The following is a 60948-nucleotide window of genomic DNA, read 5'->3' as shown; positions in this document are numbered from 1 at the left end:
ATTGGCTGTGGCGGCCGTGTCATGCTCGCCCTTCACTCATTGGCTGGAGGAAATGGTCCATGCCCTTCCTTGGAACGGAGCTTCGATCTGAGGTGCTGTAGGCTCCGCCCACGCCTTCAGCCGAAAACACGTGGGCAATGGCGACCGGTCGAGTGCGGGACGGTGGCGTTGTTGTCGTGGATGTGGTAGTAGTTGTTGTTGTTGATGAGGAAAAAACTTGCTAAAAATAACTCGTCGCGCACACATGTAATTCCCATTAGACAGAAGGAAGGATTTTAACTATTAACACAAACTTATCAAAATAACTGAACGACGGGGACTCTGGCTGCTTGTGTGCACAAGGTTTCCAAATCTGTAACAATAGGTCTTACAAGAAATGAATGTAAGGAATTGTGTATATAAAAGGCAGTGAGTACATGGGTCTGATAAGCATTCGGCAAAAGAACTCAAACTGCAATACATGTCCACTGGGTGAAAGAGAATGACATAATCATGGCAAAAGTTGCAGTGCCATTGACCAGGCCACCCTGCAGCACAGAAAGACATTCCCCCCATCAACACCCAGACAAAAGGGATACACAATTGACAGCCAATTCGACTTTAGCAAAAAAAAAATTAAATTTATCAAGCACCAGCAACAATTATCCGAAACAATTGAGAGTACATGAATATAATTATTGTTTTCTTCCACAATGCAATTTTTTTCACGAAATAAATTATCTCTGAATAGCTTAGTTTTAGTGACACTTTTTATCACCACCTGACATTGTCTTCACTTCACTGTATTTCTCCTGATATAATCCCTATATGTCACTGCAGTGAATCTCAGAGTGCTAACCAAGATGGCGCCATGGTGGCTACACTTTTCACAGGATACGATCATTCTATCTATTTTCAGTTCAGTGGGCCCAAGACATATTCAGAAGTGTTATACAGTATTCATAATCGCCATGCCTTCCCTATAAATTTTCTCTTCAGTGTGAAAAAGACCAAAAGTGACTGATAAAAGCATCATCAAATGTCGATGGGTTGCAGCCCATCGGTGTCACAAGCGTTCTGAGGCACACAGTTTGTGTCGGCCCCAGGCTTCAATATTCTGGCCAATAGGATAATTCCTTCATGGCCCAGTGTAATTGGAATCTATCCAAACTATATAAACATGATGTACTATATACTGTGTGCACATAAGCAATAGCCATATTTGGGCTTTATTACATAACCTGAGTTGTTTTTTTTCTGAGGCATCAAGCAATCAAGCCAGCATTCTGTGCCTATACACTGCCCGCATTATTTTTGTTTTAATTTTATTTCGGGAGCAATTGAGGCTGTGCTTAAACACCATCTGTTTGTGCATTTTGCATTAATGCCTGATGCACATCAAATAGATCCCACCTAACGTTTTGATCCGGTCCCTGTAAAATTCTTCAGGAGGAGGCACACCTATTTTGAAAATTTTGCATCCATCAGACTAACAGTTGCTGAGAAAAAAAATTCATAATGATCGGATAAGTGTTGTACTTGTCGAATTATGATGTCATAACAAAGACACTGATGATATCATGATTAACAAATCTTGTTCCCCATAGGAAGTAGTTTACAATGAGCTCGGTCTCAATTTTTTCCATGTGAGTGGTTTCGGAGATATAGAGGTGTGAAGTTTTTCCAATATGGCACCTGTACCACGTGACCTATGATGTCATAATTATCATTAGCATATTGTATAGGAGGAGGCACTCCGATGGTGAAAATTTTGTGCCAATCAATCCAAGAATTGCAGGGAAATAAAATTCATACTGATCAAATCAAGCATTGTACTTCTCGAATAATGATGTCATAATTAAGGTACCGATGACATCATCAATAACAGATCTTATTCCCCATTGGGAGTACTTGACAATGAGCCATGTTTCAATTTTTCCCATTCAGCGGTTTGGGAGATATAGAGGTGTAACGTTTTTCCAAGATGGCATCCGTAACACGTAACCTATGACATCATACTGAAGAATAAAAAATTCTACAGGAGGAGGAACTCCTGTGGTAAAATTTCGTGTCAATCACATCATTGCCGAGAAATCAGATCGTGTCGTTGCCGAGAAAATGAATTTAAAAAATACAGACACGCATGCACGCACGTACGCCACGTGCAAGCACGTATGCCACATGTATGCACATTTGTAACCGAATGCCTAACCCTGCTTTTAGCGTCGGGAGCGCAAAGTAAAAAGCCTTTGATAGTGTCCCACATTCATGGATTATGATAAAATGCATGCAAGTATACAAAATTGACCCCCAAATAGTCACACTGATTGAGAAAGCAATGACACACTGGAACACAACGCTGATACTACCTCACGTGAATGGAAAGACTCAAATCCCAGGAGTAAAGATACGACATGGTATCTTACAATGTGACAGCTTTTACCCCCCTACTGTTTTGTCTGGCTCTGGACCCACTGAGTCACCTCATCAATAAACAAGGACACGGATACAATCTGATATGCTTCAGAAAAATGACTAGAAACAAGAAAGGTGACACACCCACTGTACATAGATGACCTAAAACTCTTCGCACCAAATGATAAGAAATTGGAAGATCAACTGAAACCAGTAAAGCAGCACTCAGAGGACATCCGAATGGAGTTTGGTCTTGACAAATGTGTGAAATGCACATTTGCAGAAGGAAAAACAAAAAGAACAGACATCTCATTCAATCAAAGTACAACAATACAGGAACTAGAAAATGAAGCATCCTCCAAATACTTCGGAACAGAAGAAGGCCCACAGGTAAAACACAAAAAAAAGATGAGTAAAATAATTAGCAAAGAGAACCTACACAAAATATGACATTCTGAAGTCATCCCTCTCCCCAAGAAACAAAATCAAAGCTATTAACCAACTTGCAGTGCTGTGTATTCCAATATAGCTGTGCGGTATTCCAATATAGCTGTGAAATTCCAAACTGGCCACAATTGGAAATCAACAATCTCGACACCAAAACAAGGAAACTTCTTTCATTTCACAAGATATTCTACAAAAACCAATGCGTACCGAGGTTGTACTCACCGAGAGGAGGGAGGCGGCGGTTTGATGGAGCTGTGCACAGAACATCATGTGTCGGCCTCGCGGAATTTGTGAAAAGCTCAACAGACTATCGGATGAGATTTGTATCCGAGCAAGAAAACAACAAACCACAAAAGGGATCCTTAATCAATTTTGCAACAAACTTCCAAAAACAAGTGCAAAGATAGACACTACACAGTGTAGAAGTGGACTTCCTTTTCTCGTAGTTTTATAATCAATCTGCTTGAATGTGGCCATTAATAAGAATTGAAATCTCAGTTAATTACACCTGTTTCCAATTACTACACTTGTTTTTCTTATTCCTAAATGTTTATTCATCTTGATGTAACTCAATTTATTTAATTAACATTAATCTGTCCAGAATTGCTTTATTCGTAGTTGGGCCCTTGCTTGCCTTTTGGTGCCTTTGTTGTCTCTAACCAAGGCGATCAGAACTTTCTGATTTGTCTCTCCTGTGTGCATATTACTTGAAACCGGCCCAGACAAGGTTCGATGTGGGTCATTATGACCGGACTCCCCTCCTAGTCTCGTTTTCTGCTCTTCTCCTCCACCCCCTAAAACTCTCCCCACATTCCCTTGCGTATTATATATTGACGATTCCTATGAGCCCCGATTAGTGGAGCCCATTGTATGTATTACATCTATGCTCCTTCGTTCCGTAATTACGTGAATAAAAATTCTCTGTTTGAATTGTACTTTGCCTTGAGTGAATATTGGGTTTCAAGAGTTCCACAACAATTTGGTGCCGTGACTCAGATGTGCTGATCCCTGGGGGCACAACCAATAGTCCGGAATGACGGCGAACACCTGGTGGCCACAAACTAAAGGTAAGCAGAGAGTATTCGCCCTCATCCCTGGTCAGAGGTTTGCCTTTCAAAACAGGTAGCATAATTGAACAATAAGGAAAGTACACAAAGAAGAATCTTCATTGATAAGCCTAAGAAAACTTAGCAGTTGGAGACCGTTTAACACTACAGGGTTCGCCCTGGCATTCGTGTGTTGTAAATAGAGATCAAGGATCTCTAACGGAGAGTTGAAGTCACTGCCGTGCAAAGAGAAGGTTGAAGTCCCTGCTCACTAAAAGGGGGGGTGGGTTCAGCCCCAACCCCTCCCCCCCCCCACTTCCAGGAGAGGATTGAAGCCCCTGCTCCACAAGAGAGAGTTGAGGTCCCTGCTCATTTCGGAAGAGGAACGTTACTCAAGTTGGTGATTGTGTACTTGGGATGTGGTTTGAGTTGGTGATTGTATATTGTTGTTTCGTTATTGTGCTGGCCAGCAGTTTTTTTGTCATGACATTGTTGGAGTGAAAAACAACAGGAAAACGTAACAGAAACAAACAGCCCCAATGATTGCAAATAAAAAAGGAAAACTACAAAAAGAAATAGCACATACAATCTGACAAATGGAAGAATGGCAAAAGAGCAGGAAGATTTAAAAAAAATAAATTGAGAGGATAGAGAAGGACAAAGAAGGCTCATTGGAATGGCAAAGAAGAGGTCAAATCAATTGAGATGGAGAACGAGTCATCATGAATACCCAAGACTGAGGACATTTCACTGATGCCTTTAAAAAAAATGGTGGGATCGAGCCAATCGGACAAATGCAGGTTTTGTGGTGTAGAAACAGAATGTACCAGTCACATCCTTTTGGGATGTAAAAAAAAAAATTAAAAAATGTCAGAACAGCTGTACACAGAAAGACATGACAGCATCTGTGGAGTAATCCACGAGCACATCTGTAAACATTTCAACATCCTGTTGTAAAATGACCAAATACCGAGAACGATCATGGAAACACAAACCAAATCCGATCCTTGAAAATGAACATATGGTGCTCACGCATGACAAGATGATGCTATCACTTGTGGACATTGCAAACAAAGCTTTGTGTCCAAACATGGTGCTCAAACACAAAAAGGAAAAGTCAGCATTGTTGATCGAGGTTTCAATTCCCAATGACTTTGGACAAAATACCACAGAAATCTATAAAATGACGAAATACCAGGATCTGAAAAATGCGTTCAATAGGACTTGGAAATTGAAGAAAGTTGAAATTGTACCAGTGATAGTTGGAGCTTCAGGAATGATAAAGAAAACTCTGACTGAGTGTTCAAAAATCATTATGGGGAATATCACTACAAACGAGTTACAAGTGGAGACTGTTAAAGGTTCAGTGAAGATTTGGAAAAGAACCCTTGGAATGAGGAGATGAGAACAAAACTTCACATTTTGGTTTGTGAATCATGATCCTTCACCAAAAAGTAGGAGGTGGAGATTTTGAGTTCTGGGAAAACTTTCTCCCACCTCATGAAACCCAAATGGAGATAACAACCAACAGGAGAAGTAAATTTAACATAAATTTATTTTTTCTGGGAACAAAGCAAAACATGGCTACTGTATAAAGTTGACAAATAAAAACTTGAGGTAAAGAGCTTTTCAGAACATACATTGCAATAAATGAAGCCCTGTGTCTTAATTCCTTGATAGCTTGTACTCCAACTGTATTTATAAGTTGGGAGACGGGACTAATTGGAACATGGGGCAAGTCTAAACATTGCGATTATCCAATCAGATTTTTGTTTGATGATGTCATAGGTCCAGTGGAAAATTACCATGCCTGGACCTTGTAGCCATTTTGTTTCAAAGTCAAAACCAAGGGCTCTGTCTCTGCCAACTGCCCTTCCACACTGGATGATCTGAAGCAGGAGGTGTCAGACTACCTCCAGGCAGTGCCAAGACCTGGAGGAAAGATCACTCTTTTGAAACACCTTGTGTACAAATTCTCACAATTTCAGCTAAATTGGATGAAAACTGACAATTATTTGGAACCTTGACCTTTGCAAAATACCATCCCCTGCTGCACGGGGATAGGCTAATAATAGGCACGGGAAACACTCAACAATTTCACACCAAAAGAGTAAATGGGCGAAAGCATAATTCTCATCAGTTTCATATCAAACAAATATCACCTTTGGGTAGATGTTTTAACAATTACTTCCTGAACATTCCTTTAAAATAAATGTGTTCTGGTAAAAAAAAATCATATGTGGAGAGATGGAAACACATTGATGAAACGCATCCTTTAGATGTTTCTACAAACGTTTTTCATGATAACATTTAACAAGAAAAACAAACATGATGAATGGGAATAGAGCGAGAACATTGAGAGTGATTGCTGCAATGAGAGCCGGTCGGCATCCATGGAGTGATGAAGGGTTGTTGATCTCTTCACTTGATGTGGGTTCATTTGGGGTTCTTATCTTCACTGTGTCTGTTCAAAAACATCCTTTATATGAGAAAACCCATCAGGATAACAATCATGTAAGATGTGGTAACTCAACCAAGGTTACACTGCACAAATTGGTTAATAAATGGGAAGAATAAAACACAAGACCTGTTCAACTTGTTTCTCAAACAAACAATCTATACCTGAGCTTACATGTTTAAAAAAAATCTCTTTCAATTAAAATACTTCAAATCAGTACTTCTCAATTCAAACCAGCACAAGAAAACCAGATATCTGAGATGACAAAGTGATCGCAAAGGATAAACCTAACCCGGCCAAGGGAGCCTTACACATGGCCATCTCCCATGCCTTACCCCTTGACCTGTGATCCAATGATGATTTTTTTTTTCAGACCACCATATGACCCTGACCTTCAACATTTAGGGTTGAGTGGAAATAAAGAAAATGTGTCCCCATCGAGAATTTATCTGTAACACACCGTCATGAAAATCAGAGAAAAATTATTCAAGTTATAATGAAAAAGGTGTTTTTGTGTTAATTAGATCAAAATCCGAAAAAGTAGGTCAAGGACACTAATGAAATAACAGGTGCACAACTTCAATGCAGGTCCACTATTACAATTGAAGAACATCTTGGAAGGCCAAGTGGTCTTTGAAATTCCGCATTGACAATATTGAGCGATGAAAAAAAGGCGTTTTTTCTCTTCAGATCACTATTTGACCTTGACCTTTTACTGGAGAGATACGATGTAAATTAAGTGTAAATATGACTTGCTCTAAACTATCTCGAAAGGGCAATTTCGTTCCGATTGGAGAAACCTGATTCAAGTCATGATGAAAAATGTTAAAATGTCTGTAATTCGGTAATGACCTTAAAATTAGGTTAAGGTCAAAAATACTATGTTAATTACGCATACTTTATATTCCCCTTATTGATGCAAAATTTCATTCTGAAAGGCCCAACGGCTCAAAGATACAGTTCGGAAATTAGGAATGCAGGAAGAAAAAGAAAAAAGCCTAAGTGGTGGTTTTGTACTGCTGGGAGGGTTGAAGAAACTCGGGGGGTCCCATTGAAAATTAGGAGCACCAAGTGCAGAAATAAATCTTGCAGCAATAGTTAATCCCTCGTTTCACCAAATAGAGGCAGCATGCAGTGGGAACTTTCAGGGCAGGAATCCTGTCCAGGTTCCAGCATTCAATGGTTTCTCTATTTACTCTTCCCCAGACAGGAGGCAAGGATGTCTGCTCACATTCTGGCCACTGCAATCACCCGGTTGTGGCCTTCAGTACTTCGAAACATCCACAGCAACGAGAATTTTTTTTACCGGGGGGGGGGGGGATTTTGCATCTCACATGAGAGGAGAGGAATTCCCATGAGCGGGTTGGGAACTACAATGAGAAACAAGGACATTACAATCTTTATTTCCACCAATAATATCTCTCCACATAACCTCAAGTTTATTCCACGTTTCTCTTCCTAAAATGCTTTGAAAAACAGCATCAAATCCCCGAATGAGAATCGACAAAACCCACCGTTCGGTCTCTTCGGTTCTCTCTCATCCAAAGAGTGACATGACCCGGGAATCTGAAATGAAATAATAAAGAGGGAGTAACAATATCCAGATGTGGTGACATGATGGAGGAATTATTAAATAATAAAAAGGGAGTAACAATGCCCAGATGTGGTAACATGATGGGAGATTTATTAAATAATAAAGAGGGAGTAACAATACCCAGGTGTCGTCACATGATGGTAGATTTATTAAATAAAGGAGTAACAATAATCAGATGTGGTCACATGAAGGTGGATTTATTAGATAATTAAAAGGGAGTGAGAATATACCCAGATGTGGTCACGTGATGGTAGATTCATTCAATAATTAAGGAGTAAGAATATACCCAGATGTGGTAACATTATGGTAAATACATTCAACGAGCGAGGTACCTGTGCTATGCACAGGATCCAAGGGCTGGACAGCCGATTCGTGAAGGACTTTGGCAAAAAATGGCGAAATTCCGAATCCGCGAATGTCACGGGTGGAACCACTCACATAATTTCCTCCTTTTGCTTTACACTTACCTCTTTATATTTTCATTAAAACAGCATCATTCCAATCACAAATTAATACTATATCATTAATATAAAAAATACAATATTACAAACACGTGAAGTAAACAAAATATTTCAATGATGTCATGGCGAATCTGCAAATGCTACATTTAAGAATGTCACTGGTGGAACCTCTCACATTATTTCCGAATTCTCCTTTAAACTCAACCTCTCCATATTTTCATTCCAAACAGCATCATTCAAATAGCAAATTAATACTATACCATTAATATAACAAATTTCAATTCAATTTTTTTTTTTCAATTTCAAAAAATATTTATTTCCATAGTTGCCAATATAAGTACAGTAAAATAAAAATACATGACAGAAATATTTCCGAAACTTGGTGAACTCAGATGGATACAATTAAAATTAACACATACAGAGGCAAATATGGAGTCATATTCAGAAGCCGAGGCTTGTATCGATATGCCTATGGACTAACAATATAAATGACAAACGATAAATTCAACCAAAACTAAGGAATGACAAAGAATTAAGGAAAAATGGTGAAGAATACTGTGAATAAGAAGAATAAACAGATTTGTTAAAAATAATGAAATAACAATAAGGTGAAGAGTTGCCAAAGTGAATAACAAGTAAATGTGTAAGAAAGGAAACTTTTTAATAATAGGAGATCAAATTTCGTTTATTAACTGACCCACAGACTTAAACTGACCGACAGACTACTGTGCCTTTATTTCTCCATCAATACTATTCCAAAGACATGGCCCATAATAATGAGTGTACTAATAGAGTACGATGTGCGAATAAAAGGTAGAAATAAGTTATCTTGTGATCTCGTGAAATGAGTGTGCATATCATGGACTGCAGTAAAGTAAGATGTAAAGATTTTTGCAAGAAGATTATTGAAATGTTTGTGCATAAATATCCCTTTATGTAATTTATTAATGTCAAAAAAGTGTCAATGTGTTAAGTCTTGTGAAAAGAGGTGCAGTGTGGTCCCGTGGATGAGAAATGGTACAGATCCTCATACCATGCTTTTGAATAACTGAAAGTGAATGTAGCTGATTGTTACTGGAGCGTGCCCAGACAATGTTACAATAGTTCAGGTAAGGGAGAATTAAGGTATTAAGCAGGGAGAATAAAATACAAGGAGGAAGGAAGGTACGAAGTTTAGACAGTATGCCCATGTTTCGAGAAACAATCTTAGCAGTCGATGAAATGTGATTAGTCCAGATAAGTTTGTCATCCAAGGTAACACCTCAAAATTTCATCGAATTAACAAAAGTAATGGGTTTCATTGTCTATATAGATTGAAGAAATGGTGTCAGACAGAGGTTTGGTAGATTTTCTAAAGAACATACACTTGGTTTTATTGGGATTTATGGAGAGAGTTTGTTTGATTTAAACCAGGATAAAATGTTAATGAGTTCACAATTAAGAGTACTGATTAAAGTCGTAACTAGGATTGGAATAGATGATAGTTGTGTCATCAGCAAAGAGAAAAAAGATAATAAAGAAGAACAAGTTTATCGATCGTTAACATATAATAGGAAAAGAAGAGGTCCAAGTATATAGTAGATCCTTGGGGAACTCCACGGCTAATAGCTCTCCATGAAGAATTAGAGCTTTTAACAACTGTAAATTGTTGCCAATTAGTAAGATAGTCTTTAAACGTTTAAAGCATTCAAAAGCACAACCTCCAACACAATAAAAATCAAGTTTGGAGAGAAGAATATAATGATCAATCGTAGCAAAGGCTTTGGACAAGTCAATAAAAACACCAACAGTATACAATCTGCCAGAGAGGGAATTTGAAATTAAATCTGTCATATAACTAAGAGCCATATCTGTGGAGTGTTTACTGTGAAAACCAAACTGCTGTTCAAAAATAATGTTAAATTTCGAGAAAAATTTGGTTAGATGGTTATAAACAAAACTCTCCAAAATTTTAGAAAAACACAGAAAAACAGATATGGGTCTGTAATTGTGAATGACCTGTCGATAGATACTTTTGAAAATGAGAGTAACTTTAGCAACCTTCAGATTCAGAGGAACAGAACCAGTAAGGAAAGATAGATTGAATATATGGGCTAAGGGGTTAGAAATAAAAGATATGATGGACTTTATCTCAGAAGAATGAATTTCATCAAAGCCACAACTAGTGGCACTATTGAGCTTCCTGCCAATCTCAGTTATTTCAAAAATAATTTGTTGCTACAAGGAAAAAAGATGATGTTTTGGAGTTGTGCAAATAGCCCCTGAAGTTCACGTTAGTTGGTGAGATTTTATTAGCTCGTGATGCACTGATGTTAGTAAAATAAGAATTGAAGGAATTATCAATATCCCCAGGATTGACGCAAACCTCCTGCCCATCGGAGCAATTTTCCGGAATGTCCGCTTTATAATAACTTTGCCAATAATTATATTAATTTCATGCCAAGTATTCTTCATGTTATTTTTATTCATATTAAACTTATTGATGTAATAATTTTTTTTGGCAAGTCGGATATCAGCGGTTAATAGATTATGGTAACTCTTATAATAGCGCCCATTATTCTCAGAGAGATTATGTAAGAAGTGCCGATACAGCCTATTTTTGTAATTACAGGAATTGATAATAAACTGAGTGAGCCATGAATGATTTCTTTCTCTTCCACTTCTTTCAGTAACAAGTGGGAAATGGCAATTGTAAGAATTAGTGAGAAGAGAAAGAAAAGTATCGTAAGCAGAGTTTGCTTGATGGGATTTATAAACTTCCCCCCAATCCATGGATTTGATATCTGCAGTAAAAGAACACAAGGTTTATAATTGATTTCCCTAGTGATATAACTCTTTTCAACAGAAGTAAGATTGAAAAAAAACATGAAGGGATAATCGGGAATAGAGGTAAGCGATCAGAAATGTTAATAGTAAGGATACCTGTGTAAGTATCATCATTGCTATTGGTTAGTACACTGTATTGTCGATAAGGGTTGTACTTTGAGGGGTAATGCGAGTTGGCTGGTCAATCAGGGAATGAAATCCATATGGATAAAAAAATGTTAACAAAGTCGTCAGTAGGTTTACGATTAGAACAATTGACTCAGTTGAAACTAAAATCTCCCATTAAATACCACTTTATTTTCTCGAGAAATAACATCATCAACAAAACCCCAAGCACAATTTTGATGAAACTTGACCACAACCTTCATCGCCCATGATATGGAAAATGCCAGAAGCATATAAAAGATCCCTTTATATGGAATGTGCCATGTGGCAAACTATAGAAAAGAAGGCACATTCCATTGCTTGTGGAAAATGCCAGACAATGGAAAAGAAGGCACATTCAAAAAAATCTCGTGTGCATGCTGTACTACCCTTGTGTTCCTCGGAGGAACCAAGTAATGCTCTGGAAAGGTTCATTTTAAGGGGTGCCAATTTTTTAAACAAATTAATCACACACAAGCACATTATCTTATGTGTTTTCGTTTTTAAGGTACACAAAAAACTTGACGCACTGACAGGCTTTAGCATATGTAGGGCATTTATGGGTTTTAACTTTCCGTACCCCCCCCCCTCCCCGCTGAACATCCCGCTCCCCGGCCATACCATTGTACACGTGCTCTGTGTCACTAGAAATGTTTCTCTCACACAATGACAAGTTTTGACAGCCCCCTCCATTTTTTTTTTGAAAAGGGGGGTGGGGGTGGGGAAGAATAAGGGAAAGAGGAGGAGAGGAGATTGGGACCATACTCTGTGCAGAGTGTTGGTGCTGCTTAAGCAGTCTCCTTGGCTATTGGGCACAATCCTGGATGGGTCGCCACTCCAACACAGTATACCAACATGTTGGCACTCGTTTTGCTGACCTCGGAAGGATGACAGGCCAAGTTAACCCCACCTAGTATTAATTCAACAGCTGAGCAGGATTTGAACTCAGGACCCTAGGATCCAAAGCCCACCACCCTAACCATTAAGCCAACACCAGGCATAAGAAGGGAAGGAATTGCATTAAAAATAAATAAATAAAAATCGAGCCAGAGCAATTGATATCGGACAAATCCGTCATACTCTTGGTGACTGCGTCAGCGATAGCCTGACAGGGCTGCACATTTTTTACGGATGTGATTTGACCAGCGCTTTCAAAGGAAAAGGAAAATGGCATCCATTCACGATGGTGTGTGAAAGTGCCGAATATCAGACCGCCTTCACTGCCCTGGGATTTTCGTCCTATGACTTGAGCCATGCGATTGAGACTACATTAGAGAAATTTGTCTTTTCTTTACACGGACAGAATTCAGACAGAATTCAGCCACAGACCTGGATGAAGCTAGGTATAACGTTTTCTGTCTTGGCTCACTGCCCAACAAGGCGACACTTCCACCTACCAAAGATGCAGTTCACCAGCATGCTCTTCAAAACGTGTACCAGGCTAATATTCATTGTCATTCACACACTCCTATGAATCATGCGCCTTCACCTGAGTGGACGTGGACTGGGATGAGTTCAACGTACTCTGGATGACCAAACAACCAGCACCAAAATCGATTTTGGAGGTAGTGAGTTGTTCCTACAAACTATCAAAAATGTGCATTAGGTCGATATTTTTTGTCAGATTTTGGGTCTGTCCTGTACCGACGTTTGTTCGTACCACAATTGTGAAAATTGCTGGAAAAAAAAACAAAAAAACAACCACTGAACTACCCTTGTTGAATGAGGATATCAAGCATTTGAGTGACAAAGAGCAAACTGAGTGATTGATGTAAATGTTTGAGCACCCTCACCATCAGCAGAGTTCAACTTGCACCTTGATCTTGGGTATGCATATTGTCAATCAGATATAATTTGTGTTCCACGTTCTTTTCGCAAGTTGTCTCCTATGACGATAGAAGCTGAAACCTTTTGAATTTGAAATACTAGACTCCTGTTGCTGCATAGGAGTCTAATATGAAAACATTATTGTTTTCAAAAATGAACAAAGTCCTATTAAAGTCATTTTCAATTGATATAACATCCCCGAATCCAAGTTCAACATACCTTGGTTATAATAAAATAATATACAATACTTCATATTGCGGTCAGCTTTCATTCTTGGAGAAAGACTGGTGTACAATTGTCAAATTCCCGCGAGATCAATCTTTATAACCAAACGAAAATTGGGCCGGTTGACGGCCAACGATCATGAGTTGGCGGACTGGTGGGCAATCCGCCCAGTCTCTCGACCCTCACCCGGCCCGGCACAAATCAACCCCGATGTGACTGCTCTCCAACCCAACTACACGTCACCACCATGTACCACCCCCTGCAGCCATTGCCCTCCTCATTTACGCTCCCAATAGTGACATTAAAGTAACAAGATCATCCCATCCGTGGCTTTTTGAACCTTCAACTATCGTGTTCCTTATCAACGATCAAAAGATTTGATGACATGTAAATACCATCTGAAAAGGTCAGTGTACATTTAATACAGGATGTAATGTAAAAATTATCGTCATATTAGTCTTCAGTGACCCAGAATTCTGACTATAATTCACAGACCGGTGTTTGTGTTTGTTTTTCTTCTTCTTTGTTTGTTTGTCGTCCGACTCCAACAGTTTCTGGGCCGATTCCATCCAGACTTGCAACAGAGGATCAGCATGACCCCATTTAACGTATAGGGGTGTTTTATGTTTGCTGGTGGCTTTGATGGGGAGGGGGGGAGGGGTAGTGGGGACGCAAATTCTCAATGTAAATGTGTAGCATGTAGTGCTGCCTTGGGGGGGGGGGAGTGGGTATGACAAGTCTCCACCATTTACAGTAGAGTATTCCTGTCCCTCCGTTTTCCAGTGCAATGAGGTGTTTTAACTTATTAGCAGTAGATATGGTTTTGCTTCAAGCAAGTAATCCAGGTTATTTTTTAATTTTTTGCCTTCACAGAGCTGTCAGTTGCCTCTACAGTGCCAAATAAAGGTAGGCGTAAGAAGATGTTGCATGCTTGGAACAAAATCGCCCATAGGGAGGATACTCTGCTCGTCTATATAAATCGCCAGTTTCCGCATGTTGTACCCGAATATTAAGCGGGTTCACCATTTTATTTGTATTTGGGGACAAGCTACCTTTAAGACTAGATTTACCCCCTTAAAGACGTGAGAGATTAAAACTAACGGTCATTCTGGTTTCTTGAAAGACATCAATCTAAGACCACTCAATTTCCAATGAAATCAGACCCTGAACCCAAAGTTACATGCCTGTATGCTACTGCACAGAACTTGAATTAAAGGTGTTGTTTGAGATGAAAATACAGGTTAATCGTTAAATGACTGTAGGCTATCACGTTAATGCATGAGAATCTTGTGGAAAACTTTTTACGTAATATTTAGTCAGGTCAGGTCAGGTATAGGAGCATGCGCCACCGGAGCAGCACGTCACTGCGTCCACATTCCAACAGTACTCCAAGGGCCTCTGTCTGGCCATCCCCCAGTCAAATGCCTGGCCCATCCCCATCTCCTTGAGATGCTGATCAACCTGCTGCAACCATGACGCATGTGGTCGAACCATTGGCCTCCTTCCCTCACGAGGCTACCTCGCTGAGAGAATCTGGTGAGCAGGATCAACATCAGGAAAACGAGCCATATGTCCATACAGCCGCAGCTGATGCTCACGGACTATATGGGTCACACATCTCATCTGAGTCTCTCTCATCAACCACTCGTTGGGCACAAAGTCTTACCAGCGATAGCCAAGGATTCTCTGAAGAGACCAGGTACCAAAGGAGTTAAGTCTCCATCCCAGTGCAAGACTGGAAGTACCAAGGACTGAAAGACTCTGACTTTCATCCTACTGCATAGGTACCAATAGCACCACCCCATTATCCAGTGAATCCATGCCGCCACAGGCCCAAATCAGACGTCTATTGACCACTGGCTCACAACTTGTGGAGACATGAATATCGCTGCCAAGGGAAGTGAATCTCTCCATAACCTCAACATCCTCACCACAAACAGGTTCACACAAGATGGCAGCATCCAAGATGTCATTGAAAGCCTAGATCTTCGTTTTGACCCAGGAAACCCATAATCCCAGTGGTTCCGATTCAGTGCCTCGAGGGCCCCCAAAAGGATATCCAGTCTCCGCAAAGATGACTGCATCATCTGTAAAATCAAAGTCAGAGATCTTGACATTCCCAAACGATGCATCACAGCTTGATCTCTCCGACATCCTCCCCAGAATCCAGTAACAACTGGAAATAAGTCAGAGATGGTACCACCACATCTCACAGCACTCTCAGTACCAGAGTATAGTTCAGACATCAGATCCATCAGTTTTGGTGGCATCCCACGAAGACAAAGAATTCTCCAGAGGGCATCCCGATTCATCGAATCAAACACTTTACAGAGATCAACATGGGGTGCAAGCAGCCCCTGCCAAAACTCTCGTCTGCGTTCGGTGAGGACACGAAGTGCAAGGATACGGTCAATCCTTGACATCTTTGGTGTAAAGCCTGACTGCTCTGGATGCTGGTGCTCAAGCAGATGTTCAGTCGGCTACATGTATGTCATAAAGCAAAAGTTCGCTTCCTAGTTAGTCCCCTCTCAGTGGAACGAAATTCGATTTCTGGCCACATCTATGGGGTCCTGCTACCGGACTATCTCCAACACTACCGGTCGAACTCAAACACCACCAGCGACAATACCCACACCCTCTTCATCCTGAACCCCAACCCTGGCTATGCGGCTTTGGCTCCAAGCTGCTGGGTTTCTTTTGGGGTGCGGATTTTCGGTGGGACACGAGCATCCTGATGTCATGGGGACATGGTCGCAGAGTGAATCGGGAAGGATGAGGAAGAAGAAGAAGAAGAAGAAGAAGCAGAAGAGTAATAAGGATGGTGGACTGCAATTTGTGTGTATGAAAAGATTTATCTGTGCTCACAAACCAAGATTATCATTTGTAGAGTGGTGGATCTCTCCAAGCTCTTTTGATCTTCTCGAACCTGTAAGCTATTGAAAAGGGTGGATTCAGCAAGTCGCAGTACACAATCCTTTATCATTCCTTCTCTTTCCAAGACCGCGATATTCCACGAGCCTTGGTGAACCACAGATATAGTGATGCAAATGAGTTTGTCCCTTACCAGGACCATCAGTAGTCATGGAGGGAGGGTGTCAGTGTCACCGGTGCGGTCGCAGAACGATGGTAAACTACGATGAGGGATAGCCGGAGACAGTTCGGTAAGGAATGGCCGTGGGTTTGAAATTTTGCCTTAAATAGTGCGCTTGTGGATTGAACTATTCAGAAACCAAGCTGTTCACCACCACCTCTGATCTTCCCCCATCCAAAACCTCAATCTTATACCCCCGTTAATCCACCCCAAACCCACCTCCTTCACATTCCCTGCTTTCCTTCCTGAAAGTCCCTGTAATATCCATCTTTTATACCCCGTGTTCCCCACCCCATCCCTCTCCCTTCCACAGATCTCCTAATGTCTGTTTCCCACTGTTTTGTCCTCCCCTCTCCCACCCCTCTTTATCATGCCCCCCCCCCCACCCTTTGATGTGCATTGTATGTCAGCTCTCATGCGAGCCTTGACAATGTATACAAAAAAAGCAAAAACCCAAGCGGCTCCAGCACCTCCATTTTCTCTTTTATACCCCCAACTCCGGTTCCCCTTTTACACCCCCAACTCTGGTCCCCCTTTTACACCCCCATCTCCGGTCCCCCTTTTACACCCCCATCTCAGGTCCCATTTTTACACCCCCAACTCCGGTTCCCCTTTTACACCCCCAACTCCGGTTCCCCTTTTACACCCCTATCTCTGGTTCCCCTTTTACACCCCCAACTCCGGTCCCCCTTTTACACCCCCAACTTCGGTCCCCCTTTTACACCCCCAACTCCGGTCCCCCTTTTACACCCCCAACTCCGGTCCCCCTTTTACACCCCCAACTCCGGTCCCCTTTTACACCCCCAACTCCGGTTTACCTTTTACACCCCCAACTCCGGTCCCCCTTTCATACCCTAAACTCTGGTCCCCCTTTTACACCCCCAACTCCAGTCCCCCTTTCATCCCCTCAACTCCGGTCACCCTTTTACACCCCCACATTAGGTCCCCCTTTTAGACCCCCAACTCCGGTTCCCCATTTACACCCCCAACTCCGGTCCCCCATTTACACCCCCATCTCCGGTATCTATAAAACAGTATCAGTGTCTTGTATCCATAAACAAAATGTGGTTAATCAATCAAATAATAACAATTATTAATTATTACTACTTGTGCATGCCCGTACGTGCGTGGCCGTATGTGCATGGCCGTACGTGCAAAAAAATGAAATAAAATAAAAAAGAATACGAATTGTGACGTCAATCGTGACGTCATAGCACCGTATCCTGTCATTGGTTTTATAAATAAATGGCCATAACTTGGGAACCACTTGTCCGATTAATATCAAACCTTGAAAAGGCACATCCTCAGGTCCCCAGCAATATACCTGGCAAGTTTCAATCAGATAGAAGCAGTGGTTGTCGAGAAACAGCGGTCACACACACACACACACACACACACACACACACACACACACACACACACACACACACACACACACACACACACACACACACACACACACACACACACACACACACACACACACACACACACACATTGCTGGAATTATAGACAGATTAGTAAATGATGAATAAATTTTCCAAATGACCAATTACTATCTTTACACAGTTCTTCATAAATTTTCTAAATTCACTTCATTCATGAATGTATAGAGGATTAGGAAACACGTGATCTTGGGAGAGGAAGTTAAAAGCGAGATTCCACATGAGTGTGAAAAGGTGAGATTACCTGGAGATAGAGGGTTTTAGGATCGTTTCCTTTAATCCAACATGAATAGGTAAATGTTGGTTCCATGCCAGCGAATGTTTCGACGATTCTGATATTCTTGAGGAACCAGGTAGGAAAATATCCACTCCCATCGTGCCAGATTGTTACATTTTTAAAATTCCCCAGGGAAAGGGAAGGCACAATGAAAACATCCACCTGGAGAAACACATGCACAGCATGTAACATCACACCTGGTCAGGTATGAACAGGTTTATTGTTATATTAGGCCAAGTAAAATAAATTAGTCTCTCATCCAGGCTTTTCAAAAGAAAGGTGGAGGCGCCTTACTATTTGATATTTTCCAGATATTTTTTCCAAGATGGCCACCACATGGTGAAGTACCACCACCACAGCGCAACCATCAACACATCCAATACTGTCTTCTTCTTCCTCTTTCGACTTGCTCCCGTTAGGGGTCGCCACAGCGGACCAACCGTCTCCATTTCGCTCTATCCTCCACATCTTCCATTGACACTCCAACCACCTGCATGTCCGCCCTCACCGTATCCATGAACCTCTTCTTTGGCCTTCCTCTTCTCCTCCTGCCTGGCGGCTCCATCTTCAACATCCTCCTGATATACTCCGTTTCCCTCCTGTGCACATGTCCAAACCATCTCAATCTCGCCTCTCTCACTTTGTCTCCAAACCGTCCTACCTGCGCTGTCCCTCTAATAGACTCATTCCTTATCCTATCCATCCTTGTCACTCCCAACGAGAATCGCAGCATCTTTAACTCTGCCACCTCCAGCTCCGCTTCCTGTCTTTTTGTTAGTGCCACCGCCTCCAAACCATACAACATAGCTGGTCTCACTACCGTCTTGTATACTTTCCCCTTCACTCTTGCAGCTACCCTTCTGTCACAAATCACTCCTGCAACTCTTCTCCACCCACTCCATCCTGCCTGCACTCTCTTTTTCACTTCTCTCCCACACTCTCCGTTACTTTGGACAGTTGATCCCAAGTATTTAAATCAATCCACCTTCCCCACCTCAACTCCTTGCAACCGCACCATACCACCACCCTCCCTCTCATTTACACACATGTATTCCGTCTTACTCCGACTGACTATCATTCCCCTTCTCTCCAGTGCTTACCTCCACCTCTCGAGGCTCGCCTCAGCCTGCTCCCTACTCTCCCTACAGATCATGATGTCATCCGCGAACATCATAGTCCATGGGGACTCCAGTCTGATTTCGTCCGTCAACCTGTCCATCACCATTGGAAACAGAAAAGGGCTCAGAGTCGATCCTTGGTGCAATCCCACTTTTACCTTAAACCGGTCCGTCATTCCTCCCGCACACCCCACCGCTGTCACACTGTCCTCATACATATCCTGCACGATCCTCACATACTTCTCCACCACTCCCGACTTCCTCATACAATGCCACAACTCCTCTCTTGGCACCCAATCATAAGCTTTCTCTAAAACCACAAACACACAATGTAACTCCTTCTGGCCTTCCCTATACTTCTCCATCAACATTCTCAAAGCAAACATTGCATCAGTGGTGCTCTTTCCTGGCATAAACCCACATTGCTGCTCACAGATCATCACCTCTCCTCTCAACCTCACTTCCACTACTCTTTCCCACAACTTCATGGTGTGGCTTAACAACTTTATCCCTCTGTAATTTCCACAGCTCTGCACATCACCCTTATTCTTGAAAATCGGAACCAGTACACTTAATCTCCACTCCTCCGGCATCCTCTCACTTTCCAAGACTTTATTAAACAATCTGGTTAACAACCCCACTGCCATCTCTCCTAAGCACTTCCATGCCTCCACTGGTATACCATCTGGGCCAACCGCCTTTCCACTTTTCATCTTCTTCATAGCAGTCCTCACTTCATCCTTACTGATCCACCCCACTTCCAGATTCACTATCTCCACCTCTTCCAACCTTCTCTCTCTCTCATTTTCTTCATTCATCAGCTCCTCAAAGTACTCCATCCACCTTCTCGACACACTCTCCTCGCTCGTCAGCACATTCCCATTTGCGTCCTTTATCACCCTAACCTGCAGCACATCCTTCCCAGCTCGGTCCCTCTGTCTTGCCAATCGGTATAAATCCTTTTCCCCTTCTTTTGTATCCAACTTCTCATACAGCTCGTCATTTGCCTTTTGCTTGGCCTTTGTCACCTCTCTTTTTGCTTTTCGCCGCCACTCCTTGTACTCCTGCCTACTTTCTTCATCTCTCTGACTATCCCACTTCTTTTTCGCCAACTCCTTCTTCCTTATACTTTCCTGTACTTCCTCATTCCACCACCAAGACTCCTTATCTTCCTTCCTCTGTCCAAATGTCACACCAAGTACCTTCCTAGCTATCTCCCTCACAATTTCTGCTGTCGTTGCCCAATCATCCCACCCATCTTTACCACCATCCAACGCCTGTCTCACCTCCTCCCTTAATTTCACGCAACAGTCTTCCTCCTTCAGCTTCCACCATCTGGTCCTTGGTTCAGCCCTCACTCAACACATCCAATACTGTATATCATTAAAAATGACGTTGGTCATATACCCGATACGTCAACATCGACTCCAGCAGTGGCACTGTCTGGTGTACTGTCCGCTTGTACATACTGAACTGGTACTAGATCAATGTGGACTTGCACTACTAATCTGAGCTGTCTGGTAGTTGTCGTCGATGGGCGATCCCTGGTCAAACTCATTTGCAAATTCGTTGAAAATATCCCCGAGTCGGTTCTGTTGAACACCGTACAAGCGTACCATGGCTTCAAATACTTTCTGCCAGCCTTCCAGATGCATACACAAATGAAGACCATTTTAAGACCAAGGTGTACTGTACTTCGTCAGAAGCACAATTCAAGCCACCGAGAAAGTTCCTTCCTGAGAATGGTGACGTTCGCATTATCGCGAGAGTTGGCTAGCTCGCGAACTCAACTGCACATGTTACATTTGCACGGACATGTTCAGGTCTCAAAAATCACATTTGCTGAACACGGTGTGGCGTAAGCAGGCATACTTACAGGACGGGAGCAAGCACACATACAGGGCGTGAGCAAGCGTACAAACAGGACGTGAGCAGGCGTACTTACAGGACGTGAGCAGGCATACTTACAGGGTGTGAGCAAGCATACTTACATTGCGTGAGCAGGCACACTTACAGGCTGTGAGCAGGCATACTTACAGGGTGTGAGCAGGCGTACTTACAGGGCATGAGCAGGCGTACTTACAGGGCGTGAGCAGCGTACTTACAGGGCGTGAGCAAGTGTACTTACAGGGCACGAGCAAGCGTACTTATCGGGTGTGATGAAGTTTACTTACAGGGCATGAGCAGGCGTACTTACAGGGCGTGAGCAGGCATATTTACAGGGTGTGAGCAAGTGTACTTGCAGGGCGTGAGCAGGGGTACTTACAGGGTGTGAGCAGGCGTACTTGCAGGGTGTGAGCAAGTGTACTTACAGGGCATGAGCAAGCATACTTACAGGGCTTGAGCAAGTGTACTTATCGGGCGTGATGAAGTTTACTTACAGGGCATGAGCAGGCGTACTTACAGGGCGTGAGCAGGCATATTTACATGGTGTGAGCAAGTGTACTTACAGGACATGAGCAGGCGTACTTACAGGGCGTGAGGAAGCGTACTTGCAGGGCGTGAGCAGGCGTACTTACAGGGCATGAGAAAGTGTACTTATATAGCATGAGCAAGCGTACTTGCAGGCTGTGAGCAGGCGTACTTACAGGGCGTTAGCAGGCGTACTTACATGGTGTGAGCAAGCATACTTATTGGGCATGAGCAAGCATACTTACAGGGCATGAGCAACTGTACTTACAGGGCGTGAGCAGGCATACTTACAGGGCATGAAAAAGTTTACTTACAGGGCTGGAGCAAGCGTACTTACAGGGCTTGAGCAAGCGTACTTAACTTACAGGGAGTGAACAGGTGTACTTACAGGGAGTGAGCATACTTACAGGGCATGAGCAAGTGTAGTTGCAGGGCATGAGCAAGTGTACTTGCAGGCTGTGGGAAAGCGTACTTGTATGGCATGAGCAAGCGTACTTGCAGGCTGTGAGCAAGCATACTTACAGGGCTTGAGCAGGCGTACTTACAGGGCATGAGCAGGCTTACTTACAGGACATGAGCAGGCATACTTACAGGGCATGAGCAAGTATACTTACAGGGCATGAGCAAGTGAACTTACAGGGCATGAGCAGGCATACTTACAGGGCATGAGAAAGTTTACTTACAGGGCTGGAGCAAGTTTACTTACAGGGCGTGAGCAGGCGTACTTACAGGGCTTGAGCAAGCGTACTTAACTTACAGGGAGTGAACAGGTGTACTTACAGGGAGTGAGCAAGTGTAGTTGCAGGGCATGAGCAAGCGTACTTACAGGCTGTGAGCAAGCATACTTACAGGGCTTGAGCAGGCGTACTTACAGGGCATGAGCAGGCTTACTTACAGGACATGAGCAGGCATACTTACAGGGCATGAGCAAGTATACTTACAGGGCATGAGTAAGTGAACTTACAGGGCATGAGCAGGCATACTTACAGGGCATGAGAAAGTTTACTTACAGGGCTGGAGCAAGTTTACTTACAATGCGTGAGCAGGCGTACTTACAGGGCTTGAGCAAGCGTACTTAACTTACAGGGAGTGAACAGGTGTACTTACAGGGAGTGAGCATACGTACTTAGAGGGCGTTAACAAGTGTAGTTGCAGGGCATGAGCAAGCGTACTTACAGGCTGTGAGCAAGCATACTTACAGGGCTTGAGCAGGCGTACTTACAGGGCATGAGCAGGCTTACTTACAGGACATGAGCAGGCATACTTACAGGGCATGAGCAAGTGCACTTGCAGGGCGTGAGCAGGCGTACTTACAGGGCATGAGCAGGCGTAAATACAGGGTGTGAGAAAGTGTACTTACAGGGCATGAGCAACCATACCTGCAGGGCTGAAGCAAGCGTACTTATAGAGTGTGAGCAAGCATACTGACAGGGTGTGAGGAAGCGTACTTACAGAGCATGAGCAACCATACTTACAGGGCTTGAGCAAGTGTACTTACAGAGCATGAGCTGGCATACTTACAGTGCGTGAGCAGGCATACTTACAGGGCGTGAGCAGGCGTACTTATATGGCATGAGCAAGCGTACTTGCAGGCTGTGAGCAGGCATACTTACAGGATGTGAGCAGGCATACTTTCAAGGTGTGATCAAGCATACTTACAGGGCATGAGCAAGTGTACTTACAGGGCGTGACAAAGTGTACCTACAGGGCTGGAGCAAGCATACTTATAGGACATGAGCAAGCATACTTATACAGCGTGAGCAGGTGTACTTACAGGGTGTGAGCAAGCATACTTAACTTACAGGGAGTGAGCAAACGTACTTACAGGGCGTGAGCAAGTGTAGTTACAGGGCATGAGCAAGCATACATGCTTACAGGGCATGAGCAAGTGTACTTGCATGCTGTGGGAAAGCATACTTATATGGCGTGAACCAGCATACTTACAGGGTATGAGGCAGCATACTCACATGGCATGAGCCAGCATACTTACAGGGTGTGAGTAAGTGTACTTACAGATGGAGACGAGAAAGATTTCATTTACGTGAGTGCTCGCCCTCCAGGGACCGCAAAATAATTATTGGTCTGGGTTCCAGACTCACATGACAAAAATAAGAGAGTAAAAGAATAATTCGTAAATTTGGGAAAGGAGAGGAAAAAACACCCGACCAACATTCGGCCTCCAAAAAGGAAGTGCCTGGGGATGAAGATAAATGCATCAGTTTTGTTGTTTTTTTTTAAGATCTGGAGAGAAAATAGTAAATATCCAAAAGAGGAAGCGGGCAGGGATGGGAAATTAATTTATTTTACATGGCCTTATCTACCTTGTTAAAGTGTTCTGTGAATGATTACCTGACTTCGTTCAAAAGGATCGGAATGTGTTGATGAATGTTTAAGATGATAAGATCTCAAACATTCCAATCGTCCACACATCGTGATATAAACATTGGAGTCTGTCCCAGCCCACCAAACATCTCCTGTTTTGATGTGAATCTTGAAATCCTTCGACTCCTGGGGGGAATCTGAGAGAAATCCCACATCGTTAACACCCCGGATGTTAAACATGATGTTCAATGTCATTTTAACTTTAACTACAACTGCGAACAGTGATAACGGCTTATAAGTTTGACATTGTCAGAATGTCGAACTTTACGTCTGGAATGTTTGAAGTTAAGACCTCTATTGTGTGATACATACGTAAGGATTCCAAGAAGCATCGTGGGTTCAGAGAAGTCATTTTAAGTGTTGTATTGATCGGTTAAGTGGTTTCGGAGAAGCAGATTTTTTATTTTTTTCCTTGCAGAGTGATTTATTGATTTATTTGACAACCCTCAATAATTCCCATACACTAAAAAAATAAAACAGTAAAACAGTGACTGAGTGAAAAACTCTAAAACGTCACTGACGGGTCACATGATACCTGATAACGTTCAGGATCATATGACATCTTTCTGTAACATTAGGCGACATTTATGCAAAATATTATGTTCCAAACAGATATCGTTTTTAGTGTATGGGAATTATTTTGGGTCCTCCAAAAACAAAAATCATCTATCTATAATTCCAGCAATCTCTGTGTGTCTGTGTGTCTGTGTGTCTGTGTGTCTGTGTGTCTGAATGTCTGAATGTCTGTGTGTCTGTGTGTCTGTGTGTCTGTGTGTCTGTGTGTCTGTGTGTCTGTGACCGCTGTTTCTCGACAACCACTGGTCCGATCTAATTGAAACTTGCAAGGTATATTGCTGGGGACCTGAGTATGTGCCTTTTCAAGGTTTGATATCAATCCGGCAAGTGGTTCCCAAGTTATGGCCATTTATTTACCGAACCAATGACAGGACATGGTGCTATGACATCACAATGACGTCACAATTCTTCTTTTTTTTCTTTTTTTGCACGTGCGGCCACGCACGTACAGGCCCGCACTAATCCTGTTAAATCCAATATGGCTGCCAAACACATGACCGATGACATCATCACTGTGAACAAACTTTCCACTTGGGTTGTCGATCACACCTGTAAAGTTTTGTATCAATCAATCAAGTGGTTTCAGAGAAGTGGGTTTTTCAATATTTTTTTTTTCTTGAATCCAATATAGCTTCCAAACAACGCGACAGATGACATCATCATTTTCAACACTGTTTCCACATGGGTATGCGATCATAAATTTCAAGGTTGGTATCAATCGGACAAAGCCTGGTGTTGGCTTAGTGGTAAGGGTGGTGGCTTGGGATCCCAGGGTCCCGAGTTCAAGCCCCGTTGGCTGCTGAATTAACACCACGGGGTTGACTCAGCCTGTCATCCTTCCGAGGTCGGCGAGGTGAGTACCATTGTACTGGTCCCGGTGTATGCCCTGGTTAGAATAGGTGTACCATATCCCTGTGTGTCGTAAGAGGCGACCTGGGTTGGCATCAGGAAGGGCATCCGGCCATAAAAAAATTGCCTCAAGAAAAAGCCCAACCCCTGCACGTCAGGGAAAAATGGCTGTAAAAACGGTCAATATATCAATCGGACAGGTGGTTCTGGAGAAGCAGATTTTCAAAGTTTTTCCCTTTTTTTGTATACAATGTCGAAGCTCGTATAAGAGCTAACACACACAATGTACAACAAGGGCAGCAGGAGACAAGAGGGGTGGGATAAGGAAACACAAAACATTGGGGAACAGGGACATAAGTATATCTGTGGAAGGGTGAGGGATGGGGTGGGGTAGACAAGGTAAACAAGGATGGGGTGGGGTAGACAAGGTAACTCCAGGGCCTTTCAGGAAGGAAGCAGGGAATTTGAAGGAGGTGGGTTTGGGGTAGATTAGCTGGGGTAGAAAAGATCATGGTTTTGGATGGGGGAAGACAAGAGGAGGTGGTGACAGCTGTTTTGAAGACCTGGAGGGATGAGTGGGATTGAAGAGAGTGTGGGAGTTTGTTTCAAAGGTGGGAAAAATAGAGGAATGAACGAGTGAAGGTGAGCAGTGATTCTTGATTTTGATAGTTTTACCAGAAGGGGGTTGCTGGTGGACCTTGATCGCCCTGTGGAATATGGGGAGGGGACATATCGCAGTCATGACAGGGTGGGGGGTGAGGCCGGAGAGGAGATGGTAGAAGACAGAAATACCACTGACCTGCCTGTGGTGAGAGAGTGAGAGACCCAAAGACTCAGCCTTATTGTGGGAGATACCAATGATCCTAAAAGCCTTGGTTTCCACAGCATGAATTCGAGTGAGATGCGAGGCAAGAGCACCATCCCAGAGGGGAGAGCAGTACTCCATCAGGCTGCAGATGAAAGCTTTGTATGTGGTCAAGAGCTCTGGTATGCCAAGAAAGCACTTTGCACGACAGTGGATGCCCAGTCGGTAACTGCTTTGGAGGCCAGCTTGGAAATGTGGCTTTCCCAGGAAAGATCATGGCAGATAGTGGGAACCAAAACCTTGAATGAAAGAACTTCTATAAGAGGATTGTTGAGAAATTATATGGGGGTGGTGTGGAGGGGGGGGTGTTCCAGACAGTCCTTTCGGAGAGACATAGTGAGAGTGTGAGATTTGTCAGGATTGAAAAGCATGTTCCATGTGTTGGACCAGTTTGTGATTTTATCCAAATGTGCAGAGAGCAAAGAAGCTGCTGCTTGCTGATCTGAGGGATGACAGATGGTACGGCAGAGGGTGGAGTCATCGGCAAAGAGATAAAGAGGATTTTCCAGAGAGTCAGAGAGATCATTGATGAAAACCAGGAAAAGAACAGGGCCCAGAACACTTCCTTGAGTAACTCCAGCGTGAGCAGGAAGAGGGGATGAAAGAACTCCATTTCGGGCCACACGTTAACTGCGACAGCAGAGGAAGTCTGTGAGCCATGAGTGGAGATTGCCTTGGATACCATAGGAAGAGAGCTTGGTGAGCAGGGTGGGTTGCCAGACCATAACGAAAGCACGCGATGTGTCTGGTGAGATGGCTCTGATCTCATGATGAGCAATGAAGATCTCCATCCATTGTTGGGAAAGCAGATACAGCAAGTCCAGGGAAGAGTGACCTGGTCTGAATCCAAATTGATGATTGGAAACCAAGCCGTTGCAGAAGAGGAAGGATTTAATGTCAGAAGCGATGATAGATTCTATCACCTTGCTGATGATTGGGAGAAGGACGATTGGTCTGTACTTGAAGTGATCTGTTTTTGCACCTTTTTTAATGCAGTGCAGTAATGTTTGCTGATTTCCAAGCAGATGGCAGATGACCTTGAGCAAATGAGAGGGTGAATAGAACGAGAGAGGGTGAGCAAGAGCAGCAGAGCAGGTTTTTCGGACGCGTGGGCTGATGCTGACCGGTCCAGTAACAGTCAGAGTTGAGGGTGGAAAGAACCTTCTCCATCTTCTCAGCTGCAAAAGAGCCAGAGTCCAAGAGCAGTGCATATGATAAGAAAGGATGGGCACTGAGAGTGAAGGGTTGGGAACACAAGATTTGGAAGGAAACACAGAACTGAGGCATTCAGCCTTCTTATGAGCGAAGTTTGCTGTGGTGCCATTTGAAGAGAGGGAAGAGATGAAAGGAAAACATACTCCAGAGACAGGCTTAAGGTACCACCAGGTTTTAGAGGAGGGAGACAAGTTTGAAGGTTCATTCTTGAGGTTGGACAGATGTTTTCAGGCTCTCCTGAGAGTGGACATACACTTGTTGCGGACTTTTTGGAATGCACCGAGAACCTCTAAGGTCTTTGCCTTCCAGGATTTGCCTTCCAGGAAGAGAAGGCAAGTTGGTTCAGAGCAACTGCCTCACCACAGAATTCAGTGTACCATGGGTAGGAAGAAGGGTCGTATAATTGAAGACGAGATGGGATTAATGTGTGAGAGAGAGAGAGAGAGACAGAGACAGAGACAGAGACAGAGACAGAGACAGAGACAGAGACAGAGACAGAGACAGAGACAGAGACAGAGACAGAGACAGAGACAGAGACAGAGACAGAGACAGAGACAGAGACAGAGACAGAGACAGAGACAGAGACAGAGACAGAGACAGAGACAGAGATTCTGTGGAAGAATTCCCAGGCTGAGTCAGTCACAGTAGATGCCTTACTTATCACAATTTTTTTTTTTAACCGTTTTTACAGCCATTTTTCCCTGATGTGCAGGGGTTTGGCTTTTTGTGAGGCAATGTTTTATGGCCGGATGCCCTTCCTGATGCCAACCCTGGTCACCTCTTACGACACACAGGGATATGGTACACCTATTCTAACCGGGGCATACACCGGGACCAGTACACTGGCACTCATTTCGCCGACCTCGGAAGGATGACAGGCTGAGTCAACCCCCTGGTGTTAATTCAGCAGCCAACGGGGCTTGAACTCAGGACACTGGGATCCCAAGCCGCCACCCTAACCACTAAGCCAACACCAGGCTTACTTATCACAATTATTTTCAGGAATCAAATTGATTTACTTGATTATAATCCACACTGTAAACTTTCTGGGATTGAATGGGACAATTGGCAGGACAACCTGTATCAGGGTCTGGATCTCAACTTCCCACGCTTGTTAGAATCTCAATATCCCATAAAAAAAATAACACCATCATGACTCTGCAATCCCCAATCTTACTTTCCTTTCACTATCACATCCATTTACACTTCTAATATATAAAGCTCTTAACCACTGACTGAATGATTCACTGACTGACTGATATTAAAGATCGGTACCTTCCGGGTGACGTAAAAAGCTGAAATTTTGCGTTCCGATGGAAATCGAAGCCGATACACCGGGAGCAATCACAGAACCGTCGGAAAGTATCCGTAAATGAAAAAAAAATAAATGATAAAAATGCAGATGAGTGACCTGAGACAATAGAGAAGCACGGTAATTTTGTGTGCCAACGGACATTGAAGCAAATACACTGGGGAAATCACAGAACCATTGGAAAGCATCTGTAAATTAAAATATAAATAAATAACGAAATAAAAAAATGAAAAAGTAAATGCAGGTGAGCAACCTGAGACAATAGGGAAGCATAGTAATTTTACATGATGAAGAATATTGAAGCCGATACACCAGGAAAAAAAAATCACAGAACCGTTGGAAAGTATCCAAAAATGAAAATATAAATAAATGAAAAAAATATATAAATGAAAATTCAAATGCAGATGAGCGACCTGAGATGATGAGGAAGCACGGTTTCTTATTGCTTACAATGTGTAAGCATACCCCACGAGAATATAAAATGGTTATTTTTTACCTCTTGTGTGGTTAAAATGTGAAATATACCTCCAGATTCACCTGATATGTAGAGGAGTAGAGTTGCTTCACATGAAGAGTGAGTCACATCTCCTGATGACTCTTCCTCGTGATCTTCTGAAGTACAAAATGATGATGTGGAATCACACTCCGTTAGACTTCCACGTGAAGGTTCATTCAGACATCTGTACAGACCAGAATCTCTCTTTTCCACCCTGCAGATTTGAAGATCCCCGTTTGGTAAAATCTTATGATGGTTCAGCTTTGTGTTTTGTTTTTCATCACAGTCGATGTCATAACAATCGGAACGATTGCAGCTGATTTCCTTCTCAACCACTCCATCCAAATCTGCATCCCTCATCCACCGTACCCAGGTAGATTCCCGAGTCCCGCAATCGCACGGTAGGTTCACACAGGTGTGCTCGTTTATCTTCAGCATGGTAAATTCGGCCTGCACTGAGGAAGTGGTCTGTCCTAGGATCAGCATCAAAACTAACAGCGAGTCCCTCATCCTATCCGTTTGCTAACTGCAGCACATTTCCTGAACTCGAACGACAAAAATTTTTACTTCTGGGGTGGGTTGTGTCCTGGTGGTTCAAGATAACATTATTTCATTTGAAAGTACCAACCACAAGTTTCATGCAGGTTTCCTTTCACATTCATGATTCAGAAACATTCATTTTAAAATGCTGATATTTATTTGGGAAATATTTCCTCGTGATACAGAGCATAAACTAGAAGGGCACTCGGTAGAGCACATACACCATGCAATGCCTGATCGAGTGGAGCATATCGGGCCCAATAAATTTTTGTAATATCATGTTCTATGTCGTGTTTTCGGTCCCATCTCTCATTGGTGAAGAATCACTTTAAAAAAATTTTCAAAAATTCTCGTATCCAGATCTGGATTCGGATCTTCAGGAAAACCGAATCAATTCCTCCTTGTTAGACAGCCAATCTGTCCAAGTTTCATACGATTCCAAGTTTCATCTAACGTTTCTCTTGAATGGATGATAAATAAATGAAGAACAAATGGAGTGATAAGGGGAACGTTCCTACCAATCAAGTCTGTTACAATCAATTCTTTCAAAATACATGACAATCAATAATCTTCATCAACTTACTCTGCTCAGATCGATCGTTCCCATGTATTGATTGGTTTCTGGTAAACTCTGTTGCCCAAGACATCCAAAAATGGTGATGGATGCCTCGAGCGGGTTCATGTAGGAAGTTCCTTCAAGGAGCAAGTTTTGGGAGCTTTCTCCTGAAAAGGAACCTGGCAGGAACATGCGACAAAATAGCAGCTAAGATCACGTGGTAAGAAGTACCATGGATTGTCCAACAGTTGTTTACAAATGGATAAAGTTCACTTCCTCTTCTTGGTAGTCGTTCCTGTAGTTGTACTCCATGTCCTGAACACGAGAAATTAACGTTTCCATGAACACAACATTTTAAAACACGATGCTCCATTTGTTCATTCAATCTGAAGATCTTCTCAAGGAAAGGTGTGTTTGTGTGGGGACTTTCCCTCCTTAAAAACAACAACCAAGCTATCATGATGGGTCGCTCCTGGGAAATCGATCTTATATCTCCATACCACAGGCCTGTTCGAGCAAAACTGACCGAGGCTACCCAACAACTAAACCACCCATCACAAACTTCAAAACCAAACCACCTTTCACAACACAACTAACCATCACCACCAAAAAACCCATCAAAACCAAAACAGTCATCACAACCGAACCACCCATCACAATCGAACCATCCATCATAACACAATTAACTCTCACAACCAAAAAAACCCATCAAAACCAAACCATTCATCACAACCAAACCACCCATCACAGCAAACAAGCTATCACAACCAAAAAATCCATCAAAACTGAACCACCCGTCGCAATCCAACCACACGAATCAGCAAAACTAAACCATGCCACAGCCCTTAATGCATCTCAGAACCCTGACCACCCATAGCTCAACAAGATACCCACCCCCCCTTAAAAATTGAATAGCCAGAAGCCGTTCACAAAATTAGCTCAAAGCGAAATCATAGCAGATGATGGAATGAGCAAACACACATGGCAGATGAAGCAATGGCATACCTACCAACCCAGTGGCCTTTTACACCACCTACCATTCCACCTTTCGCCTCGCCTTGCCTTCGCTGTCCACAACATCATCGATTGTAGTCTGAGCTGGTGAAATCAATTGTCATCCGAGCTGGTGAAATCGAATGTAGTCCGAGCTGGTAAAATCGAATGTTGTCCAGAATGGTGTCATCGATTGTAGTCCAACCTGTTGCAATTGATTGTAGTCTGACATGAGTAGATGATAATTGTTGCTTCTGGGACAACCATTCAAATGAATGGGGGGAAAGGGGAAAACTTTCTCACCCAATCCCCAAAAGCTCAAAATGAGAGACTCACTTCCTCCCCACCTATCCCCTTCCCTCGCATATAAGCAAATGAAAAATTGAGACTTACTGATTAAAACACTTCTTCCACCCAACATAATCACAGTCCTTTTATATTTTCATTATACTCAAAGAGCAAACCAATGAATATTTGCCCATGTTCTACTTTACGGAATAACTTAATTTTCTTATAACATTCATTTCCATCAAGTATATTCACAAAGAATAACTTGGAACTTGGTTCTTGGTTTAAGTATCTTTGTTGAGCAAACATGAAATGATAAACTTCTCTTAATGCTCTTGTCTGACCACCTCCTGAGCCACATATCATTTTGAGATTGTAGTAAATCGTTTTTCCATTGTTCAATTGATAATCATCAAAGTTTTCAGTCCATTCATGGATATTAATTTTTTTTATTTACATCCTCCAACTTATTTGTAATTAAATTTATCCACATTTGATTTATCCACTTTTACCAGGTCAGGTTCGATCTGTGACCTGCTACAGGTACCATGTAAACCTGTACTAACCTGTTCCATGGTCGGGTTGTCGGCGACTAAACCGTCTCCCCCACCAGGTTTTCTGGTGAGGAGGGTGTTTGGATATGGACACCCAGCAGGATTAAAAACAAAGCCTGTCAAAGGGCGGAGGAGCTCCTTGTGAGCCAACGGCCATCCATATCTAATGCCCAACTGTGTCTGCGGACGTCTTCCTGCAGTTGGGTCACTTCTTTTTAGGAGGTTGGTGGCAGGATTTTCACTCCGGCCACCGTAAAACCCTTCATTCCGCAAAACGCAAAAAAAAATCTGAAAACCAACTCCGTGGGAGTGCCTCCTGTGCAGCTTCCCTTAGCAGGGCAGCTCACCGGATGACGGGATTGGGGCAAAGCCTTCGGGACCCCCAATCTTTGATGATAGGAGGGAAACCACGGGGTAACATCCCTGGGTCAGATTGCAGGAGAGTGTGTCGGAGTGGTGCTGAGGTGTCGTCCACCAGACGGCGGTCTCCTTGGGTTAACCTGAGGCGGTCCCTTCGTGTGGGTGCCTGGAATGTCCTATCCCTAAGAGAGGATGATCACCTGTCTCTGTTATCATCTGAGCTCAAGCGTTTGGACATCGGGATTGCAGCTCTCTCTGAGGTTCGGAGACCGGATTGCGGCGAGATAATGGTGGGTGGTTACACCTACTATTGGTCTGGTCGCTCTGATGGTTACCATACCCAAGGAGTTGCTGTAGCTGTGTCCAAAAAGCTGACCCCAATGATAATTGAGGTAACACCGGTCAACGAGCGTATTATGAGATTAAGGATTCGTCACTCCTTAGGTGTCATTTCCCTGGTCTCTGTTTATGCTCCGACTGAGGCGAGTGATCTCACCGTGAAGGACACATTCTACGCCACGCTCGAGTCTGTGGTTGATCAGTGCCCCAGACGAGATACACTTCTAGTCTTGGGGGATTTCAATGCATCGACTGGAACTGATAGGGATGGTTATGAGGTGTGTGTTGGTCCCCATGGGTCAGGAACTATGAACCAGAATAGCACTAAGTTCCTTGACTTTGCAAGAAGTCATGGACTTAGGGTAGCTGGTTCATGGTTTCAGCGCCCACAAGGGGTGGTGTCATACACCGTGGCCACCGCCATGCCCATTTCGGGCTCTGGGGTTGTTTGTGGGGGAAATTTATCCTGCATCATGGGAATCTCCTGCACGGGGATTTCGTCCTAAGCCATGGATTCTAACATTTCTAAATCCATACCGAGTCCCTCCTGCTCCCGTTCGCCTTGAAACGCCATCTTGCTTCTCAGAATAAATTTAAAGCTCGTATTTGGGGGAACGGAGGGTCGCTCTACACACCCCTGATCTGATTCCCGTTAATTTAGTTTGGAGGGGAATGAATCTGTTTCCCACTCCTTGACAACAGTGTTACGAATTTGCCGCCCGCCCAGCGTGCGAACAAGCCGCTTTAGCCAATGGCGGCCGTCTCGCCCACCGGACGGACAATTCAGTCACGACTTTCCGAAACAACGCCGAAAACCAGTCACGGGTGTGCTCCAAGCGCACACCATGGCCTAGTCAACACTCCACCTACGCGCGACAGGGTCAATCGCCAAATTATTGATATACCTAAATATTCGCGCAGGCAGACGACCGAGACACCATACCTCAACTAAGGCCTGCTTGGACACGAACCGCTTCAGCGTTCGTTCCGTTCTGGGATAACCGAGCGGTGCATTATCGCCAGGCCTCGTTGGATCCGATTCTATTATCGTCCATTTAAAAGCCCGCTAAATTCTGAGAGAAATACGGCGGTTCAAGGGGGAAAGAGGACACGACGAACGGGTTAACATTCACACAAGGACATTTATTTATCAAACGACACATACAGTAATGCAATGAAATTGGCGGGAAGGGACAAGACACGAACAAGGTAAAGCACTACAACCGTGTATTATTATTATTATTTACAAGCACTTACGCAGTTCTACTTGGGGGACATGGCGCCACAACATTTACACAAATAAATCAAGAAAAGACCCCCTCAGAGACAAGGGGGTCAGACTGGATCCGTAGGCCTTTATAACGTGGGACTTGGCGGACCGAAGGAGTCCCACGAGACCGTTGCAGGTTACCTCCACCCTCGTGGTGCCTCGCCGGGCCCTAGTTCGGCGACCCTCGGTGGCCCTGCCCGTACTCCGCTGGACTCCGCCCGTGCCTTCAACGGCGATCCGGCTGGCGACTCCTCTCCGGCTCGACCAGTGCCTCCGTCGACCAACGAGAGGCTGACAGACTTCACTGCACTCCCAGACCGCAACTCCCAGACTGTAGCTCGACTCCGCTCCCAGACCTCCACAACTCCACACCTCACTCTCTACCGACTCCAACCAAGACAACTTCGGCGTTTCAACGCGCCCTTTTTATCTCGGCGGGGAATCGCCCTCCCTTCGCGGTGCGCGGGGGGAGGAAGATTCCCGGAGAGGAGTTGGGTTTTCATACGTTTAGTAACCGTCACTTCTGTTTCCCAGTTCTGAGGGGAAATTCCAAGAAGTGTGTTATTGGAGCTTCCTCTTGTTCTCCATGGTGTAGATGTGATTCCCTGCGGAGAGGTTTGTGGTGTGGTTGTTTGTTGTGGTGGCGTGGCCGGTGGTTGGCGTTGTGGTTGAGATGGTGGTTAGGTGATTGGCAGGGTGGAGAAGGTGATGAGGCGATGTTGGTGGTTGTGGGTATAGTGGTGAGGATGGCGTGGTTTGTTGAGGTGCGGGTGTGGTTGTGGAAAGGCGGTTGGTCTGAAGTAGTTGTTGAGAGCGATGTTGGTGGTGGTGGTGGTTGGTGTGTGGTTGGTGGTTGTTGCAAAATAATGATAGTAAAAGAATAAAGGCTAACTCAAAGATCACAGCCCGGGTGACACGAATAATCTCCATTAAACAACGGTGGGGAAATCTATCTGAACATACACTTAGCGATATAACTGATCTTGGGGATATCCTTTATGGTGTTCTGCGAATTTCCACAGCCGTAACATTTTATTTGTTTCATTGAATACTTGTTAGGTGATTAGTCTTGATAAATTTTTGATATAAGCATAATGTGAATTTTTCCCCGAACTATAACAAAGAAGGTCAATGTGTGTTTCATCGTTTTTATAGTTATTTGAACTTTGTTTGCATCCATTAATCCATATACATTAACAGATAGACAAGCCGGTAGGCGACATGGGTTGTTGCTAGAAAAAGGCGAATTTGAAATATGTAGAAAAGAGAACACATCAGATGGCATTTTTGCCGTTCGTTGTTCCATATAGGAACATGACGAGCAACTGTCCATTCATCATTTGTGTTCGATTCCCTAACCCTACTTAAGGGAATCCCAACGAGAACGTTGGGGTGAAAGCATATAGTAATATAATTGCATACTCGTCATACAGTTTTTGACAGATCGGGCTGAACATTTTTGACAAAGAGGTTGATTGTAGTGCGCATAAAATCGTGGAAGCCGATTCTTGATTTTCGAAAAAAAAAATACATATAAATATTATTCGCATTTTTTCAAAAATTTAAAAGTCCCGTTGCTCGGCAACGGTGGCGTCCATAGTAACGAGGCTCAAAAGTATACAACTATATCCTGGTATGAACCTGGCAGTCAAGTTTCATCAAAATCAGTTGACTCCTCTGGCCTCCAGAGCTGTCCATTACATACAAACAGATGGACATACAGACAGACGGAAAACCTGAGACGAAGGGAAGTCGAGGGACCACCCAATTATTCATTTTCTCAAATTCAGGAATATCTCTCAATGACATTGGAAACCTTAAATCTTTAACATTTAGCGTATTCTCGTATTTCTTATAATGTTCAACCTTTTCAGGTTTCAATTGTGGAGGATGTAAGTGGGCAAGAACAGACCATAGAAAACATTTATTATCTTTGTTTTGAATATTAATAACCACTTTCTTAAGTTTTATCTCTTTTGGAAAATCAATATAAGAAGAAGCTTGAAGAAGATCTGATTTTAAGATGTGTATATCTAAAAAGATTATTTTTATAAGAGCAAATCCACTACCTACTACAGTGTTATCAACATCTTGTTCTTGTCTCTGGAGTTCATCGTAAACATCACATCTTATAAAATCTTGAAATGATGAGATAAAGTGAGGGTTTGTCCTCATATAGGGAGTAGTTTCATCACCTTCTCTTACTATATTCAATTTTACTCCCATATAAAACTTTAAAGTTTGTAATTCACTGAATGTGTTTTTAATTACAGTTTCAATACTTTGTTTAACCATATCAACAGCTTCCATGATTGAAAATGGTCCAGGGTCTTCAAAGCGAAACAATCAAATCTTTAGATGTCCTTTAAATGCCCCTCAGTGTTTTCAATAGAGAATTTAGTCGCCCCTTCCCTTTCTTCATTCTTCTTGTGTTTGCATGATTGAAGGTGTTTACTATATATATATATATATATATATATATATATATATATATATATATATATATATATATATATATATATATATATATATATATATATATATATATATATATATATATATATATATATATATATATATTTTAAGAATAACAATATTACATCTATCAAAATGTTTTTCTTGTTCAAATGAAGATATTTGTCTGAAAAGATTGAATGTGTGTTTGTTGGTTTGAAGGTGTTTTTTATAAAATTTATATTCATGATTACAAACATTGCAGTATGTTGTATTTAGGTATGGGAGCATGTGCCAGAACAGCGCGTCGCTGCGTCCACTTTCCGCCGGTACTCCAGGGGCCTCCGTCTGGCCATCCCCCAGGCAGATGCCAGGCCCATCCCCATCTCCTTGAGATGCTGGTCCACCTGCTGCAACCACGAGGCATGTGGTCAGCCCACTGGCCTCCTCCACTCATGAGACTCCCTCGCTGAGAGAATCTGGTGAGCAGGATCAGCGTCAGGAAAATGAGCCACATGCCCATACAGCCGCAACTGATGCTCACGGACTATGCAGGTAACAAATCTCATCCGAGTCTCTCTCAGCAACCGCTCGTTGGACACAAAATCCGACCAGCGATAGCCAAGGATTCTCCGAAGAGACCTGGTACCAAAGGAATTAAGTCTCCGTCTCAGATGCTTGGTCAGAGTCCAAGTCTCGCATCCATAGAGCAAGACTGGAAGTACCAAGACTCGGACTTTCGTCCTCCCGCACAGGTACCGGCAGCGCCACACCCCGTGATCCAGTGAATCCATGACTCCCCAGGCCCGACCCAGACGTCTATTGACCTCTGACTCGCAACCAGCAGAGACATGAATATCACTGCCAAGGTAAGTGAATCTCTCCATGACCTCAACATCCTCACCACAAACAGACACAGACAGGACAGCAGCAACCAAGATGTCATTGAAAGCCTGGATCTTAGTTTTGAGCCAAGAAACCCATAAGCCCAGTGGCTCTGACTCCTCATTCAGCACCTCGAGGGCCCACAAAAGGATATCTAAAGTCTCCGCAAAGATGACTGCATCATTTGCGAAATCAAGGTCCAAGATCTTGACATTCCCAAACGATGCACCGCAGCTTGATCTTTCCGACATCCTCCCTAAAATCCAGTCTATACAAGTGCTGAAAAGTGTGGGGGTCAGTACACACCCCTGACGAACTCCAGGAACAACTGGAAATAAGTCAGAGATGGTACCACCACACTTCACAGCACTCTCAGTACCAGAGTAGAGTTCAGACATCAGATCGATCAGTTTTGGTGGCACCCCACGAAGAATGTTGTATTCATCATATTTATAAAGCAAAACTTTGCTTAAACTAAAATTTTCTTGATGAAAATTTCATTTAATTTATAGGTGAATCTGTGCTTAAAACCATTTTATTCACCAACTTTTTTCACTTAATAAATACAATGTATCAAGACACAAAAGACAAGTTTCAACAAGCTCTACATTTGTAAACGATACCGAGAAATATGTCGAGGATGTAAAATTGAATAAAGATAAATATAACAACTATTGGATAAAAACAATTATGGTGAATAATATAGTGGGGCAACTTAGCTAAATATAGCATAACAATTGTGCATTTTGTGAGGAAAGCACCAAATTTGGCACACTTGTAGCCTATCATATTATGAACAGATTTGGATATTGGGCCATATCTAACAAATTGAAGGAAGCGACGAGATTGGAGAATGAAGAACAAGAGAGACAGTGGGATAGAAAACAAGAAGAAAAGGAATTTGAAATTGACCAACTAAAGGAGAGAGCAAAGTTGGAGTACACTGAGATGGAAAACTCCTGAAAGATAACGAACAACTAAAAAGGCTCAGAGAGGAAGAACGACTCAAATGGAAAAGAAAATGGAGCCAGGAAGTAGAACAGCACAATAATATGGGATGTGTGATATCACCACAGGGAGTAATGTTAGTGGTGCGGAACTTGATTGACATCACTCGTCGGATGACACCACAATTAGAGCAAACCCTGGTGGAGGAGACATTGAGGGAGCATACTGGGTTGTTGACGAATGAAACACATTTTGAGCAGGTCCAGCATGTGGAGCTGACAGCCCCAGAGGAATGTGGGGAACCGATGATGAGCAACCTGCTGGAGAGAAGCGACCGGACCGAGGTGACTCTGAAACGAAGCAGGTACGTGGGCACATGCATACATGGTGCGGACGAGGAGCTTCAGGAGGAAATTGAATTTTATGTTAATGAAGAGACTCTGTCCGATGGGGTGCACGTGTGCATGCCCCCTGAATGTGTCTGTGGAGTGCCTGTGAATGAATGCTGTGAGCCCACAATCCAGACTACAGTACCGGTATGTGCTGCCGAGGCCGAAACGTGTGTGGGTACTCACCTGGCGGTCGAGAATGTAACCCTGGAGTGCGAGACAGTTCGTCAGTACGCAGGCAAGGTTGAATGTGTGGAGGGTCAACACATAACCTTGGAATGTGTGCAGCCTGCTGTGAGTGGGAGTCCTGAGCATGGAATGATTGGTGACATAGGAAATAGGTTTGAGGTGCAATGGAAAATATAAATGTCACCAGGACAGAACTTGAGCCAGGGGACAGAAACCATAATGGACAGCTCCGCATGGGTTCTTACAGAGTTGGAGGTGCTGCATCCAGGAGCAGTTTTAGATTGGATTTTAGAAATCCAATTTAGAAATTGGATTTTAATTTCTCTATCAGCCTCACAGGAACTTTGGGGTAGAGCGCAGATGAGTGGCAGGTGGCACTGGCGTGTGTCACTTGGTCTTCAAACCTTTCTGAGCACACGAGGGGTTTGACGAGCTGAGTAGGGTTTATCCTCTGTCTTCAGGGATTTATGGAGAAGAGGGGGAGGCCATTCCACCGATTGGGGTTTGCCTGATTTCCGTGAAACCTGGAGAAGAGGGGGAGGTCGTTCCCCAGATTGGGGTTTACCTGATTTCCGTGAACCCTGGAGAAGAGGGGGAGGCCATTCCACCGATTGGGGTTTGCCTGACTTCCGCGAACCCTGGAGAAAAGGAGGGGGTAGACCACAACCCAATTGAGACGTGACCCCTTTGAGTCGTGGTGGAAAGGCGGCGGGGTCATGTAATGGGTAATGAGGGATTCGTTTCCTCACTCCCCTTCCAATGAGCCAAAGAAGCAGGCCATATGGGGATGTAAGAAATTTTGATGGAAAATTGTACCGAAAGTGATTGCAAATTGAGAGATGACAGAAGGCATAAGAGTGGCATTAGTGGATTTGGGTGATTATTGGGAAAAAAAAAAGCGGTGGAGACATAACAGGCAGAGCGTTAAACGCACCTGAAGCAAGTGGATGACAAAGAGTGGCTTGTTTGAGGAAGGATTGAAATGCCTGGTTAGAACCGTGCAGAGGTTCCATGGGGCTGGTGAAGAGATTTTGATGTCTTGTTTAAATTGTTTGAAAGAAACGATTAGGGCAGTATGGAGGAGGCTCACAGATGACGGACGTCGTGACAAATTAATAGGGGTTTGATGAAAAAGTGTACCAGTTAAATTTGATGACCAAGTGGGGTCTGAGGGACTGGTGTGTTTTTTTTTTTTCACATAAAAGTGAAAGGTGTTGGATGGTGTTCTTGGCTGGGTGTGCAGCACTGTGGAATGAATGACTAAAGTGTTTGGGTGAATGGCGTGATTGTGCAGATGAGGAGAGTGAGTGCGAACAACGTACCCTGTCGGTAAGAGTCTCCTAACCAAGTTTGTGTAGGTTAGGGGGACTTAGAGGATTTGACATGGATTCTGGCTGCTGTACCATTGTGCAGGCGGACTGCGAGGGGTAGATGCAGGCCAAGGTATGGGGATACTGGCTGGTAGTGCGACATGTTATGGGAAGTTGGTGAGTTGGGAAATAGGGCAGCAGGGCTTTGGGGGTTCCTGGCAGGTGAAGGCTGTCAGAGGTGCCAGAAGAGCACCGAAGGGTTCAGTGCCAGGAGAGCACGGTAGGTTCAGTGCTATGAGAGCACAGTGTAGGTGCTATGAGAGCACAGTATGGGTGCCATGAGAGCACAGTGTAGGTGCTATGAGAGCACAGTATGGGTGCTATGAGAGCACAGTTTAGGTGCTATGAGAGCACAGTATGGGTGCTATGAGAGCATAGTGTGGGTGCTTGGAGGGCACAGTATAGGGGCTAGAGAGAGCCACCCCTTAGTTAGGAGCGCCAGAAGCATGCTCAGGTGAACCCCGAGGTCGCTGGGTGTCCTCCACCCCCGATTGGAAGCAGGCAAAGAGGCCTAGTAGTTGTCACACTCTCCAGCCAGCGAGTTATGCCTGGCACTACCAAATGGAAAAAGACAAATAAGGGCCTTGCCCAGGTTTAATAGAATGGAACAGTGTGCCAGGTCAGGAAAAATGAGTCATTAGGATCATTCTAGCCATAGCAGGGTTTTTTGCTTTGGAGCTAAAAGTAAATGGATAGGTTCGATGGACTCTCCTCCGCACCATTTATGTGTGACACCTGGTACGAGTGGTGTTGATGGGAGAATTTGTTAACAACGGCCAGGCTAGTTCACCCTCTCCAAGTGCCAGAGAGGCCACCAGTATGTCATGAGCACACATCCACTCTGATAACAGTTGAGTAAGAAACACACCATCCTGTCTGTAAAAGAGAAAAATAAAAAGAGGAAGGAAGAAAAAAAAAAAAAGAGAGAACTTAACCAAAACAAGTCAGGCAAGGAAGGTTAAGGGTACACTCCATCTCACCTGGTCTAAGGTCATCACACCCATTTACGTCCTCAAGAACACCTCTGAACTGCATTTGTTCACCATCGATATCACCATGCCACCATTGCTGTGTCACCTGCTGTCCAATGCAGGGCTTGTTGCCTGCTGCTGCTTGTGAGTAGGCCATATGGGCCGAAGCATTTTTGTGGGCCATTGAGGCCAAAGTGCTTTTGTGGGCCGTTGCGGCCAAAGATTCATGTCATTTTGTGGGCTCAGTGGGATGAAGAACTCTTTGTGAAATTAGGCCAATGGGCCGACTGAACTCACCTGGTGAGAGGCCACGAAGGCCACGGAGTGAGGAAACCCTCAGGGGTGAATGGACAATACTGCCGGGAGGGGGGAATGAAGGAGCGAACACGTGAAAGAACTTTGAACCTTTGAATGTCCTGCTCCGATGCCAATATTGGTGTTAAAAGTAAAATTGAATGCCAGCCCTCCCGTTCAAGTCCATAATTAGAATATTAAATAGTGTGCATAGAGTGTGAATGTGTTTGTTAGATTGGTGACCCAACACACGAGGATAGGGACATGCCAATCTTACTGTGACACTTTGGTTTTTGGAGTTAAGTGCTTCCCATGTTGTGGGTTAGAGTAAATGGGAGATCTGTGCTGTACGTTAGACAGGGCCATTGCCGTGGGCTGCCTCAGATGGAGGCTCGGGAGAGCCTCAGGAGAAAGGTGGGGGTAGTGTCACGGAAATGGCCTTTCGTATGCTGCTAAATATATGATTAGCTCGGATCCCCCATTAAATGCATGTTTAGCTTGGTTGTTCGGTAAAATGGACGTGACTTGTGTGTCGGGAAGTGTAGGATGCATTTTTTATTGTTCGTACAGTGGTGGTGTGCCGAGGGCTGTTTGGGTTAGAGGACTCATATTTAATTAGTAGAAAAAAACATTTCCATCTATATCTATGTACTTTTTTCATTGACAGATTCAACTCCGACATTTTTTACATTTAATGTAATTTTAAAATGATCTTTCATGACTATTGAATGAAATGTCATTTCACCTGATATATTAACATCTTTTATTTCATCAGGATTTACATCTTTAGGGTTGTTGAAAAAAATACAAATTTCTCCTTGCATATTACAGATGGTCTTATCTTTTCTTTCTGAAGCTTCATCCATAAGGTTTTTCTTTTTTGATACTTTTTCTTGTTTCATTGCTTTTTCTAGTTTTTAATATATTGCCAGAAGGAGAGGAGAAACTTTTGTTCGAACTACTTTAATTGATGTTCTTCCAGATATACTAAAAGCCCTTCCACTGAAGGAAATTGAAGAACTCATTTTATTCACAACAATTGTTTTCATTCAATAGTTGTTATATTTGTCTTTATTCAATTTTACATCCTCGACATATTTCTCAGTATCTTTTCCAAATGAAGAGATTGTTTGAAACTTGTCTTTTGTGTCTTGATACATTGTATTTATTAAGTGAAAAAAGTAGTAGGATAAAATGGTTTTCAGCACAGATTCCCCTTTAAATTAAATGGAATTTTCATCAAGAAAATTTTATTTTAAGCAAAGTTTTGTTATATAAATATGGTGATTACAATGTACTGCGATGTTTGTAATCATGAATAAAAATGTTATAAAAAAACACCTTCAAACAAACAAACACACATTCAATCTTTTCAGACAAATATCTCCATTTGACCAAGAAACAAAACATTGTGATAGATGTGATAATGATATTCTTTAAAAATTTTATAATAAAAACCTTCAATCATGCAAACACAAGAACAATGAAGAAAGAGAAGGTGCCACTAAATTCTCCATTGAAAACACTGATGGGGCATTTAAAGGACATATAAAAATAAGATTGTTTGGCTTTCAAGACGCTGGACCATCTTCAATCATGGAAGCTGTTGATATGGTTCAACAAAGTATTGAAACTATAATTAAAAACACATTAAGTGAAATAAAAAAAAAACTTTTAAGTTTTATATGGGAGTAAAATTGAATATGGTAAGAGGAGGTGATGAAACTACCGATATGAGGACAAACCCTCACTTTATCTCATCATTTCAAGATTTTGTAAGATGTGATGTTTACGATGAACTCCAGAGACAAGAACAAGTTGTTGATAACACTGTAGTAGGTAGTGGATTTCCTATTACAAAAATAATCTTTTTAGATACACATATTTTAAAATCAGATCCTGTTCAAGCTTCTTCTTATATTGATTTACCAAAAGAGATAAAACTTAAGAAAGCAGTTGTTAATATTCAAAACAAAGATAATCAATGTTTTCTATGGTCTGTTCTTGCTCACTTACATCATCCATAATGGAAACCTGAAAGGGTTGAACATTACAAGAAATACGAGAATAAATGAAATGTTGAAGATTTAAAGTTTCCAATGTCATTGAGAGATATTACTAAATTTGAGAAAATGAATAATCTATCTGTTAATGTAAATGGATTAACGGATACAAGCAAAGTTCAGATATTAAAAATTTCAAACAACTATAAAAATGATGAAACACACATTGACCTTCTCCACTTCACTTCAAAAGAAAAATCACATGATGCTTTCATCAAAAATTTATCAAGATTAATCAATCACAACTATACAAGAGAAAATGTAAAACGTATCCTTGTAAGAGATGTCTCAACTCCTTTCATACAAAAGAACGATAAAATCAACATTAAAAATATTGCAGTAATCATAAATCAACCATAATCAATTTACCAAAAGCAGGTTCAAACATATCATTAAAAGATTTTAACAAATCTAACAAACATATGTTTGTGATGTATGCTGATTTTGAAAGTATCCTTGAAAATATAGATAATGTTTCTCCAAATCCAAATAAATCATGCACAAATAAATATCAAAAACATACTCCTTGTGGTTTCTGTTATTATATAAAATTATCTGTTGGGGATGAATACAAGTTAGAACTTTATAGAGGAGAAGATGCCTCAGAGGAATTTGTAAGACGATTGGAAAAAGGCTGCATAAGACTAAGAGAAATAATGGTTAAAACCTATAAACCTATCATTAACAAAGGGAGAGAAAAAGGAATTTAGAAAGAACAGTATCTGTCATATTTGTGAAGAGAATATTGAGGGAGAGGTCAAGGTTAGGGATCACTGTCATCTTACTGGTAAATATAGAGGTCCAGCTCATTCCCGTTATAATCTTAATTACAAGCCCCCAAATTTTTTTCCTGTCTTTTTTCACAACAATGCTCACTATGACACACATCTATTTATAAATGAACTTTCAAAGACATCTGGAGGTATTTCTGCCATTCCGAACACAGATCAAAAATACATCTCATTCACAAAAACAATTCATACATCCCCCATAACCCATATCAGATTTCTTGACACATACAAGTTTATGGCAAGTCCATTATCTAACAGCATCAAATATTAAAAACTTACCGAATCTTAAATCACATTTCTCAAATCAAGAAGAGATTGATCTCTTATCACAAAAGGGAATATATCCGTATGACTCAATGGATTCATTTGAGAAGTTTAAAGAAACACAACTTCCTTAAAGGGAAAGTTTCTATAGCAAGTTGAATAAAACTCATATTTCCGATAGAGATTATAATAAGCTAAAAAGGTTTGGGAGAAGTTTAATATCAAGAATATTGGAGAATATCATGATTTGTATCTTAAAACTGATGTATTGTTATTGGCTGATGTGTTTGAAACTTTTAGAACAGTCTATCATAATAAAAATTCTTATGGATTAGACCCCACTCACTATTACATGACCCCGGGTTTGTCTTGGAGTGCTATATTAAAAATTACCCCCGTGTGGGGGTGACGGTCATCTCGATAATACCACAAGTTCTCAATGTTCAGTTCAGGTAACCGCGAAACAGTCCAAACTAACCGTTGAGATTGAAATAGTTCACAGAGATACACTAGGATAATACTACTAATGACATAATTAATAAATATGTATTGTTCATTTAGTACCCAGATTAACACATCAGATTCACCAGTAAGTGCAATACATGGTTTTCTGGTCCGTCCACATTTCACTGGGACATTTCACTTCCGGTTGTAGAAAAAAACGAAAAAAATAGGCTTCACTCTCGGAGATTATGATAATCCTGTAGATTATTCTTCACTGATTATAATGCAACTTTCAGAATGAAAATTGGTCAAGTATTTATAGAGATATTGAGGTTTGAAAAATCATTAGAGCGAGCAAATTCATTAATTATTAATTCCACAGAAGTTTCGTGACACTGCACAAAGTAACATGTCAGGTATGAAAAAACATTTTGTATGCCAGATTCATTAATTATTAATTCATTAATTATGGAATGTACTCATTGATATATTAATCAGAAAGCCCGAAGCATGTAGCATAATTTATCACTTATCCCCTCATCCGGGATCCGTGGCCTCGCCCCACAGCCTGCAGCCCTTTGTCCGCCGGTGATTATGTTAGACATTGGCACGATCGAGAGGAGCCTGCGAATTATCCCTGCTGATGCACTGAATTGATGCAATCGTTCGGCCAGAATATTCGTTGTCAAGATGTTGCGTGATTAAATCACCAATACAGTCACTCAAATTTATACCGCCGACAAACTTCTTAACAATCACCTTCGCCCCAGAAGCCACAGTCAATCTGAACCACGCTGGCCACTGCTCAATCGCCATGACCGGACTACTGCGCAGTTCTACTATGCAATTTGGTTAAAGATGACTTGGCATTTTAGCGCGCAAGCATGAAATTATATTTTGAAAATAAATGCCAACGTTTACATTTCGGGTTTTGAAACTTTTGCACCTTTGGCGGAAAATGTATAAATATAAAAGGCTAAAAATGTGTTTTATATTTATATTTCATTTCTCCTTCCTTCCTTCTTTGCGAATCGCATCGGCGTTTTTGGCCATCTTCCAGATCACGTGATGATAAAACGGGAAGGAAATTCAAAAATCTGTCCAGTGAGATACAAGATAATATTTTTTACTATCATAATCAATAAACAGTTGCCGAATATCTTGTAGAATGGCAGACGAGATAGGTTTTGAAATTGGCGATTTTTATAACTTACGTGACCTCGTCCCTGACCTTGAACCCGGACAAAAGTTATATTGTTGTGCAACACTCATCGACCTCAACCCACATACTAAGTTTCATCAAGATCGGAAAGAAAAATTGTTGACGGACGTACGGACGGACATTTGGTCCGGCTTTATTAGGTCATCTCGGTCGAGATGACCTAAAAATGACAAAACAGAATTTGGAATTAATCAGTGATAAAGATATGCTTTTATTGACAGAGAAGGCTAAAAGAGGAGGAACATCTCAAGTATGTTCCAAGAGATATGCAAAAGCAAATAACAAATATCTTCCTGATTATAATATGAATGAGGACAACTCTTACCTGATGTAATATGATGCCAACAATTTGTAAGCGGGTGGGCTATGTCTCAATCTTTACCTTATGGAAAATTTAAATGGGTTAAAGAAAAACATTATGAAAAAGTTTTGCAAGACATTGTAGTCTCCTCTCAAAAAGCATTGGATGAAGCTGAAGTTGGATATTATTTTGAGGTTGATTTAAAATATCCAGAAGAACTTCATCACAAACATAAAAACCTACCTTATGCCCCTGATAAAGAAAGTCCAAGGAAAGAATGGTTAAGTGATTACCAACAGTCATTTAATATAACAGGAAAATCTCCAGAAAAACTACTTACTACATTAAATGATAAAGAAAGTTATGTTTTGCATTAAAGGAACTTGAGACAATATTTATCTGCTGGGTTGAGAGTGAAGAAAATTCATAGGATTTTGAAATTTAAACAAAGTCATTGGTTAAAGAAGTATATTGATTTTAATACAAAAAGGAGAACAGAAGCAAAACAGAATTTGAGAAGGACTTTTATAAATTAATGAATAATGCTGTATTTGGAAAGACTCTGGAAAATGTTCGGAATCGACAAAACGTAAGACTTGCTACATCTTGGAAACAGGCTTCAAAGTTAATTAATAGACCAAGTTTTGAGTGAGCGGAGGTGTTTTCAGAGAACTTTTGTGCTATTCATTTGAAAAAAAAAAGAGTATTGAAATGGATAAACCTATTTATATAGGAAGATCAATTCTTGTCTTGTCAAAGTCGTTAATGTATGACTATTAATATATTAATTTAAAATCAAAGTGTAAGGATAATGTGTCATTGTTGCATATGGATACAGATAGTTTTATATTTGAAATTAAGACAAGTGATGTATATGAGGATATGATTGCTAATATATTAACTTGTATCATATATTTCAATAAGTCAGGTGATGTGTTGTTTTCATCAAAGAATAAAAGGTTATTGGTCAGTTTAAAGATGAATTGGGTGGGAAGATCGTGAGTGAATTGATAGGATTGAGATGAAAGTCTTATGCTTTCACGTATATTGATTATAATAACATTGAAATGTGTGATAAGAAGCTAAAGGGAATAAAGAAAAATATAATCAAGGAAACAATAAATTTTAAACATTATTACAACTGTTTATCCTTAAAGAAGGAAGAGAACAGAAAAATGAAAATAATAAGAAGTTATAAACATCAGTTATATACAGAAGAGATAAACAAGAAAGCATGAAGAGCTTTTGATGATAAAAGATATATTTTAGAGAATGGAATCAAAAGTCTCCCTTATGATTATAAGTATGAGTGTTAAGATATTGGGTTGGGAATTTTAACAGGCGACCCCCATCTCTTTACCGATTTATAAATGATATAACCAAGCAATAACCAAACCAAAGAGTGGAAATGTAATCAGCCTTGGTATTTTAATGGGGAACATAAAGAATGTGAGAAATATCAAATAAGTATTTTTTGAAGAAATAACCGGGGTAAAAGTAGGTAAAACAAATAAGCGGATAAATTTAATTTCAAATAAGTTGGAGGATGTAAAGAAAAAAAATATCCTTGAATGGACTGAAAACTTTGATTGTTATCAATTGAACAATGGAAAAACAATTTACTATAATCTCAAAATGATATGTGGCTCAGGAGGTGGTCAAATAAGAGCATTAAGAGAAGTTTATCATTTCATGTCTGCACAACAATGACACTTAAACCAAGAACCAAATTCCAAGTTATTCTTTGTGAATATACTCAATGGAAATGAATGTTATAAGAAAATTAAGTTATTTCCTAAAGTAGAACATGGACAAATATTCCTTGGTTCGCTCTTTGAGTATAATCAAAATATGAAATGGAAGAAGTGCTTTAATCAGTAAGTCCCAATCTTTCATTTGCTTGCATGAGAGGGGGAGGAAATGACTCAATTTTACATTTGGTTGTATGGGAGGGAAGGGGATAGGTGGGGAGAAAATGAGTCTCCTATTTTGGGCTTTTGGTGCTCGGGTCAGAAAGTTTTTCCCTTTTCCCCCATTCATTTGAATGAGCATCCCAGAAAACCCATTATCATCCAATTCAACACATGCGTATGAAAAGCAGAGATACAAGTATTAGTGAAGAAGAAATTACAACTCGTATTAATGTTAATAAAGAATTTGATGAAATATTTAAAGAAAAGGATTTATTTGAACACATTTACTTTAATGATGAAGAAGAGGAAAATTTCTAAAAAGAAAAAGAAGAGGAAAAGCAGTTCAAAAATAACAGGAAGACATAAAGAAGAAACTCAGACAGAAACTAACCGGTGACGAAGCATTTGAAAGAAAACAAGATAAATTTTTAAACCACTTTTAAAAACTTCCCAAGAAAAAAATATTGATGCTTCCACAGTTCCCACAACAGAATATACTCCCAAAAAACTTCAAATGTTAAAATATTTCAGGCAAATGACGGAGGAAGAATTACAGCATATCGTAGAATTAGAATATGATGATGGATTATTTCAACAACTGGAAGAGATTAATCAACCCCCTGATTATATTGTGTAGGCTCTTTAAAACAATGAATATTCAGCGGATTCAAAAACCAAAGCAGGGCTCATTCCAACAGAACAACCAGCAATATTTCATCTTGTTCAAGAAAAGGGATTGATATTTAATGATGAATTAAGTTATTGAGTTCTGCTCAACTCCCTATTAAACTAACTCCGAGATTAATGTTTCTTCTAACAAAAGATGGAAGACAAGGTTCAACTGTGTGGGATGAATCAAAGTATTTTGATAAACCATTGCAAGTAAAAAATAAGGATGATAGAGTATATATTTATTTGCTGGACTCTCTCAATTATAGGGTCAATATATCTGGTAAAAGTAGGAAGAATGAGAAGGAGAAACACATTATTCAGGCTTTAAGGAGGCTTGATTCAGGTGTTAGTTTTCTTCCAAATGACCCATCACAATGATTTAATAGACTGTTATTGTTGTTAGGTAGTCAGAAGGCTGGAAATAACAATTGTTTTAATGAAGCACAGCCATTTTAGACCAGTTGATGAACATGAAAATAATTAATAAATGTTAATACAAAGACATTTTATCCCATATTAAATAAAATGAGAAGCACAATCCTTAGTTTTAATTTCACAACAAGCGACCACACATCTTCATTCCCATACCAACCACAACAAGATGCAACCAAATAATATGAGACGTCTTTATTGCCTATGGAAACTTAAAATACCTTGTTTAATATCACAGCGAAAAAAAAGTTTAGTTATAATCCGATAACAGTTTCACCTGAAGCATGTGAGATTTCCAAAATATCTTCCGAAATTGCTCTCCTTATGAAAGAACAGGGTGATGAACCAAAAAATATTGTTATAGATATTCAAAAACATACTTCAAAATGAACGATTAAACTTAAAAATAACTACAAGGTTGATTTCACAATTGATAATTCATTTCGAGAGTTATTGGGTTTCTCCCCAAAAAAGATTGAAACTAATGCGACGTCTTACAGTGAGAATGTCATTCAAATATCCTCAGGCATAAATTCGGTGTTAATTCATTGTGATTTGATTGATGGTGCTTAGAATGATGGAATAAGAACAAATGCAATATTTTCATTCAGTGCATACTCAACCCCAATTAGTTATAAATTCAATATGGAACCCAAAAATCTGGTTTGTCTACCTGTGTCAGGAAAAACCATATACGGAGTAAATTTTAGGACAACCGACCAAGATAATCGCATGATTTCTTTCAATGGAGAAATTATATCCATCAAAATTAACCTACGTGAAGTTTTCCAAGAAATAAATACGATGGTTATTGTGAGGAAACACGAGTTGGGAAAATATTGTTATGGTTGTGGAAATTCGCATTACACCATAAAAAGTCCTCAGGTGAGATATATGGGTAAGTTCATGTGTAGTTAGCCCAAACCCGTTGTATCATGGGAATATGTGTGATTCATCCGGGCTGCGACGCTTTGAGTTAGCCATTTTTCTTTCTCTATTGTTATTTTCGACCATTAAGCCACCAACAACTCAAACACCACCCCAACAACCAAATCGCCACCATCAACAACGCCCCCGAACAACTCCACCAAACTGCCACTACCTTTACCTCCACAACCCAACCCCGCGAGCATCGCCTCACCCACCATTCTCTAACGACGCTCAACAATGCCCCCGAACAACTCCACCACCTTCGCCTTTCTCCTTCACAACCAGCAACCGCACCACCTGTGAACACTGAACGTCGGGCTGTCTAGGGCCCGTTCGGCGATTGGTGCCAAACGCATCGAGCCGCGAGCGCGAATGGCGGCCCTTCCGAGGGAGAAATTCGGATCCAAGAGGCTTCACACGCCCCCTTTTCCTCCGTCCAATGGGCGAGCGTCGGGCGGTATGGCCCCGCCTCCAAGCGCGATGAACGTGGATTCTTTACGAGAGGAATTCAGATCAAAAAGGCTTCACGCCCCCTTTTTGCCCGACCAATGGCTGACCAGAGGGTGGCGTGGCCCTGCCTCCAATCGCGTTTTGATCCGAATATTTGCATATAGGCTCCTCCTGAGGCCTATAAAGACGCGAGCATAAGGCGACTCAGGTGTTGAGTTGAGGTTGAGTTCAGTTCAGTGCGGGTCGAGTGGAGTTCGCGCGGTTCAGTTGCAGGCGGCTGGTCGAGTTCAAGTCGAGTCAAGTGGAAGACGGAGGTCGTCAACGTGGTTGCGGTGTGGGGGTCGCTCGTCTCGTCGCGGGGTCCAAGCCAGCCAGCCATTCCCCTCTCCCTGAGCATCAGCAATTACCCCCCACCCCCCATCCATGCTGAGATAGTGCCGGGAGGCCCCGTTCCTCCTTCACCCTAAACGTGGTGCCAACAAAACTGCTCGCGCGGAGCACGCGGAGAGGGCTCGCTGACCACGCCAGGGGCACGGAGTCGGGGCGCAGCTCTGCGAACATTGCGGCTTGCCCGCCATTGAGTCACGAGGACGCGGGTAAGACCTTCTCGGTCTCGTGGACCTGGCCGCTCCTCCAGGATCCACATACATTTGGTCCACGGACCTGTCTGCCTCCTTGCCTGTGAGGCTGGCTTTCTTTTCTTTCGGGTTGAATGCATGCTGTGGCGCCGTGTCCAACAAGTAGAACTGCCTAAGTGTCTGTGCCTGTACATTGCCTTATTCGGTGTTGACTCTTTCCTTGCATGTTGCATGATTGTATGACTGTAAAATACGTGCTTCCATGTGTGTAAATAAATGTGCATTGCCTGTTGAACTGTTTCCCGCTTTGCTTCGTCTCCTTCCGTTTATTGAATTTCCATCTTGCATCACGTAAGGGATTGATCGTGGGTTTAAAACGCCCGGTAAATAATCCTAACTGTCGAGGTCGACGATAACTCTGCTCGGTTATCTCTGCAGCACGGAACGAACCGCTTAAGCGGTTCGTGTCCGAAGTCAACCTGCGGCGAGGTACGATCGCCCGTCAACCACTCGCGCAGCTACTTAGGTAGGTCGAATTTGGCGAGCAACTCTATCCTGCGGGGGTGTGCAATTGGCACGATCATTGTGAGGTTAAAACCCCACCCGTGACTGGCTCCGGGCGGTAGTTCCTGGAGGGTCACGACTGAATTGTCCATCCAGTGGGCGACGTGTCGCGATTCGAGTTACGTGGCCGATCGCATACCGGTGGGCGTGAATTCGCAACAATATAAAATAATTACAGGGCATAGGATGTTCCTTTCCCCAGACTACAAGGGTGAAGGCATGTATCTTGGAAGAGGATACTATAAACCGAAGAGACAAAGGGGTGAAGGACATCAATTTAGAAAAAAAGGAGATGGAATAATTGATACTCTAATGTCTAATGGGTATAGGTTCAACTATTCTTAAACATAAAGACCGAATTGGTTCAACTGCTTTTGCTGGGGGAAATGTAGCGGGTGCTACAAAGAGTATAAAAGATGCCCAAAAGGAATTCCATAAATTGCAAGCAATAAAAGAAATTAAGAAAGGCAAAACTCAGTTGTCTACTCAAGAACAGAAAATAATTCAAATACATGGGTCAGGGTTTCAAAAGTTTTAATATCTTTTTTCTTAAATAAATACAAGTATGGAAGCAATTGATAGTATCTATGACTTGGATGATACCATTGTCATCTCAAACTCTACGAAAAAAAGAAGACTACTTCAAGGTAAATGCCATCACTGGAAAAGACTGGAATACAAATGAAACAAAAAGTTTTGAAATAAATAATCAACAAACTTATTTGAATCTTGCCGAAAGTTTCTTGTTGTGTAAATTTACATTCACCAAGGCTGCGAATAACACAAACGCGACACTCGTAAATGATTGCTTCTGGAAAATGTTTGATCGTGTTCGTTTGTATATTGGAACACAAGAAGTTGAAGCGGTTGATTATGTCTGCTACATCTGAAATGATGAAGTTTACACGATATTCATTCAGTGATAGAATGGGAAAGGGAGGTGTCGAAGGTTTTATTCCTGATATGGCAACGGGAACAAACACAAATCCTGGATATAGTCAAAGAAAAGAAATGTATAAGGATGATACAAAAGGAGGTAAAAGTTTGACTGTAGCAGTTCCTCTTAAAGGTATATTTGGATTTTGTGATCATGATAAAGTTCTGTATGGTCTTAAAATTAGATTTCAACTGCAAAGGAATGATAATGAAAATAGATTGCTTTTTGGTATTGCTAATGCTTTTTCCGCTCAGAATAAATTTGTTTTTGATGAAATTAGTTGGAATATTCGTGAATATACTCCTAATCTTAAAACAGAAGAGATGGTGAAAGGAAGACTTAACTCAAAGAAACCACTCAATGTATCATTCCTTCAAAGAAGATGCCAACACGTTAAACTGAACCAATCCACTTACACGTGGAATTTGGGTGTTCTGGAAGGAAAGGAAGGTTCTGGAAGGAGCTGACAGGTTCTGGAAGGACCTGACAGGATTTGTGTCAGGGCAGGTGAGATCTGTGATCTGCTACAGGTACCATGTAAACCTGTTCTAACCTGTTCCATGGTCGGGTTGTCGGCGACTAAACCGTCTCCCCCACCAGGTTTTCTGGTGAGGAGGGTGTTTGGATATGGACACCCAGCAGGATTAAAAATAAAACCTGTCAAAGGGCGGAGGAGCTCCTTGTGAGACAACGGCCATCCATATCTAGTGTCCAACTGTGTCTGCGGACGTCCTCCTAAAGTTGGGTTACTTTTTTATTAGGAGGTTGATGGCAGGATTTGCACTCCAGCCACCGTAAAACCCTTCATTCCGCAAAACACAAAAACGCAAAAAAAAAAAATCTGAAAACCCACTCCGTGGGAGTACCTCCTGTGCAGCTTCCCTTCGCAGGGCAGCTCACCGGATGATGGGATTGGGGCAAAGCCTTTGGGACCCCCAATCTTTGATGATAGGAGGGAAAATACAGGGTAACATCCCTGGGTCAGATTGCGGGAAAGTGTGTCGGAGTGGTGCTGAGGTGTCGTCCACCAGACGGCGGTCTCCTTGGGTTAACCTGAGGTGGTCCCTTCGGGTGGGTGCCTGGAATGTCCTATCCCTAAGAGAGGATGATCACCTGTCTCTGTTATCATCTGAGCTCAAGCGTTTGGACATCGGGATTGCAGCTCTCTCTGAGGTTCGGAGACCGGATTGCGGCGAGATAATGGTGGGTGGTTACACCTACTATTGGTCTGGTCGCTCTGATGGTTACCATACCCAAGGAGTTGCTGTAGCTGTGTCCAATAAGCTGACCCCAATGATAATTGAGGTAACACCGGTCAACGAGCATATTATGAGATTAAGGATTCGTCACTCCTTAGGTGTCATTTCCCTGGTCTCTGTTTATGCTCCGACTGAGGCGAGTGATCTCACCATGAAGGATGCATTCTATGCCACGCTCGAGTCTGTGGTTGATCAGTGCCCCAGACGAGATACACTTCTAGTCTTGGGGGATTTCAATGCATCGACTGGAACTGATAGGGATGGTGATGAGGTGTGTGTTGGTCCCCATGGGTCAGGAACTATGAACCAGAACAGCACCAAGTTCCTTGACTTAGCAAGAAGTCATGGAATTAGGGTGGCTGGTTCATGGTTTCAGCGCCCACAAGCTCATCGCTGGACTTGGTATTCCAACGCTGGCGGTGTGGCAAAGGAGATTGACCATGTCCTCATTGACGGTCGTTGGAGGATGATCCAGAACTGCAGGGACTACCGGAGTGCTCAGTTCCTCAATACTGACCACAGGCTTGTTGTAGCAACTCCAAAGCTGCACCTTAAATCCTGGAGAAAGGTACCATCCCAGCCTAGGCTGGATGTTGGCAAGCTCAGGGATGAGAGAGTAGCTGAGGAGTTTGCGAACAGGCTGAGTGGACACTTGGGGGGTCTGGGTGCTTTGGGGGGTCCTGAAGAGTTGTGGAGTGCCTTCAAGACCACCGTCCTTGATGTTGCCGGTGGATGTCTTGGAACTCACCACAGGGCAAAGAAGAATTTTGTCTCAAGGGACACTGGATACCATTGACCAGAGTCACAGGGCCAGGCTGAATGGCAGAGCTGAGCTGTTCAGGGAGCTGAGGCATAAAACTGTACGCGCACTGAGGGTGGACCAGGAGGCCTATGTGTGAGGAATCTGTGAGGGGGTAGAGCATCACCTGTGGACAGGTGATTCTCGTCCCACTTACAGGGGAATTCGCGCATTGCGTTCATCAGAGCCCATCCCTCGGAGCACTGCAGTTAGATCAGAGAGTGGTAGGCTCTTGACAGAGGAGTCTGAAGTGAAGGCCTGCTGGGCTGGTTACTTTGAGCGGTTGTACAAGGCTGATCCCCCAGCTGTCGAGTTGGATGTCAAGTGTGTTACAATCCCTGTTGCTGACCCTCGAATCAACTGTGGTCCACCTTCGCTTGTGGAAACACGGGCTGCGGTGAACCGGTTGAAACGGGGCTAAGCTCCAGGGATCTGTGCCATCCATGCTGAACTTCTCATGGCTGGTGGAAATGCAGCACTCGTGTCGTTGCATGCAGTTTTGTGCTCTGCCTGGAACACAGACATGATCCCAACTGATTGGAAGAGGGGCCATGTTGTTCCTCTCTGGAAAGGGAAGGGTGATCGCCAAGACTGCAACAACTACCGAGGGGTGACGCTGCTCTCAGTGCCGGGCAAGGTCTTTGCTCGGATAATTCTTGATAGGGTTCGCCACCATCTGCTTGAGCACCAGCGTCCAGAGCAGTCAGGCTTTACACCAAAGAGGTCAATGATTGAACGTATCCTTGCTCTTCGTGTCCTCACTGAACACAGACGAGAGTTTCGGCAGGGGATGCTTGCAGCCGATGTTGATCTCTGTAAAGCATTCGATTCAGTGAATCGGGATGTTCTCTGGAGGATTCTTGGTCTTCGTGGGGTGCCACCAAAACTGATCAATCTGATGTCTGAACTCTACTCTGGTACTGAGAGTGCTGTGAAGTGTGGTGGTACCATCTCTGACTTATTTCCAGTTGTTACTGGAGTTTGTCAGGGGTGAGCACTGGCCCCCACACTTTTCTGCACTTGTATGGACTGGATTTTAGGGAGGATGTTGGGGAGATCAAGCTGCGGTGCATCATTTGGGAATGTCAAGATCTCGGACCTTGATTTTGCAGATGATGCAGTCATCTTTGCGGAGACTTTAGATATCCTTTTGGGGGCCCTCGAGGTGCTGAATGAGGAGTCGGAGCCGCTGGGATTTCGGGTTTCTTGGCTCAAAACTAATATCCAGGCTTTCGGTGACATCTTGGATGCTGCTGTCCTGTCTGTGTCTGTTTGTGGTGAGGATGTTGAGGTCGTGGAGAGATTCACTTACCTTGGCAGTGATATTCATGTCTCTGCTGGCTGTGAGTCAGAGGTCAATAGACGTTTGGGTCAGGCCTGGGGAGTCATGGATTCACTGGATCATGGGGTGTGGCGCTGCCGGTACCTGTGCGGGAGGACGAAAGTCCGAGTCTTCAGGTCCTTGGTACTTCCAGTCTTGCTCTATGGATGCGAGACTTGGACTCTGACCAAGGATCTGAGACGGAGACTTAATTCCTTTGGTACCAGGTCTCTTCGGAGAATCCTTGGCTATCGCTGGTCAGGTTTTGTGTCCAACGAGTGGTTGCTGAGAGAGACTCGGATGAGATTTGTTACCTGCATAGTCCGTGAGCGTCAGTTGCGGCTGTATGGACATGTGGCTCGTTTTCCTGACGCTGATCCTGCTCACCAGATTCTCTCAGTGAGGGAGTCTCATGAGTGGAGGAGGCCAATGGGCTGACCACGTTCCTCGTGGTTGCAGCAGGTTGACAATCATCTCAAGGAGATGGGGATGGGCTTGGCATCTGCCTGGGGGATGGCCAGATGGAGGCCCCTGGAGTACTGGCGGAAAGTGGACGCAGCGACGCGCTGTTCTGGCACATGCTCCCATACCTGACCTACCTGACCTGGAAGGAAAGCCATGATATCTGTGGCTCATTTTTTTTAAAACCAAATGGTGATACTGCTACTGATAAGAATAATGTGTTGAGTGATAATGCTAAGGTGAAACAACTTCGCGTTTCTCCAGATGGAACATTTTATCCACGAGATAGATTGGAAATTAATTGGGGAAAAAATGATTATGCTGAAGCATACAAGTCTTACCAAAAGGTGTGTGAAAGCAATGGAAATAAAGAACCCATTTTGGATATGACAGCATTTAAAAGTCTGTATACAATCGAAGCGATTGACCTGAGTGCTCAAAAGGAAACTATAAAGTCTAATCGAGTGGTTGCTTCTGTATACATTGAAAGAGGAGAGAGTGAAGAAGTTGATACATTTTGTTTGCTTTTGGAAGAAACAGAATTACAGATTAATACAGATAATGGTGTTATGATTCATCTCACATGATGTTTTGATAAATAAATGAGGAGTAAAGTGCCAACTGGGGTATATGTTCATCAAATCAATCTTCATAACTATCATCTTGTGTTCAAAATCAAAAGCCTTGTACGATTAACGTTAATACAATTCAGAGAAAAGGAGCAGTAAGAATTGATGTTTTGCTCACAAGAGAACAGGTGAAAATGTTGAACGATACAAGCTCACATAAAATTAAAATGACAAAACCAATGTTGAAGAAATATTCAATAAGAGAGACGAGTGGAGGATTTCTCCCATTTCTAATTCCTTTATTTGCTGGTTTAAGTGCGGCTGGAGCATTGACGGGTGGTATTTCAGCAGCGGTGAAAACTACCAAGGAAAGGAAGGCTCAACTCCGGGCTCAAAAATAATTGCAAAGACATAACAAAGAGTTGGAGAAACAAATTAGTGGAAGTGGTGTCATTGTAGATTTTGCTGAAAAACTTGAAAGTCTGCCTGATAAAGTGAGATTGTGAGTTGGAGATATGCTTTCTTCTATCGCACTAGCAGGTGTAGAATTAACTAAAAGGGGTAATGAATTATATGTTTCTAATAAATAAATTGGGATTGATGAGTGGTTTAAAGAATTTGGAAAGAATACAACATCAAATTTACAACTTGCCAAATATTGTAAGAAATTAAAAATTCATAATGTGGTTATTTGTTTGAGAGATGAATTAACAAACTTGCCGAAACATACAAAGAATATTATTATGAACTTAGAAGATAATAATGGGAACGGTTCTCATTGGGTTTGTATTTTTAATAGTCAAGACAAATATTATTTTGATAGTTTTGGTCTTCCACCACCTGTTGAAGAAATAAAATTCTTACAGAATGGTGTTTATCAAACATTTCAAGTCCAATAATTAAATTCCAAGTGTTGTGGTCAATTATGTCTCGATGTGTTATTTCAACTCAACAAAAATTAAAAAAATTATGATATTATTTTTCATCCAATATAAATGACATGTTGGAAAAGATGGTTCTATCTTTGGTGTATCCCAAAAACTGGATATTAATTTTTCAAATTATTACACAAAGGCACAGGCCGAACGACAGCAATATAGTACGGCAAAAATGATGCTGCTTATATGATGATAAAAATGATAAGAAAAATGCTTATAAATTAATAAATTATCCAAGCCCGACTCATGTGAATAACTTGGTGAGATTAAGTGATTTATCACAATATATATCCTTAAATAAAACAGCACGTTTTGTGAAATAAGTAGAACAAGCCGGGAGGCGACAATGGTTCGCGGGCATTATTGAAAAATGCCACGATAGGTACAATTGAGTTCGTGGAAGCTTTTGAGGAAGCCCTACCATAAAAACCTATCTCTTCCATCAAAATTGACCAAATCAAATCGAATTTTTTATTTGTTGTACTTATGGACATTACGCACAGCTTCTAGCAAATGAAATTGTGAGAAAAAAAATCGAGAAAAATATAAATAAATAATAAGTTCACGTGGGCGTGGCTCCGCCCACAAGGGGTGTGGGTTGCCCCTCATACAAAAAGACACAACTTGACCATGATATCTAGCTTGTGTCCAAGTTTCATCAAGATCGCATCAAAAGTCACGGAGCTATGCTCTGGAGAGAGTCACAAACAGACAGACAGACAGACAGACACACAGACACAACGAAAATAGTGGTCACTGCTGGCGCCCACGAACCAATTTACAACCACAACACCTGGTTCAACATACCATACACCTTTTCTTATTAAATTCAATTATGTTCTTGGTATTGATTTTTATAAAGAAGCAAGTATAGTTAATATGAGAATAGAGAAATGGAGGTATAATATGTGTGATTTCGGATATAATTTGTCTTTTTCATTCAACCGAGAAGACCGACACGATTTTTATCAATCTCAAAAAGAATAATATTATCCTCTTGGTAAGAATCAGGAGATATGTGGAAGCACAATTAGCTAGCAACAAATACACAATTTCGGGAATAGGAAATTATATAATGGTGAAGCAATAGTTTATATGACAAAGGAAGGAAGGAAATTGGATTATTATACAAAGCCGAGGAAAACAAACTGATTTGACAAACAGGAAGATGGGGTGGTGTTACGTGTCATCATATTAATCAATCATAAATTTCTGATACATAAATGACAGCAAGAAGGCTTCAAGAAAATTATAAGTTTTGCATTCAAGAATACCTACAAGAAAAGGGTGTTAGATTTTACATTCCTTATGAATTGGAACATACACACGGGCATTTTTCAATAAAGAACTGGCCTTGTACTGATATTAAAAAACCTACAAATAGAGATTTGATTAAATTATTAAATAAAAATGAACTTCTAAAGGGGATGAAATATAAAACTTTTATAAATCATCAACAAATCTCATTGGTTTCCTATTATGAGAAAAATAATTGTGGATTCAAGAGTATCGCAGAATCCAGATGAATATATGTATGATATTTTAAGGGGTGAAAGTGGTTTAAGGATAGTAAGGGATGAGGAAGGAGTTGAAGAAACTGAGGCAAGAGAGAAGGAGGAGAGGAAGAAAAAAAAAAGAGAAAGAAGAGAGGGAGAAGAGAGAGAAGGAGGAGAGGGAGAAGAGAGAGAAGGAGGAGAGGGAGGAAAGAGAGAGAATAAATAAATACAAAAATATGGAAACCAGTGACATTATAAAAAGATCAAAGGCATTCCAAAAAATTAATAAATCTCAACGCACTGAGTAGGAAAACAAAGAATTGACAAGTCTATTCGAAATATATGTGCCAAGAGTATCAACATCGATTTCAGGGAGAAGATTTAAACGAGAAAGTGGAGATGAAGAAGAGAAAGAAGGAAAAGATTATATTATTGATGATGCTGGTGTAATTGACTTTGATTAAAGTTTGACATTTTTTTTCTTAAATAAATGGAGAAGAGTGTGAACACATTTCTCAGGATTCTTTACGTTTTAAAAATTAAGATTCAAATGTGCATGTTAGAAACTCAAAAGGTTTTCGCACTCTGTCGGAATTTTTCACATAAATAAATGAGTTATTGTCTAAAATGTAAAAAGAAAACCAAGAATAAAAACATATCATTTGTTAAAAGTAAAAATAATA

The 60948-nt window shown here is 42.0% G+C and overlaps 1 protein-coding gene across 3 annotated transcripts; it reads right to left on the bottom strand.

The window, feature by feature from the left end:
• Positions 1-5424: 5424 nt before the first annotated feature.
• Positions 5425-30577, bottom strand: LOC147031011 (uncharacterized). Of its 3 annotated transcripts, XM_085875669.1 has the most exons (6): positions 29490-30577; positions 24115-24284; positions 18203-18397; positions 7860-7911; positions 6681-6794; positions 5425-6351 (listed from the first exon to the last, which is right to left on the bottom strand). In XM_085875669.1, exons 1-5 carry the CDS (start codon positions 29968-29970, stop codon positions 6715-6717), a joined length of 978 nt encoding a protein of 325 aa, XP_085731795.1. In that variant the 5' UTR covers positions 29971-30577; the 3' UTR covers positions 5425-6351; positions 6681-6714. The 3 variants fall into 3 exon arrangements, with proteins under 3 accessions (XP_085731795.1, XP_085731793.1, XP_085731794.1); XM_085875667.1 differs by lacking the exon at positions 6681-6794 and having other exon boundaries at positions 29490-30574; XM_085875668.1 differs by lacking the exon at positions 6681-6794 and having other exon boundaries at positions 29502-30572.
• Between the last annotated feature and the right edge of the window lie 30371 nt (positions 30578-60948).

The sequence above is a fragment of the Eptatretus burgeri genome, chromosome 3 (assembly GCF_056783735.1).
Source record: "Eptatretus burgeri isolate ZD-2024b chromosome 3, Ebu_testis_v1, whole genome shotgun sequence".
In the NCBI taxonomy this organism is placed as follows: Eukaryota; Metazoa; Chordata; class Myxini; order Myxiniformes; family Myxinidae; genus Eptatretus; species Eptatretus burgeri.
Note: the sequence above shows the minus strand (reverse complement) of the source record. Positions and strands in the feature narration are given on the sequence as shown.

Coding starts and splice junctions, on each gene's coding strand:
- LOC147031011 (XM_085875667.1), bottom strand. CDS start 29,970: ATGAGGGACTCGCTGTTAGTTTTGATGCTGATCCTAGGACAGACCACT. Junction 24,285..29,489: donor CATATCAGGTGAATCTGGAG/GTATATTTCACA, acceptor GATTTCTCTCAG/ATTCCCCCCAGGAGTCGAAG. Junction 6,352..7,859: donor AGAACCGAAGAGACCGAACG/GTGGGTTTTGTC, acceptor GTTTTTGAACAG/ACACAGTGAAGATAAGAACC.